Source organism: Rhincodon typus, chromosome 14, assembly GCF_021869965.1.
Source record: "Rhincodon typus isolate 14 chromosome 14, sRhiTyp1.1, whole genome shotgun sequence".
Lineage (NCBI taxonomy): Eukaryota > Metazoa > Chordata > Chondrichthyes > Orectolobiformes > Rhincodontidae > Rhincodon > Rhincodon typus.
In genome coordinates, this window is record NC_063345.1 from 63273736 (window position 1) to 63345824 (window position 72089).

The 72089-nt window shown below is 40.7% G+C and overlaps 1 protein-coding gene and 1 long non-coding RNA gene across 2 annotated transcripts; one reads left to right on the plus strand and one right to left on the minus strand.

Moving 5' to 3' along the window:
* Positions 1–32635: 32635 nt before the first annotated feature.
* LOC109923182 (POU domain, class 3, transcription factor 4-B-like) lies at positions 32636–34135 on the minus strand. Its single transcript, XM_048605169.1, has one exon. The coding sequence runs from the start codon at positions 34133–34135 to the stop codon at positions 32942–32944; it is 1194 nt and encodes a 397-aa protein (XP_048461126.1). The 3' UTR covers positions 32636–32941.
* A 1609-nt stretch (positions 34136–35744) lies between these two features.
* LOC125484827 lies at positions 35745–55210 on the plus strand. Its single transcript, XR_007263650.1, has 3 exons — positions 35745–35843; positions 40990–41077; positions 55073–55210. It is a non-coding gene; the product is annotated as an uncharacterized LOC125484827 (long non-coding RNA).
* Positions 55211–72089: the final 16879 nt, after the last annotated feature.

Genomic DNA, 72089 nt, shown 5'->3' on the forward strand with positions numbered 1-72089 from the left:
GACATAGATAGGATCATTCAAAATGTACCTGCCTGTATTTGCAAAACACTCAATACCACGCTCATGGGTAAAACATAGATCGAGCATGACTGTAACATTTACCTACTGATAGCTGTAGTGTGACAACAAAGAGTAACATTTAAAAGGACAAAAACCTCTTTGAGTCCATTTACTCCACTCATAGAATCTTTCTTGATGCTGTTAAAATTCAGGACATTTGCCAAATGCTGGTTGGTTGGACAGCCATTGGCATGGAGATGCAGCAAGACAGTTTACTGTCAATCTTCATTCCCAAAGCAAGCAGATACACTCTGCTTGGTCATGATGTTACCATGGGAATGCAGTTGAGATTGGGTGGCTCTATGACCCCTCTTTTTCCATGACAACAATGCCATGTGTACATGAATTCCTTTTGCCTCCAGCCACAAGGGTCCTCTGTAATGTATGTAGCTTCCAGAATGCACAAATACATCACACTGCGAACTTGACTGATGATCTAAATTTGGTTTTTGGTGTAATTCTTAGCACAGCCTGGATTTTTTGATTTGATTTGATTTGATTTGTTACAGTGTACCAGGGTACAATGAAAAGTGTTGTCCTACTTGTTTTACAGACAGACCATACTATACAACTGCATCAGGGTAACAGAACAGAGTGCAGGATACAATGTTACAGCTGCCGAGAAGGTGCAGAGAGAGAGAGAGAGAGATCAACATGAACATTAAAGAGGTCCATTCAAAAGTCTGATAACAGCTGGGAAGAAGCTGTTCTTGAATCTGTTTGCACGTGTATACAAATTTTCATATCTTCTGCATGATGGAAGAGGATGGAAGACAGCATAACCAGGGAAGGAGGGGTCTTTGATTATGTTGGTTGCTTTCCCAAGGCAGCATGAAGTATGGTTGGAGTCATTGGTTGGGAGGCTGGTTTGTATGATGAACTGGGCTGTGTTCACAACTCTCTGTAGTTTCTTTCGGTCTTGGGAAGAACAGTTGCCATACTGCATGGTGATGCTTTCAGGATGCTTTCTATGGTGCATCTATAAGAAATTAGTAAGAGTCTTTCTGGACATGCTGAATTTCCTTCGCGTCCTGAGGAAGTAGAGGTGTTGCTGTGCTTTCTTGATGGTCACGTCCACATGGGTAGACCAAGACAGATTATAGCTGATCATCACTCCCAGTAACTTGACGTTTTCTTCCATCTCCACCTCAGCACCATTAATGCTGACAAGGGCGTGCCCTCCACTCCACTTCCTGATGTCAATGACAAGCTCCTTTGTTTTGCTGCCAATGATGGAGAGATTGTTGTCTTCACACCATGCCATTATTTACTGAATTATTTCCAAAGCAGAATCTCACAAAATATTGGACAAGCTGCCCTGCAGCTTGAAAGCACATACCAGTTGATCACAAATGACCTGCATCCCACTGTGAATGGTCAGTGGGATATGTTGTTTGATATGGTCTGCTAGACATTAGGATGCCTGATCTACATACCTGGCATCACACCAGCGTGGAGACTCACCATATCACATTGTACATTTGTATGGTAGGCAAAGTGACTTTTTAGCTTGATGATAGCATCCTGTTAGGGAAGAAGACCAATACTGGGTTTATTGCAGAGTAAAGTTTAACCTGATGGACACTACGCCTCAGTTGAGGGGTGAGTCATAGAGTCATTGAGTCAAGCAACAAGAAACAGACCCTTTGGCCCAACTAGTTCCTCCTGCCTGCGTTTGGCCCATACCCCTCTAAACCTTTCCTATTCATGAACTTATCCACATGTCTTTCAAACATTGTAACTGTACCTGCAACAACCACTTCTTCTGACAGTTCATTCCACACAGTAACCACTCACTGTGTAAAAAAACGTTGTCCCTCTCTCCTTTCTAAATCTTTTTCTCCCACCTTAAAAATATGCCCTGTAGTTTTGAACACCTTCACCTCAGGGAAAAGACCATTGCTATTCAACTTATCTATGCCCCTCATAATTTTATAAACCTCAGTAAGGTCACTCCCCAATCTCCTGTGCTCTCGTGAAAAAAATTCCCAGCCTATCCAGCCTTTCTTCATAACTCAAACCTTCCATATCTGGCAACATCCTGGTAAATTTCTTTAGAACCCTCTCCAGATTCATAATATCCTTCCTATAACAGGGTGACCAGAATTGGACACAGTAGCCCAGAAGAGGTCTCAGCAATGTCCTGTACAACCTCAACATGACATCCCAAGTGTTATACTCAAAGGTCTACGCAATGAAGGGAAGCATGCCAAATGCCTTCTTAAACAGCCTGTCTATCTGTGATGCAAATTTCAAAGAATTATACACTTGAACCCCTAGGTCTCTTTGTTCTACAACACTAACCAGGACCCTACCATTAATTGTATAAGTCCTGCCCTTATTTGTTTTACCAAAGTGTAATACCTCATATTTATCCAAATCAAACTCCAGCTGCCACTCCTCAGCCCATTGATCCAATTGATCAAGATCTCTTTGTAACCTTAGATAACCTTCACTGTCTACTGTACCATCAATTTTGGTGTCATCTACAACTTACTAATCATGCCTCCTGTATTCTCATCCAAATAATTTCTATAAATGACAAACAAAACTGAACCCAGTACTGATCCCTGTGGCATACCACTGGTCGCAGGCCTCCCGTCTGGAAAACAAACCACCCCTATCATCACCTTCTGTCTCCTACCACAAAGCCAATTATGTGTCCAATCAGCAAGCTCACCTTAATCCCATGTGATCTAACTTTACTCATTAGTGACATCAGTATATTTAGTCATCCATCGTTCCTTAATCTTACCAGCCTTACCTTTCACTCTAACATTTTTGAAAGTCTCCCACTTGTCAGTCATCCTTTTTACCTGCAAACAGTTTACTCCAATGAACTTTTAAAAGTTCTTGTCTCATATCATTGAAAATTGCCTTACTCTACTTAAGAACTTTAACTTGCGTGGAAGGCTTATCCTTTTCTGTAGCTATTTTAAAACAAATAGAATCATGAACATTAGACTCAAAGTGTTCCCCTACCAATACTTCAGTCACTTGCCCTGCTCTATTTCCCAAGAGAAGGTCAAGTTTTGCTCCTTCTATAGGAGGAACGTTTACATATTGATATAGAAAATTTTCTTGAACACATCTAACAAATCCCTCACCATCCAAACCTTTAATACTATGGCAGTCCCTGTGAATATTTGGAAAATTAAAATACCCAATGATTACAACCCTTTCATTCTTAAACATATCTGAGATCTCACTGCATATTTGCTCATCAATTTCCCTTTGACTATTGGAGAGCTTATAGTACAATACCAACAAAATGATCATCCTTTTCTTATTTCTAATTTCAATCCATATGTTTCCACTGGACGATCCCTCAGAAATATCTTCTCTAATTACAATAATAATGTTGTCTTTAATAAAAAATGCCTCCTCTCTTGCCTCCCTTTCTATCCTTCCTGTAGCATCTAAAGCCAGGAACATTGAGCTGCCAGTCCTGTCTTTTCCTCAGCCCTGTTTCCGGAATAGCTATGACATTCCAGTCCCATGTTCCGCGACATGCCCTGAGTTCATCGGCCTTACTTGTCAGACCCTTTGCATTGAAATAAATGCGGTTTAATTTTTCAGTTACCTTGTTCTCTGACTTAGTCTTGTCTGTCAATTTTAACTGACTTGCTCTTTTCTAATTCACACCATTATCATCTGTCTTTTTATTTTCACTGCTACTTAGAAACCCCGACTCCCTCTCTCTAGTAGTTTATGGCTATTATAGAGCTAGCAAATATCCCCACTAGGATATTAGTCTCTTTCCAGTTCAGGCAAAACTTTTGAACAAGTCTTTTTTACCTCAGAAAAGATCCCAATGATCCAAGAATCTGAATCCCTGTACATCATGTCACCTCTTCAGTCACTAATTTATCTGCACTATCCATTTATTCTTTCCTCATTTGAATTTAGCACCAGGAGTAAACCAGAGATTACTACTTTTGAGACAGAGATAGTAGGAATGCAGATGCTGGAGAATCTGAGACAACAAGGTGCAGAGCTGGATGAACACAGCAGGCCAAGCAGCATCATAGGAGCAGGAAGGCTGACGTTTCGGGCCTAGACCCTTCATCAGAAATGAGGGAGGGGAAGGGGGTTCTGAAATAAATAGGGAGAGAGGGGGAGGTTGATAGAAGATGGATAGAGGAGAAGACAGGTGGAGAGGAAACAGACAGGTCAAAGAGGCGGGGATGGAGCCAGTAAAGGTGAGTGTAGGTGGGGAGGTAGGGAGGAGACAGGTCAGTCCAGGGAGGATGGACAGGTCAAGGGGGCGGGATGAGGTTAGTAGGTAGGAGGTGGGGGTGCGGCTTGAGGTGGGAGGAGGGGATAGGTGGGAGGAAGAACAGGTTAGGGAGGCGGGGACGAGCTGGGCTGGTTTTGGGATGCGGTAGGGGGAGGGGAGATTTTGAAGCTTGTGAAATCCACATTGATACCATTAGGCTGCAGGGTTCCCAAGCGGAATATGAGTTGCTGTTCCTGCAACCTTCGGGTGGCATCGTTGTGGCACTGCAGGAGGCCCAGGATGGACATGTCGTCTGAGGAATGGGAGGGGGAGTTGAAATGGTTCACGACTGGGAGGTGCAGTTGTTTATTGCGAACTGAGCGTAGATGTTCTGCAAAGCGGTCTCCAAGCCTCCACTTGGTTTCCCCAATGTAGAGGAGGCCACAACGGGTACAGCGGATGCAGTATACCACATTAGCAGATGTGCAGGTGAACATCTGCTTGATGTGGAAAGTCTTCTTGGGGCCTGGGATGGGGGTGAGGGAGGAGGTGTGGGGGCAGGTGTAGCACTTCCTGCGGTTGCAGGGAAAAGTGCTGGGTGTGGTGGGGCTGGAGGGGATTGTGGAGCGGACAAGGGAGTCACGGAGAGAGTGGTCCCTCCGGAAAGCAGAGGCTCTGTTTTTAATCTACTACCTAAGCTCTTATTCACTCTGCAAACATTTAACCCTTTTCCTCATCATGTTGTTCCTACCAATGTGGACAACAACTTCCGGCTTCTCACTGTCCTGTTTTACAATATGCTTCACACGTTTTGATACGTCCTTAATCCTGGCACCAGGAATGCAACATAATAACCTAGATGACAGCAGAGTCCCCCATAACAATTGTTCTTTTAAATCTTGACAAACCCCACTTAATATAAGATTCATTCTTAGTGCCCAATATTTGAATACCATTTCTATTTTCCTCTGAGAGACTATCCCCTTCAACAGTATCCAAAACAGAATGTCAGTTTGAGAAAGGAATAGCCACAGAAGACTTCTGGGCTACCTTCTTACCTTTCCTGACAGTCACCCATCCATCTGACTGATCCTGCTGTGTAATCACTTCTCTAAATCTACTCGTCATCACACTCAGTGTATCTTTAAAGCCCTCTGTGACATTAAACCCAAAAGGAAGCACTCAATAGCACCTTATATATAAAAATAAACTACCCTTCCTTACCTGCAGACTTTAATCTTAATCATGCAAAAGATAAAATAATTAAACATGTAAAATTTTTAAAAAGTCAAACACTTAGCTGAAACAATCGAAAAAACACCCTCCTCCTCAAGTCCTCCAACTAAATATAAAAAAAAATCTCTCGCCAGAGCCACCCACACATAATCCTCTCCACAAGCTCTGCGGGTCTGCAGGTTCAGGGAGATGGCCTCTGTATGGCAGAGGGTTGGTGAAGCCGGATGTTTTGCCTGGCCTAAAGAAGGGGCCATACCAGAGAAGGCTGCTCTGATGCCCTAGTGTATCATTCTTCTCATTGCCATGCAGAGTCTATCATTCGAAGTTTCCTTAACTTTAATATTCATGAAGCAGTTCACCTCCTATTTGAAGCACAGCTTCTGCCTGCCTCGGTACTGCCTATCATTGACTTCCTCTGACTGAGCCACAGGCTGTCCAATCTCCATCATTGTACAACAGGCCCAAATGCAACTTTGCTCCACCATCCAGGTGCTGAAGTTTGCATAAAATTCATTCCACACGGTCTTCTTTTTTTTTTGGCAGGCATTGTAATCCCATCCATGGGACATATAACTGCAGAACTGGAAAAAGCAATGACCCTAACATCAACGGCACAGGTCTTCTGATCAAGATCGGAAACCCTGTTCAGACAAAAAAAACAGTTACACATTCACCTTCCTTCAGTTTTGCTCCCTGTGTACAAGGGACACACCCCAAAGGTAGTATGGTTCCTCTTACTTCCTGCACTTCTAAAAACTTCTAAAAAAATGGGCGGCACGGTGGCTCAGTGGTTAGCACTGCGGCCTCACAGTGTCAGGGACCCGGATTCTACCCTTGGGCGACTGTGTGTGTGGAGTTTGCACATTCTCCCCATGTCTGCGTGGATTTCCTCCAGGTGCTCTGTTTCCTCCCACAATCCAAAGATGTGGAGGCTAGGTGGATTGGCCATGTTAAATTGCCTGTAGTGTTCATGGATGTGTAGATTAGGTGGTTTATCGGGGGATGGGTCTGGGTGGGATGCTCCAAAGGTCGTTGTGGACTTGTTGGGCCAAAGGACCTGTTTCCACACTGTAGGGATTCTACGATAAAATGTTCATTCTATCCCACTTGCTTGTCCATTCCAAACATATGATAGCATAGGCAGGGAAATGTTGAGATTGTTGCAAGGGAACAGAATGGCCTAGTGGTATTATTGCTGGACAGTTAATCCAGAGACCCAGATAACATTCTGGGACCTATGTTCGAATCCTGCCACAGCAGATGGTGGAATTTGAATTCAATAAATATCTGTAATTGAGAATCTAATGATGACTGTGAGTCCATTGCCAATTGCTGGGAAATAAACCATCCGGTTCATTAAGGTCCTGTCGGGAAAGAAGCTGCTATCCTTACCTGGTCTGGCCTCTGTGTGACTCCAAACCAACAGCAATGTGTTTGACTCTTAACTGCCCTCTGGACAATTAGGGATGGACAATAAATGCTGGTCTAGCCAGCAATGCCATCCTCCTGTGAACAAATAAAGAAAGGAGAAAAAAAGGTCAATTGACCCTTATTTACTTACATATGATAAGTACATTATGGGGTTGAACTGCCCTATTTCATGTGCCTCCTCCACTGCATACAATCCTGGAAGCGGCATATAATATCCAGACCAAGGGCAGAGGTGGGTGTATGGAGTTAGATCACAGGTCAAACATGACCTCGCTGAAAGGTAGAATATGTTTTGATGACTAAAAGCTTACTCCTATTTCCATGCCCCTAAATGGGCAGGTACATGACCCGAGTACCTGAATGCGGGTAAGAGTGAATTTTGATAAGAAAACGGAAGTGTTATGATATAAGCCGAATACACAAATCTTTAAAGGTGGCAGAGCTGTTAAGCAAAGCCTCTGGATCCCTTGGCTATATAGTGTGCGCGGAGAGTATAAAAGCAAGGGTACCATTTCTCAAGCCACTGGTTATACCTAAGCTGGATTCAAGGTAAATAAGGCAGGTGTAACCAGTGGTTATCAAGTTGAACTGTTTAAAATAGTCGGGAACATTGGGTGAGATTTTCCTATTTGCAGTTAGTGTTTTGTCAAATGCCATTTATGGCATCCAGTTCCCCCATACAGCCAGCATCTTGGTTTCCTTTCTAGAGGGGGTCAAATGGCTGGAGAGGCAGAAATGTCCAGTACTCTCAGGCCAACCTAGCTTTATTTAATGATTTATTTAAGGTCTGCTGCAAACCAGGGCTTAACCCTGATACTGACCATTATCATTGACAACATGGCCCAGAGGAAAGGAAAACGAGTTCCCCGCTTCAAAGACTGGGCTGACTGTGATCAAATCCCTGCACTGCAAACAGATGAGTGCTTTGAGTGTCTGTGGCAGTTACCTCCCTACTGATCATTGTTCCCCCTTGACCCCACTAAGGACTGCTCCCCTTTGACTTTCACATGTAGCCACTTGTTTCTGGCATTTGCAGTGTGTTTGTTGTGTAAACTGCTGGCACGTGCTGCAAACATGCTGTGACCTGGACAAAATTCAGTATATGGTGCGATATCTATCCCTGTGTCTGTTCAGCGTTCCCCACTGGGGTATACTTCCTGCCTGTGCTTTAGAAAGCAATGCAAGCCACAGAGGCTAGCAGCCTTTAATGCGCACTGAAAACCCTGTACACTAAGAGAGCAAGCTTAGAGCCATCAGCTGCGTGCTGTGCTGATGTATGAGATGCAGAGTGACTTGGCAGAAGCTTGCAAGTTATAGGTGTCTCCGAGGTTCAGAGTAACATGTTGAAGAGCTGCAACGTGTGAGAGTTGGTCCAAGAGCATGCACAATGATTTAGTGAGGCCTAATGCTGACTTGCGCAGTTGAAGTGTTAAGCAGGCTAGTGGAGCACACAGGGATGTTGTTGTAAAGAAACAGTTGGATGGAGTCTGGGATGAGCAATTGGTGATCTATAATCACCAGGTATCTGCTTTGATTTACATGTTGTGAATCCTAATTTTTTTGTGGAAAAAGAGAAGAATTGGAAGTTGTGCACAAATAAAGTGAGTTGGGGCTTTAATGAGAGGCAAATGCCTGGAAATAAGACAGTGCCACTCATTGGCAAGAATCTGAAGTTGCTATTTAAGGCTCGAGTGGAAAATAGGAAAAAATTTTCTTGACGTTGTGATTCTGATTTTTTCATTCCTTCAGTATTTTCCCATCTTTTTCACCATTTCTCAAGACATCCCAGAGAGGGACGATTCTGTCCATTATTCGTTCCAAATATTAATGGTTCGGTCGCTTTGGCATTCATGAAACTGTTAAATCTGAGATGACAGGGCCTGTTGGACAGACAAATGTTGACATTTTGTTACATTTTGAATTTTTGCCCATCTTATCAAGATCTGCAATGTGAAGTTTTGACATGTAAGGACCTGTCTTTGACAATATTAACATTGTATGTGAGAAAGATTGATGAGAACTTCTGTCACCGATAGAAAGTAATACAGCTACATTCTTAGAGGAGACAATGGTGTGCCCAGTGATTGTTTACATACAGGAAGGGACTGTATTTACATTACATGAGACTTGCAATAAATTCAAACTGTGGGCCGTTTTAAGAAAAAGTTCCTGACACAGAAGCTAAAACCTGCACTCCTGATGAGGTGGGAGAAAGAAAGATATGCAGAGATGTTATTATCCTGCTAAACTGAAAGTTGGTTAGTGCATTCCTGGAGTTTTACTGTGAGGACTAGCAATGCTAAAGGCTGTGTCTTTAAGCGATGTCAGACAAGTCTTTAATAGAAACAGTGAAGGAATATATCTCCTAACTCAGAAAAGTTTCATGATCATCTCAAACTAATAGTAAGTTTTGTTGAAATATCTTTATTTCAACATTTTAAGCCAATACAACAAGTGAAATGTTTACATCCAAGTACAGTCTTTCAATTCCAGCCCATGCTGATTAGCGACTTAATGTTCAAATTGCAATGTTCTTTCATACTCTCTGTTCCAGCAGCATTGTTCCTGTTCTGTATGGAGTGGACACGCAGTTCTAAAGCTTCTTTCCCTCGTATTTAATATGATGAATGATCAGTGCTATAAAAATCACACTGGATATCTGGGTCAATGCCCTTTTTTCCCAAAAGCACCGATTGGCACCCATAAGCAAATGCAATAGCCAAGATTATTTAACACACAGCAAAATTTATCTTTACACAACTTGCATTTGTGACAGCATAAAAATGCGCTCATGCCTGAATATGCATTAAAAACACAATTTAGATCTACCGAAAGATAAAGAAACAGGTGAACTGTTACCAGTATTCTTTTGCACTGAGAAGCTATTGAACCATATCTCACATTGCCTTGTTCAGCTTCTGTAGAGCTTGCTCCATGTCAGGCCACTATCAGTAAGGTGAAAAATGAACTCCAGTTCTCATATGGCTTTAAACCAAATATAGACAGCTCAATGCATTTTAAAATTCAATGACGATCTCTATCAATCTCTCTTAACCGAAGGCACATACATAATTTTCCAAGTTCACACATTCTGAAAGCAGTCAAATGTTTGATAAGAAAAAGTTTGGACAAAACTAAGAACAGTTTTCTTTAAAGTTATGAAACAATAGAGCATGCAATAGGACAATGGGTTAGCTAGCCAATAGCTAACATGAATTGCCCCAGTTCTAAACATGTGGGAGATATAAAGATTGTTCACAACAGCATTTGTCTGCATGTGATATTTGTGGTAAAATCACTAAATTGGGCGTCCCATCTAGAACTGAAAGGAATGGTTTGATGTCTAGATTTATAGCTGATTCAAGAATTATAATGTAGATAATTGTAATAGTTTACTCATGACTTTGCCATTTTTCTAATAGTAGTGGTTAAGTCAAAAATATTCTTTACCCCAGTAATTTTCTGCTGAATTAAGCATAATGGGCCATAGTGGCTTAGCTTAATTCTGTTAAACTGCATCTATCTAGAAGAATAATGCCATGTTGCAGGCTTTCATACATCATTTACAGCACATAAAGTACCACTATAGACATACATACTGGCTAAGAACAATTGTATTTTCATTAAGTAACAACTAGTTTCAAATGCAGAGATAATTTTGTACCCTGGATTCCTAATCACTGAGAAAGTTCAAGACTTATTCTTAAGATTGACCATTCTAATGGAAAGGCCTTGCATTTGTACATTTTCACAAGCTCAGGCCATTTCAGGCTGCTTCAGGGTCAACTAATGACTTTTTGAATTGTAGGTATTGTTTTTAAGTGCAGCTGTCACTGTATTATCAGAAATGCCACGGCCAATTTGCCCACAGCAAGGGCCAACAAACAGAAATGAGATATACAACCAGATACTCTAGTGATTCTGGTAGAGGGCTGATCCTGTGACTTACTGACCCAAGTGTGAACTGTGTTGCCTTCCCTAAATGATTCATAAATGCGCATTGGAAATGGAATATGGCGGTGACCACAACAAGAGTGGGCAGCATAAGTGTTTTTTCCTCTCTGAACATGTGGAATGTGCTTGTGAGTGATGTGAGGCTCTTCAAGGGTCAATTGCATTGATCAAGCACTTCCACAGTGCAGGTTGGAGACATTTGTAATCATAGTGCATGTGATATGTCTGCAGTGTACAACTGTGTGGGGTGCAAATACTGGTCGCAAGCAATCTTGGCCACGTCTTTTGTCATTATAGATTGATCATAGTCATCTCTGTGAGGTAGAAGTAATGACAGGTGACCTTAAAAGAGTCACCCGTGGGTCACAATTCACAAAGACAACCCAAGGTCCCACAGGCTACCCATCAGCATGGATCTGATTTTCCTTCACCTTGAAGTATGTGCCAACATGCACTTATATGAAATGCTACCTTTACTGGGTGGTGTGGAGAATGGGCGTGTGTCTGAGCAGAGGCAACATGGTAACAGCACTTACAATCTCCCACTGTTTTTGCATGTCATGGCTTATGCTGCACATATCAGAAGAACACCCCTGTGTCAAAGGTCCAAATAGAGGAATTCCATTGCGTCTTGGTTGGAATCCTCCATGTCCCATTGTTTGGGTACTACGCTAGACCGTCATTTGTGTGAGCTATGAATACTGACTGCTCTGGCACAGATATTCCCCCAAACAGGATATTTGAAATTGTGACCAATGGATACAGCTACAGTAGGGGGTCAATGTTGCTGTGGCCACAGTACTACAGAGGGCAGAGACCTGGAGCAGAAGCAGATGCATCAACAAGCCCAGGACTTGTAGAAAGCCCTGATGGCTGCTGAACACCCTCCACTTGAAAGAGGTCACAGCAGAAGGTCCCCTCAGAATGCCCAGAAAATACAGGAGGCCCAGAATCTGTTCCTTTGATGCCATTTTAGTCCAGATGAATGAAATGCAATGTCACGACAGATTACAGGTGTCCCAGGACACAGTCTTTAAACTTTGCCGACTACTGGATCAGGATTTATGATACCAAAGAGTGCTGGCCATCCTGTCCAAGTTGCAGTCAAGACGAGAGCTGTGCTAAACTTTTATGCAACTGCTGCTTCCAAGGATCCTATGGGACCTGGGTGGGATTTCTCAGTCCTCAAAACACAAACGTAAAACGGCTGTTACTGATGTAATGTGTACCAGATCACACCGCTCCAGCCTGTTTCCCCATGACGAGGTCAGTGCTACAGGCTGGGCAGTAAACTTTACCAGCATGACGGATTCAGCTCAGTGCAGAACACTATAAACTAAAAGGACACTACAGTAGAATGTTGTAATATGCTGCTTTGTGAATCCCATAGCTCAATGAAGCTAACTTCATCAACAGAAAAAGATTCCATTCCATCAATGTACAAGTCATCTGTGATCATTGGTATCACATCTTTGAGCCTGCACCAGGTGCCCTGGAAGCTGCCATAATGCCTAGATCCTTGAAAACTGTCATGTTCCTGCTTCATATTAATGGCTGGATGCCTTATAAGGGTGGAGACTGAGAGACAAGGGCTATCCTTTGCAACCATGGTTGATGATTCCATTACGCAAACCTCCCCATCCACCCCACATACACACCAGAGCGAGGCTGAGTGGTGTTACAACACAGCTTATTCTTCACCTAGGGCCATGGTGGAGTAGATGATAGACCTCCTGGAGATAAGGTCCTGATAATCATGGAGCGCTTGCAGTGTAGCCAAAACGGTGTGTGCTGCATAATTCATGCATTCTGTGTTTCTGCATATCTGAAGCAGGCAAAGAGGGGATATGATGGACACAGAAGAACTGGAAGAGTGGCTGCAGTCTTCTGAGGTGGAAAGTGAGAACATTGAGTAGGAGGAACATCACCTTCTGCATGATAGAGTGCAGCACCTTCAAGTGCAACAAGCCAGATCACTCATTGACTGTACATTTTTTGTTGCTCACATGATCCTTGACTGCTCCCAGACACAAATGCAGTTTTACTTTGTCTTTTGTTTTGTTTTTGCCTGTTGCTGAATAAATGTGAATGTTTTTAACCACTTGAAGGCTTTCCGGTACATAATTCTCTCACATTGAACAAGAAGAAAATGTAATGTTACACTGGATATTAGGGAAAGAATATCACTCCCTTACACAGGATTCTAAGATGAGGTAACACCAAGGATGAGTAGCTTGATTCTTGTAGCTGCTGTTATAATGACAGTCAATTGGGCAGGTGATGATGTAAAATAATGCATTTATGAATGTGAGCTTATATTTGCACTGAGGTGTCACCCATGAGCCCTCAGAAGCGTTGTCTTTTTCTCCCGCCCTAATAAAGGTAAAGTCACCCTACACTCAATGGACCATACAGCTGCGCTTTCACTAGACAGAGATGATTGATAGCGAATTAACCTGAGGGTCACCACACTTCAGGTGAGGAGCGAGGTCGAGATGAAGAGTCCTTCATGGTAACCTCAGCCAGTGAGGGAATTGAAGCCATGCTGTTAGCATCACTCTGCATGGCAAACCAGCCCCCTACACTCACTCTGATTGGCAGATCCTGGTTGGCATTGGTTGAGTTGGTGAAAGGCTGGACTTTCAAAATGGGGCCGGAGCCAGGAATCCCAGGAGGTCTTGGCAGTGGAGAGTATAAGGTTGAGCCAAAGATAATGCTGCTGGACCATCATATAGGCATAGTGCATTGCTAGTGAGGCAAACTACAGAGAATAGCATGAGAAAACTTTCTAGGGCTCTCAGAGAGAATCCGTCCATGAAACCCTCTAAAATTGTCAATTAGCTGTTTTCCGATAAGATTCAGCCCTAAATGAATTTCTTGAGAGCTCAATCTTCCTAGCATTGCAACTTATTATCATGTTTTGCATTAAATATCCATACTGTAAGACATATTCAAATTAGTTTTAAGCATCTCCTATCTATTAGACAACTGCCTAGTCACGGAATCGCCTTTAATGAATTGTGCTAGAAAGCATTTACAGAAGTATTGAGGTTCCTGACAAGTTAATATGTTAGGGATGCAATTTGTAAGCAATGCAAAATATTTAAAAGCTGCCTGCGCTGACTACAGTGTACCATATAATTGATTTAAAGAAAATGAAATGTATGATCTGAATGGAAATTGCATGTTCTCCAACTATATTTGTGGACTGTGGAGCAAATCAGGTCTTGCACATGCTGCAAAAAAATTGAAGATTCAGAGGATAAAGGTGCAGCCCAGATGTGTGGAAACTGGCAATGTGGGACGTTGCATGTAATGATATAATTATTTGTCACAGAATGTAAATAGCTAATAGCTTTGTTGGAGTATTGAGTTAACAAGGTGCTAATTGGTTAATTGGGAATGAACACAGTATAAATCAGACACTTAAAGAGATGTAGGGTTTTCAAGTCAAAAGGAACAATGATTTGTTTGGGTCCCTACGACCAGAGGATAGTTTCATTCTTCACAAGAAATCCACAGAACTATCAGCAAACATAGATAACTTTTTATTTTAAATGATGGTGTTGAAGAAATGAGATGTGAATAAGTAAAAAAAGCAACTGTTCACAAACAGCTCTGAGAATGTATACCTAATGCGAGAGAGAGAAAGGAGAACCTGGAGACAGTCATCAGCACCTAAAGGAGCACAAGAGAGGAGGTCCCTATGCTTCTTCTGAAACATAGTGACCAAATCTGCAGTAAGTGTTGGCTGTTTAAGGAACTTTGGCTCGGAGTTGATGAGCTTGAGTTTGAACTGCAGATGCTGAGAGACATCAGGACAGTTACCTGGATGCTGTCTTTCAGGATTTGTCACACCCCTTAGATTAATTATGTCAAACTTGGTTCATGATCAGGAATAGGACATCTTATGAGGCAGATATGGGGATTCAGAACTTTACTTTGGAGGAGCCTCAGCCAATGCCCTTGTCCAACAGGTATAAGGTTCTTGATTGTGGATGAAGGCACAGACAGTAGGGAGAATGATCAAATTGACCACAGCACTATGGTGCAGAGTGCCATTCGTGCTGAAAGGGAAAAGGGAAATATGGTGGGGTTAGGGGGATAGATGTTGTTCTCTGCGGTAAAAACAGAGTTTCAAAAGCTGTGCTGCCTACCTGGTGCCAAGTTTAAGGACATCTCCTTTCAGCTGATGAGGAAAATAGAGTGGGAGGGAAAGGACCCAGTTCTTGTAGTCCATGTACATACCAATGACAGAGGTAGAACTGGAAAGAGGTGCTGCCGAGGGATTATGAGCAGTTCAGGGCTAGACTAAAAAACAGAACCACAAAGAAAATAATCTCAAGGTTACTACCTGAACCACATGCAAATTGTCATAGAGCAAATGAAATTAGAAAAGTAAGTACATGGCTCAAAGATTGGTGTGCGAGATATGGATTCTAATTCATAGCACACTGGCATCAGTACTGGGGAAGGTGAGAATGTTCCATTTGGTCAGGATTAATTTGAACCAAAAACAAAGTTGCTGGAAAAGCTCAGCAGGTCTGGCAGCATCTGTGAAGGAAAGGGAAGGGGAATTTGAACCATGCTGGGAACAGTGTCCTGGTGAACCATAGAGCTGGGGTTATAGACAGCTCTTTCAACTAATTAGTTGGGGTGAGAGTTCAATTGAAGGGTTGTTTAAAAAATCAAACGATACAAGAGAACAGAGGTGCAGGGTAGCAAAGAGGTGAATGATAAAGTGTGACAGGACGGGATAGAAAATGTACACAGAAGAATGCAGAAGAAATTACAGTCAGAGTAAGTAATGTGGCAAAAATTGAAAGCTTGAGGCTCTTTATCTGAATGCAGGCGGCATTTGGAACAACATAGACGGGTTCACAGCACAAACAGAGATAAATGAAGATGATTGGATAGCTATTACAGAGATGTGATTACAGGATGACCAAGGCTGAAAGCTCAATATTCAAGAACATTTGACATTCCTGAAGAATATCCAAGAAAGGAAAAGGTGAGGAAACTTTGTTAATAAAGGATGGCATTGGTGCCGTGTTGAATAATGAAAAATGAGCAATACATCATGATGTGGAATCAGTTGGATGGAAATAAGGAATAGCAAGGGAAAGAAGTCATGGATGGAAGTCATCTATAGGCCTCTGAAGAGTTGCCTCAATGTAGGACAAAGTATAAATCGGGAAGTAACAGACACAGGTAAGAAGCGGACTACAATTTGTCATGGATTTGACTCGACCAATCAGACCAGCAAGGATAACATGGAAGACAAATTTGTAGAGTGCTTTAAGGATTGTTTCATAAGATGATGCATTGCACAGCCTGCCTGAGAGCAAGCTAATAATGTGTAATGAGGTAGGAGACCAAATGCTATTTTAGTTAAGGATCCTCTACGGGGTAGAAATCACAACATGGTAGAATTTCAAACTCAGTTTGAGAGACTGCAACTCAAGTCTCAAACCAGTGTCCTCAGCTTAAACAAGGGCAGTTACAAACTTGTAAAGAAAGTGTTGGACACATGGCTTAGAAAATAAGCTAAGCAGAAGATTAGAATATTTAACAAGAAATTTCATAACTCTCAGCAAAAACTTATACTGGTCAAAAAAAAAGGACTCGATAAGAAGGACGAACCACTCATAGTTAACAAAGACAGTCATAGAAAGCACCCAATCAAAAACTCAAACAAAGTGGCAAAAACTAGTGATAGGGCAGAGGATTGGGACTTTTTTTTAGGAGCCCGTGGCGGATGACTAGAAAGCTAATAAAGTGAGAAAATTGATTATGAAAGAAAATTGAAAAGAAAAATAAAACACAAACAAGAGCTTCTGCGGATATATAAAAAGAGAGTAGCTAAAGTGAGTATGGGACGCTTGAAGGTCACAACTGGGGAATTAATTATAGGGAACTAGGAAATGACAGATAACTTAAACCAGTATTTTGCCTCACTCTTCAGAGTGTAAACATCTCCAAAATAGCAGGTAATCAAAGTCTAATTATAAGGAAACTTTTGTAACAACCTCTGTCATAAGGGATAAAGTATTTAGCTAACTAATGAGACTGAAATCAAACAAGAGTACCGGACCAAATGGTCTACATCAAAAAGTGGCGGCAGAGATAGTGAAGGCATTGTTTGAAATATTCTAGAACTCACTGGATTCCAGAGGGTTCCAGAGGATTGGAAAATTGCTAATGTGACACCCCTTTTCAAGAAAGGAACAAAATAGACAGTGTTCTATAGACCAGATAGCCTAACATCTTAATTGGAAAAATGCTGGAGTCCATTATGAAGGAAGAAATAGCAAGACATTTTAAAAAAAGCTTAATGCAATCAAACAATGAATATGGTTTTGTGAAAGGGAAACCATGTTTGAGAAGTAACTAAGACAATTAATTATAAAGGCAAATTGAATTTTGGTCTTCATTGCTAAAGGGTAGGAGTTCAAAAATGGGGAAGTCATATTACAACTACACCCAGTATTGGTGAGGCCACACTTGGAGTACTATATACGATTTTGGTCCCTGTATTTAAGAAAGGATACATTGACTTTGGAGGCAGTTCATAAGAGATTCAACAGGCTGATTCCTGGGAATAATGGGCTGACGTTTCAAGAACCATTAAACAGGCTAGGCATTTACTCATTTGAGTTCAGAAGAATGAGGAGAGATCTTACTGAAACATACAAAATTCTGATGGGCTTAACAGGTTAGATGTTATGAAGATGTTTCCACTACTAGGGGGCATAGTTATAGAATAAGGAGACACTTATTTAAAACTGACATGAAAAGGAATTTCTTCTCCAGCGGATAATGAATGGCTGGAGTTCTCTACCTCAGAGAGTTGTGGAGGTGAGATCACTGAAAGTGTTTCAAGAGAAAGTAAATAGATAATTTTGAAATGTCAATGAGTTGACAGCTATGCTATGCTGGCACAAAAGAGGGGTTGAGGTCTGTGGAAGATTAGCCATGAATGAACAGAGGTTTGCAAAATTATGAAGGTGTTTCATAAGGTAGATAGAGTGAAGATGTGTACACTTGTCTGGAGTTCAACCTCAAGGGCTATATAAAGAAAATAGTCACTAATAAATCCAATAAGTAATTCAGAAGAATATTGTCTTCCCAGGGAATGATTAGAATAATGAATTTGTGACCACATAAAGTGATTAATGTGAATATTTTAGATTCCTTTTAATTGGAAGCTAAGTATGCATGTGAGGGAGAAAGGAATAAAAGGATATTCTGCTTGTGTTATATGATGTAGTGTGGGAAGCTGGTTATGTGGGGTATAAACATCAATAGAGACATATTAGGCAAAATATTCTGTCCCTGTGCTATAAAGTCTGCCAAAATTAACAAAAATTTATTTGCTTCATTATTGTTTATTATTATCAAATGATGTTAAATACTGTTCCATGTACAACCTCAGGAGGATATATCACAGATTAATTACACCAAGTCCAGGGACTTTCAAGGCTTCTCCAATAATTTTCAGTACCAGCAGATTGATTGCCTTAGGTTTGACTCCTGAAAGGTTGCAGGTGGAGAATGGGTGAGTGTTAATGCAATCAGAAGACTAATGAAATAGAAACATAAGAACTAGGAGCAGGAGTAGGCCATTCAGCTCCTTGATTCTGCTCTGGAATTGACATGATCATTGCTCATCTCATCATGGCCTCAACTCTGGTTTCCTGCCTGGTCTCCCATAATCCTTCAACCGGTTACTAATTAAAAATCTGGCAACCTCCTCCTTAGACGTATTCAGTATCATGGCATCCACTGCGCTCTGGGGTAATGAATTCCACACATTCACACATCTTTTTCACTTAAGTAATTCCTCTTCACCTCTGTTTTAAATCTGCTACCACTTAGTCTAAAACTATGTCCTCTCATTCTAAATTGCCTTAGCATTTTAGATACCTCAGTTAGATCTCCTCTCATCCTTCTAAACTCTAGCAAGTACAGGCCTAAACTGCTCAATCTCTTCTCATAAGACAAATCTTTCATCTCTAGAAATAGCTAAACGTAACCACCCAATTTATAAAGGCTGAGCTAAAATTGCTATCTCACTTTGTAGTTATTAGTTTTTTTTTGTTCTTGCATGGGATATTGTTGATGCTGAGAAGGGTCTAGGCCCGAAACGTCAGCCTCTCTGCTCCTATGATGCTGCTTGGCCTGCTGTGTTCATCCAGCCCTGCACCATATTGTTGATGCTGACAGGTTGGCATTTGTTGCCGATTCCTACTTGCCTCTGGTCATTTAAAGTCAACCACATTGGCTCTGGAGTCACATGTAGGCCAGATCAGGTAAAGATTTCATTCCTTAAAGAACATTAGTGAGCCCGATTGCTTTCAATGACAATGAATGTACACTCTCACCAGTTAACCCGCTTTGAATTAGGGTGGCACAGTGGTTAACACTGCTGCCTCACAGCACCAGTGACCCGGGTTCGATTCCAGCCTCGGGCGATTGTCTGTGTGGAGTTTGCGCATTCTCCCCGTGTCTGTGTGGGTTTCCTCCGGGTGCTCTGGTTTCCTCCTACAGTCCAAAAATGTGCAGACTAGGTGGATTGGCCATGTTAAATTGCCCGTAGTGTTCAGGGATGTGTAGATTAGGTGGTTTATAAGGGGATGGGCCTGGGTGTAATGCTCTGAGGTTCAGTGTGGACTGGTTGGGCCGAAGGACCAGTTTCCACACTTCTATGATGAATTCCACATTTTATTGAATTCAAATGTCATCGTCTGTCATGGTGGGATTCAAATCCATGTCCCAGAATGTTACCCTGGGCCTCTGGAAACTAGTCCAGTGACATTACACTGCTGCTTCCCTTGTATTTTATGGCAACAAATTATTTTTGGTCCCTGGAACATATAAGGCAGCTCAAGGTGTGCAGTCAAAAAGAAACCAAGGGACATATATTTGTTTCAAGTGCCTAGTGCACCAGTGCTTATTTTCTAGCTCTGAGAGAGAAACTCAAAGGTGACAGTTTAAAGAATCCATCGTGTATTGCAACCTCCTCCTGAGTTCTCTCTCTAATGATGACATTATACTATATAATTGTTGGAAATTAAGTGCCATATGATAACATCCCATCATCCTCCACTGAGTCCTACTAGTTTTCATTTCCCTCCTCCCTAGATACCCCTGTGATTCTTCCTTCCAAAAATTGACAGAGATATAAAGGAAGCCAATCCGCAGTTTGCAAGGTATGAACTTAGGATTTTAAACTCTCAATTATCTGAGAACATTTATGTAAAGCCTGCTATTTATGACATTTCCTCCATTTTACTGGAATAAATACAGATGGGCAGTGTCAGACCATATTGGCTGTGAAATTATTATTGATATGCATATTATGTTTTTGCATTTTATTGGAGATTAATTATTTAACTTGAATGCAATAGCGTGTGTCAGATACAAAAATATGACCCTAAATTCAAATGAATATATGTTTGTTTATTATTAATAATTAATAATAACTTAAGAATCTGGTGATGTCCTCTACATTTCCAGTGATAAGGCTGTAAATTATAGTCATTCTTATTTCTGCAGATATTAGTAATTGTTTTCTGGGTTTGCCTTAGTCCTTATCCATTCGACATTGACCTTTGCTTGATCACCTGTCTGTGTACCAACGTTATAAAGTTCTTTACACATCTCATGAAACTTTGACATTTTGCAAATGTTGGAATGTATTTATCCATGGGTTTTTAGTACTTACTTCTGTAGTCTGATGTTTACTTGTTTGTTTTTAGTGGATTATTTCAACAAAACATAGACCTCTATCCTTGAGATATACATCGTTTTTAATTTTCCTGCAATCAACTTGACTGCAAGCCAAACCATACTTTTTTACAAAGTCCAAGTGGGCTATTTCCCGCTGTTAAGCTATTTCATTTATCCTATTATATGTTGTATTCTATCTGATTGCTTAATTTACAATGGTAGTGGTAAATTACTATTCAAAAAATAGGCTGAAATGATATTCTGATAGTTGCGTAGTAAATATATGTAATTATCATGCTTTTACTGTACAAACAGTTTTAATGGCTAAGGATTGATGTAGCTGGCTAAATTCTTTATATGTGTGCCTTATTTCTAATAAACAACATAGCAAAATGGCTACAAGAGCTGTGTAAAACGCTTTTGTACTTTGCAAGGTTTTTAATTGTCTCTAGAAATGTCACCCATGCATTGGGAATGATCCCAATTCTTAAGCAGAATTTGTACAAATTATATTCAGGAATTGTTGGCGCTGAATAATATTCAGAGTGAAACAGGAAGCTGAAGCAAGAAGTACAGAACAAATGCCATCATTTGTGCATAATCCTGCTTTTTTTCTTATTTCTTTGGCTAAATAAAAGAGAGTTGGAGCAATAGTGAAACTAGCCTGACTGTCTACATCTTCATTAAGAATCATACTAATGCTGATTTTTTGTGATTTTGGTCACCAATTTGAAATGCCTTTTCATCAATGCTTTTGCATATACATTAAAAGAATGGCACTACAGTAATAAAATGTATACAGTGTTGAATATCACAAGTTTATTCCTAAATATTACCTTTCATTGCCTGGAACATAAATAGAAGGGGTGAATTTGTGTTCAAATTTAATGCAGAATGTTTAAGGTTTAATACAAGTCTTGGCAAGTGAATAGCTTGTGACAATTCTTTTGTTCATTGAACCTCCACATAAAGAACAACATTAAAATGATTTCAGTAGTCTAATTTCTCAACATCTTTAGAGTGGTTTATGTAATCAGTCAATCATTTTCCTTAGGGATGATCAAATCTTATAACATAAAACAATAATTTCCTTTAGCTTCTGTACATGAGGCATTTACAAATTCAAAAGCATTAGATTGACATAGCCTCAAATTCTTCTTCTAATGAATAGCTTGAGAATTGTGTTAATGTTATTAGACCAATGTACAGCTTTGAAACTTGTGAGTAATAAATGTGATTTTGTTTATGGGCTGCAAGTTATTTTATTCCTATATTGTAATTATTAACTGAAAATTAATTTATGGGGTTCCTCAGAAAGAGGGCTTTCGCTGATACAGCTAGCGTTTATTTCTTGTCCTTGGACGGCTATGAGGTTTTACTGGTCACTTCATTGAAGTTTTGCAACATGAGTTTGATACAGTTGACTCTTACGCCAGTTCCCACTTCAGAGGAATGTAAAGAGTCAACCAAGGTGCGTGGGATTAGAGTCATGTATGTCCAAACTAGGTAAAGATGGTAGGTTTGCTTCTGTGAAAATATTCAGTGACCAAGTTGTTTTTTTTAACAATAATCTGATAACTTCATGGTCAGATTTACAGATACCAATGACTTTTGTTCCAATACATTTTTTTACAAAACAGAATTCAAATACCTAAGATGCCACAATGAGATGTACATGCGACTACAGTTTCATTTCTTTTGACTACCAGTTGGGTGTAATTATTACTGGACTACCATAATCTGTTAAATAAGTTAGTTGGCAGGGGATAGTTAGAACCAATGTGCCTGATTGTCATGATATATAAAAGTATGACAGCCTTCTTAGCTGAAAGAAAAAGATGTGCTTGATGGATATTTTTGGATTTTCATTCTTGTTTGAGGAAATGCTGTTAATAAGGTCCACAATGAAGAAGGTGCTTTTGGTAAAAGCCTGCATTTATTAAAAAAATTCTTCTGCTTCTGCTTTACTTGTGTCAGCATTACACATAATATCTGCAATCTTCGAAGTTTTCTACCTGTTCTTGAATAACTAGCATTTTGAGATCGATGCCTTACTTCATGTTTGTTGGTTGACGAAAGTGCTAAATTATTTAAGGGCAACCTTTCTATAAATCATCATTTTAAACTGTTAGCTTGTCAACAACCAAATTAGAGCTGCACTTGTGCAAACCTCAGACTCATGCTAATTTTTGTAATTGCTTGCTGCAAGATTTATCATCTCTAATAAAGAATATAGTTCAGATTATATGATAAAATATCTTACATGTCAGCGTGTTCAGTAGAACATATGAACATAGGACTTGGAACAGGATTAAATCATTCAGCTTTTCAAGCAGACAAGATCATGACTGTGCTCTCTCTCACTCACTCTCACACACAGACACACACACACACTCACTCTTTCTCTCACTCTCTCTCTCACACAGACACACACTCACTCTCAATCTCTCATTCTTACTCACACAAACACTCTCTCACTCCATCTCTCACTCCCCCACTGTTTTCTGGAGAAGAGAACTCATCTGACTAAAAAGAAACGTTCTCCTCATCTTCATCCTAAAAGCAATGCATCCCAAAGGCTGAAGCTGCAATATCCAGGAACAATATGTAGAAATGATTTCACCCCTGAAATTTATTAAGAACATAGAGACAGGGACTGGCTAGTCAGCCCATTGAGCCCGGTGTGGTATTCAGTTCAATAATCAGTGATCTGAACATGTTTCAGCTCTACATTCCTTAATACCCTCACTGAATAAAAATCTATTGATCAATTTAAATTATTTTGAACATGTTACTGATCGTCTTTCAAGTCCATTTCTTTTATGCACAAAACTTCAAAGGGATTTTCTAATGAAACCATGTCACACAGTGAAGAGAAGTTAGTTTAAAATCATAATGCCTTTTGCGCAGAATTTTTTTTTTGCATGGAATGAATCCAGCGTAAAAGTGCAAGTTATTTCATTCAGTTGAGTCATACACTGTGCTGAAATTCTGTTTACTCTTTTGTTCATTAGATACTGTATATGGTTTAAGTTAAACCAGTTGATCAAAGCTCTGAAACATAGGAGTATTCTGCTTACGCCCAAAGAAACAAAAACAAGCATTGTTTACAGTCTTTTTGGGAGGAGAATCAGAACAAAGAGTATGAGGAAAATCCAGAGATTAAGAATCACGATGGAAATGCACATTTCACTGAGATAAAGACATGAATAGGGGGCAAAAAAAACCTTCTGGTCAGACAAAATTAAACAACACTATATTTTCATTTTTTGTATGACCGGGCCACTCTCTTCTTTCTATGAAATTCCCTTCATGTATACTCACTAATGAGGACGGGCTCTAATTATATTGCAGGATACGTTGAAAGGCCACTTCTGCTGTCTGTTTTTTCCCAACTCTGCATTTGCCTCTGTTTTTCTAAGCTGTGCATAGGCCATTTACTTTCCTTGATGTTTTAGTAGACAGTTTTCAATCACTTCATCTGAAACAAAAACGACAGCCAGCAATGCAATTCTGGTACAAAAGGCATTAAATAGTAAAAGAAAATGAACAAACATGAATGGCTCACTACAGTAAAGGGTCATTGAATTAACCCCAATTATAATTTTTAATGTGCTTTTGTAAAATCATCATCTAAATAAACACTAATGTAGCCTTTATGTACATTTGTTATGGAAAGCATAATTGTACTTTATATTGTGTCGGGGTAAATTAGAGTAGAAATTATAAAACAAAATGACTGTGATGTTTATAAATATAAACCAAAATTGCCATTGCATTGGTTCTTGTATATATTGTTACATACCAAATCAAAAACAAAAATCAGCTGATTTCCAACCTTCTATTATTCTTCCTAACAGTACAATAATTTGCCATTTTTGCAATCAACGTACAGTTCAACCAGGATTTAATAACTTCAGAACTTTTGTCAAAAATTTCAAAGATTTGATTTCTCTTGTAGGACCTTTTATTACATATTTTGCATAATTGGGTATTTAATATAAGAAGAAAATGCAAAATTTTCCTGGTTTATGAAATAAGAATTTGTTATAAGACAAACATTTCCTAAATGCAATCACTGTACACCTGAATGACAAATTTGCAATGAATAATAATAAATATTGCGGTTTGGCATTTTGAGGCTTAACGCAATGCGCAGAAAGGGCAATGTTTAATTTCATGCAGTTGATCAAAGTCTTGAAACATGGGAGATTTCTGCTTAAACCCACAGAAACAAAAATGTATTTTAATGTTTGATATGTGAATTTTGTACTGAAACACTGTCACTTTTACTTTAAGTTTTGAAAGGTTCATTTTATTTTTAAGATACACTTCTTATTTTCATATATATGGAAAAAATGAGCACTGAAAAATACATGTGAGCATTCAACTTTTATACATTTGTCATCCTTCAAAGTAAACAAAAAGGTTGTAATTTTAATAGGTTTCTCATCCTGGTACATCTGTCTTCCTGAAAGTGAACATGCTGGCCAATCATTTTATTTGTTATTTGTTTTTAAACATTTTATGAACAATATGCTTTTGATAAATATGTTTTCTTACTATCAAATGAACCTTTCCAGAGCAATAACATTTGAACTGCACAGGAAATACTTTGTTCTATTAGTTGTACATTAGCTGAGAACATATTACAGGATGAAATTATTGCCAACAATTACTTAAAACTCAATTGTCAGTGTCATGTATTTAAATCAGTTTTGTGAAAATAATAAATTTTCGTAAACTCAACATTTAAATGCTCAGTATATTGATATAATTTCGAGTTATATTTGGATATGATGCCAAACTTTTCCATAATTTTACACCTTGCTCTTAAATCCAACATATAGTTAGTTTTCAGCACAGAAGCCAATTCAGCAACAACATCTGTGACTATATTAGATATGTATCCCAATGAGTTCTGGTTACATTTTCAATGCACAAACTTTGGAAAAGGTATTGTATAGAACCTTTATGGTTCGATTTAACACAGCTTCTGGATCCCAACAATGTCTACAATTAATTGATAAGCCACTCTGGGATATCACAAGATTGTAAATGGTACTATTTAAAGGCAAATTAATGTTTTTTTTTCACTACAGAGAATCTATTATCTAGCAATATTAAAGAAAATTAGTGATGAAATGATGGAAAACTTTTAAAGTTATGGTAGGGAGACGATACATGTTGTAGAATGTGAATCGACAACACTTCAGGTATTTTTTTCTCTAATATGTTACATAGATATTTGTATATGAAAATGATACACATGCAAAAAGCTCTTGAGAGATTTGTTAGCAATTTTTTGCTAATTCAATTCTTTCCATGAGGAGGTGATTGGAAATTGTATTTGCACAGACCACACACATAAAAATCCAGGCCCTGGAACTTTTCTTCACTACCCTCATGTGTGCAAAAGCAGCCATTCTCTTGGGATCGGACACAAATATTTTGCAAAGCAAAATCAAATCAAAAACAGCTAATGGAAAATATTATCATATAGTGACTGCTGTGAAAGCCACTCCGGTTCCAAAATTTGCAAAATTCTACAAGAAAGTAATTGCCAGATGAAACAGAAGTTGGCACAGTATGCTTAAGTAATCTTGTTAATTCTTTCAGTGCTATCAATGACTTTGGTGAAGGAATATGGAAGAAAATTAGATAGTGATGCTTTTAACATCTTTTTTTTGCTTTGAGAGGAACTCAATCAATTTTTTTGCATCTTTAAGTGAGAACTACTCCTAACTGAAGATGTCTGATTGGGTGGTCACACACAGCATCAGGTAATAGTGAAATACCCAGTCAATGAGAATCTGCACCTTGCCTTATAATTCAGTTCTGGGATCAGGTGGCCAAAAACTGACATTGGCACAGGTTTTAGGGATTTCTGCTTTCACCTGCCTCTCCTTAACCAGTCGCCCTACCGTTCAAACCAGCAGGCCACCTGTTCTTAAAAATGCAAATAGTACATGCTTCGAATGTATTTTTATGATTACAGTCATAACAAGACCTCATCAATAACCACCCCTAATAGCACTATAAGTACCTAGAAAACTGAAGATCAAGGAAATTATTTAGGATAATGGAAATAAAACATAAAGTGCTGGAAATTCGCAGCGTCTAATTAGGAGGGAAACCGTATTAATTTCTCGGTACCATTTCTTCTGAGGACTTGCATCGTTTACACTTAAAATGTTACAAACACTTAGCATCCGTGAAGACAGAAACAGAGGTGATCATTTCATGTCGATTACGTCCCTGCATTTTGAACGATTTCAGCATTTCGTACAGCAAAATGCAGCAGTATCCGGATGGAAATGAAACGTTGCTGTAAGGTCGATGAACCAAAATAAATTTCCAATTTGTCTCTGTAGGTCAGAATAGATCCGGGTCCAACTTCCATCACTGATTATCGCCGTTGGTCAGTTTGTCTTCAACCTCCTAGCTCCCACAAAATCAATGAGACGCTCTCATAACTTCCATATCAGAAAATGGAGAAATTAGTTGAAATGAGTTGTGCCATATTGCATGAATTACATTTGTAAAATCTGCATCTGTTTGGTGCTCAGTTTTGCGGAAATGCGACACTCATTATAACCAACATATGCACGGTCAATTTTTGAACAAAACTGCTTGTTAAAAGGCATGAAATTGGATAAATACAACTTGACCATATTAGATATGAATCCCAATCAGCTACAGTTACGTTTTCAATCTACAAAATTTGGAAAGACTATTATATGGAACCTTTGTGGAAACCATTCTGGCATCTGACATGTAGTTTCTGTATCGCAATAATGCCTAAAATTAATTGATACTTCACTTTTGGATGTCTCGAGACGATTTAAAGGCAAATCAAATTTCTATTTTTTTTCTCGACAGAGAATCTCATAGATCCAGTTTATTTATTTTAGAAAAAGGACGAAATAGTTTAAAACTCTTAAAGTTATGTTAGGGAGATTAGTGCATGTCGCCCATTCCCTGAAAGAGTTTTGCATTGAAATTTTAAGTTCTTGTTAAAGCCACCCTCCAGGTCTACAGGCTGGTATATTTATCTTACTCCTGTTATTTTAATAATTTTCACGAATGCAGAAAGTCGCTGAAATTCTACGTGTCGACAATTTTACCGGCATAAAATGGTGTGGGTAAGAGAAAAGACATATTTCCTATTTCTGCACCCACGGCAGTCTCTTGGACCAAATAATAGGCTGGAGGAATTTTAGTTCCAAGGAGTTCTAAAGTCGTGGTGAATGGCAACTTTTCATCACCTTGCAGACTCCCCAGCAGGGGGAGCCCTTCGTGGCTCCGTTTAGGATACATTCTGTGTACCCGGGCTTTCCACAGAATGTCGGCCTCCCAGCAAAAGTCTGCTTTATTTAGGAGCCAGAGACCTGTGGAAAATTGCAGACCAACTTTATAGAGCACAAGCAGTCCTCAGTGATGTCGTCATACCCAGAATACACTATACTCAGGAGAACTCCCATCCCCTTGTGGCGCATAAAGTGGAAAGCTTCAGGCTAAATTTTTCCAACAGCTTATGCTCCAGAAAACTTGGCATTGCAGTGCATTTCTTTGGAGCAAAACTATTGTAACTTGCCTCTTTCATGCACACACATACACATGTATATAAAGACTGAAACTCCTTTTTTCAAATCTGTTAGGACTTGTCTGTATCCAGCTGCCGAGCAACAACTTTCAGTAGACCAAACACCTTTGACTTTTCTCCATCCAAATATCAACTCAGGGACTTCAAGCCACACTTTCCAGCATCAAGTTGAAATCTCACAATGACTTAATGGGAATTTTGCGATGTTAACCTCTGGAAGCTGATCTTCAAACATTAGCTCTGACCCTTTAATCTCTCCCGCCCCCATCTTCGTACAATCGAGACAGAGACAGTTGTACTGATTAAGCCTGTAGCTCTAGTAATATGGAAGGCAGCAAAAGTCAAGGCGTTTTGCAACAAGCAACACAGTAACCTTCTCAATAATATTTCAGAGTAAAAGATTGAGCAGGTTGGAAGAGAAAAGGGGGAGATTGTGACAGTCCAAAGCGCCCACAATAAACAACATTTTGCCAAACAGGAGGCTGGAAGAACACAGCAAACCAGGCAGCATCTGGAGGAAAGGAGCAGTCAACGTTTCAGATGACTTCAGGACTGACTAAAGAAAGGTAATATCCGAAACGTTGACTTCTCCTTTCCTCCAGATGCTGCCTGGTTTGATGTGTTCTTCCAGCCTCCTGTTTGTCTACCTTGGAATCCAGCATCTGCAGTTTTTTTTTTGTCTCTAATCATTTTGCCATAATCTTATGAGCAGCATATTTCGTGATTTTTCAGATTAACAAGTCATTGAACGGACAAAACTCCAGCAATTATTAAATGAAAACAATCAAAAAGGTCACATTAAGGAAATGTGTGTGTGTGTTGTGGGGGGAGGGGGGGCGGGGTGGGGGAAGAGATGCAGAGCCCTGCTAATGCTGTAACATTTTTTCTTCACAAATCAGTCTCGTCAAATTAACAAATCATTCAGTGAGCCATCTGCTATCAAAACAAATCGCAGTCCAACTGATGATTTTGTTTCATTGAAATATGATGGTCATTTCAAAATTTCTTTCAGGTCTGCAAGCATCTTTATTTTATTCTGTTGTCTGTGCCTAGTGTGCTAAATAAGGGGGGGGGGTAGGTGGGTGGGTTGGGGGGGGGCGGAATCCCTCGTGTATGATTTGAATCATTCGGGTCATCCCTGCCAATATTTCAGTCTGTGCTGGACAAACTAACCCAGGCTGTTGGATCTACAGTAAAACACAAGACGCTGACCGGTCTGATACACGAGGGATACCAACATCATCTATTCCTCACAGAACAACGCACAACTAAACACGCTTGTTTTCACCAGTTCTTTAGATATTTTAAATACCGCCTTCCCCACAAAGAATAATTGAACAGTACAGTTATCTCGTGTCTTATTTTGCATACCCGTGCATAAAACAACCAACAGTGTAAAGGAAAAAAAAAACTCGGGATGAATCAAAACGCTTGTGTAAATCCAGACTGGCATAAATTGGGGATTGATGTCATCAGTACTGATTATATAAGCAAGGCAACTGGGACTGAGAACGATTTGCATACATCAGTGCATTGCAGGCAATGTGTTGTCTACACGTACAATCCTGATTTCAGGGCGTTTTAAAAAAGAAAGCTGCTCATATTCAAACTGATGTGCCAACTCTCAGTCTGCCCAACTACATCCTGAGTAACCACACTTACATGCGCAAAACTTTTATAGTCCATTGCAACCCCAGAGATATGTCATTATTCTGTTTAATACAGAAACCTACAGCAAGGGTGGGCAAGGCAAGAATAACTTAAGAGTCTTGTTAACGCTTGCTTTGCAATTTGTGAACTCGGCCGTGGTGTCTGGCATTGAGCGTTTGTTTTTCTCTATTTAATGGGATACCTCTTTTTTTTTCAGATTGGTGTAAATTCAAGTAAATCACACAAAGCCATGTTTCAAAAAGAGGTGGAAAAATACAGTAATTATTGTTCTTGCCACCGACACTTTGCAGAATGGACACTCTTATCCATATTCATTCATTTAAAATCTGTGTTTCGTACCCAATAATCTGGATCCGGATTCTCAACTGGGCGATTTCTTTATCCCGGGGTATCCCGTTTGTTAAAAAAAATCTATTGTTTTAATTTCGCCATCGCTACATATTGACGAGTGCGGTTCCTGCATTACACAAGAGGCAATCTTTACATCTTTAATGGTATTAGTGATTACAGTATATTCATCCCTTCTGAATTACAGGCAATCTAATTACTTCGGGAAAATAAAAGCCCCTCGTCCTTCAGGCTGTTCTGGAGATCTGTCCATGAAAGACAGTGAATAAAGTTTGTATTGAACCCGATGCGGCATGGAAAATTAAATCCCATTGTGCATCAAGACTGATGGACAACCCTGCTACACCCGTCGTTGTAAAGGAATCGGGAGCACTCTCGGCATTTCTTGGGTTAGTTATTTTCCCCATGTTGTTCTTTTAGCATATTTAATGAGAAAACAAGCAAATACTGGGAAGAGGGACGACATTCTCTGCGCAATCTCCCCACGGCCTGACCCATGTGAAAACAACGTTTAAGAACAAATTTAGTCACTACAGGGTCGAACGGCCCGGGAAGGGAAACTGGGGACGATTTAAATAAAAAAAGGGCGGGGGGGGGGTGTGTTGAATGCAAAGCTTTTTAAGGGATTAGATTCAATCTCTCGCACCCTTCCCCCAACCCAAGCCCTTCAACGAAAAATCTGTCTATTCGCTTTGCAATGTTGAAGAGTCGACGTTGACTCGGCTAAATTCAATTTATGAGTGGGGCCCAAAATGCAAACAAGCCAGCGACAAAAAAAATATAAAGAGAGAAAAAATACGTGGAATATACAACATAATCTGCAAAGTAAATCACAATGCTAAATATGTGACGACTAAGCAAGAGAGAAAGCAAAAGACACACGTATAAACCGGCACAGGTCTTATTTGGTTAGAAAGGGATTAGAGCGAACACTAAATGCTGCAGTTGGACGCCCGGCACCTCACCTTAAACACACACGCAATTAAATTTGGACGGAATTCTTTCTTTCTTTAAATCAGCAACGGAACAGAGATTAATTTTTACAACAAATTCTCGTTTGGGACATCGGGGCTGTCTAGGCTGGGGTAGCCCGTGTCTTTAAACTACACTCTCGTGATGCTGTTTCTGATATTTAACATGCTGATTTTGTTCAAAGAGTTGTCAAAACCAACAACAAAACAAAAATCCTATCATTTTCCACAAGGGTATTAACCTATCAGACCTACTCCGAGGTGCTGGAGGGGCATTAGACACAACTGCAAACACGGTATCTTTTTAATAACAAATTTATTTGAACAGATTTGATTCCTTTGTACACCAAAATGAAATTCTTGTCACCAAATCACAAACTTAAATTGTGTCACAGTCAAATCTGACATCAAATATATAATTTATTAAACAACAAACTTTTTTTTACTGTTTTCTTAACCGTGATTCTGTCTTTTAAAAACATAATACAAAATTTGAGGAAAATAAATTACTGTTCGCAGCCTCCATAAGTAATCCAAATATAATCGTTGAAAAAAGAAACATTTAAAGAAAATATCTTATATTTCAGACCAGCAACTGACCTGTCTTTTATTTTTAAATTTAAAAAGTTCTGTTTTATAATCTCCCTCCTCCCCACTCGTAACAAATAGCAAGTTTCTGAACTCCTCTGAAATACGCGTTTTGTACTGACAAAACAGTATTTGCCAGATTTCTATCCCCTTACCAGCGGTTTCCACGGCAGTGCTAATGTTAAGGGTCTTTTGTTTATGCTGCAGTCGGAAGAACCACGAAAATTCTCCTTAAATCAAATTCGGGGCAACCTTGGTCTTTCAAATACTTCAGACCGTTGCTTAAAGCGAGGTTCGTGAGCAGTTTTAGGGCATTTTGGAAATAAGCTGCGTACTGTTTCTGTATGTGTCTTTTTTTTAAAAAAAAAACCGGTCCTGTTATTAAACAATACTCTGGGGCCTAACCGTGTGTATATTGCATTTTCTACCAGTCCAGTCCAACAGATAATACAACACTGCACGCTTTGCTATCAGGTCCCTCTGTTTTGCAACCAGTTACGGAAACGAAGGGTTGTGGGGAGGGAGGGGGAGAGAGAGAGAGAGAGAGGGGAGGGGAGGGGAGGGGGGGGGGGGGGAAGGGGCAAACACGCCATCCATAGCAACAGATTCACCTGATATAGCCGAGAGAACCAAGGCGCTGATAGGTGTTAGGCACACAGTCGGTCTGCAATCCTTTTGTTTTTGCCGGGGTGGGGGGAGGTGTGGTGTTGGGAAGGGGGGGAAAGAGAAAAAGAAAATGAACCACAAAGACCTTGTCCCCTCGACGCTTTCTTTTTTTTCACCACGGGGCGGTGGGGGTGGGGGGGGAGGTGGGGGTAAGATCCGAGACGTCTGCTAAAACTGTACATCGAGTTGGAGAGAGGCTTCGCCCCGCTTGCAGACTTTTCTCGTTTCAGATATACAACTTTCTCGTTCTTTTTCTTTTAAGAAGTGTTCTGCCTCTATCCCGGTTGCGGCAGTCCAATATGTAATTTAAGTGGGGGTTGAGGAACGAAGGAGGGTGGAGGGGTGATGGTGGGGAGATAAAAGGAGGTGTGTGTGTGTGTGTGGGTCTCTCTTCTCCCTTTCTCTGTTCGGGCGAGTCCCCCAGCCAGCGCTGAGTGGAAAGGATAGCAGGGAGGGCGGTTAAAGGTCGCGGTGGGTCGGGGTCTCTGAGTCCATACTGTGGACGAATACCTCGTCTTGCTGATGAAGTCCAGGCGGCGTCATCCTCTTCTCCTTCTGCCTCCGGTTGCAGAACCAGACCCTTACCACCTCTTTCTCCAGTTGCAGGCTGTCGGCCAGGGTGGAGATCTCCTGGGCGGCTGGCTTGGGGCACTTGAGGAAGTGAGTCTCCAGCGCTCCTTTCACGCTCACCTCGATGGAGGTGCGCTTCTTGCGCTTCCTGCCCTGGGCTGCGATCTTGTCGATGCTGGTGGGGCTCCCAGTGCTGGAGTCGGCCTCCTCCAGCCACTTGTTGAGCAAGGGCTTGAGTTTGCACATGTTCTTGAAGCTGAGCTGCAGCGCCTCGAACCTGCAGATGGTGGTCTGCGAGAAGACGTTGCCGTACAGGGTGCCCAGGGCCAGCCCCACGTCCGCCTGGGTGAAGCCCAGCTTGATCCGCCTCTGCTTGAACTGCTTGGCGAACTGCTCGAGCTCGTCCGAGGTCGGCGTCTCCTCGTCCGAGTGCTCCAGGCAAGAGTGGCCGGCTTGGCTCAACTCGGCGCCGGCCTCGGAGCCCTCCCTCAGCCCCGGGTGCACTGCCGAGGTCTGCGGGGGCTGCCCCGGAGCCTGAGGCGGGCTGATGTGCTCCAACAACCCGTTGACTTGGAAGGCAGTCTGCGAGTAGAGATGCGGCGCCCCGCCTCCGCCGTTGCCCGCGCCGCTCCCCGCGCCGCTCCAGTGGGGCGAGTGGTGTTGACTCTGTTGTTGGTGATGCTGCTGTTGTTGGTGGTGAGGGTGATGGTGGTGATGGGGGTGAGGGTGATGGTGGTGATGGGGGTGTCGGTGGGGCTGTAACTCGTCCCTTCCCGGCTTCGAGTCCTGTTGACCCAGGGGACTGGCCGCAATCGCCGCCGCCGCCGCCGCCGCCCACGGGCTGCTGCCCTCAGGTACAGCCGTCACCCATTGGTGCGACAGAGGGTGCCCGTTCCCGGCCAGAGCCGGCAGGTAGTCACTGGCGAGGAGTTTGGAAGGGTGGCTCCGGAAAGTGGCGGCCGCCGCCGCCGCCGCCGCCGCTTGCATAGTGGAGGACGGCTCGCTGTGGACGAGGGAGTGCGATGTTAGCATGTTGTTTCTGCTGCTGCTGGTCAGGTACAGATTGGAGGCTGCAGTGGCCATGGGTTTCTCTCTCACTCACTCTCTCTTCCCCCCCACACACACCCCCCCTCCTCCCCAACCCCCCCCCCCCCCCACCCCCTCCCGCCACTCTCTCTCCCTCTCCTCCTCCTCCTCCCCTACTTTCCAACCTCCACCCCCCAACCCTTCCCCCCCCCCCCCCCCCCACCCGCCCACCTTCCGTAATAAGAACCTGCCCTCAACAACAGCAGCAGACTGAGCTTCTGACAACAAAGCGGAGACACTCTCACTCTCTCTTTCTTTCACACACACACGCACACGCACAGACAAGTGAGGGAGGGGGTGGGTGGGTTGTTTTGGGGTTTCTTTTTTTTGGTGGGTGGAGGGGGGGTGGTTTGGCGGTATGGGCGAGTTTGGGAAGATCAATGATAGGCAGCCTCCTGCACCAATAGCGAGCCACGCCGATGCCTACAAGAAGGAGACCAAAAACTTCAGGATGGGTGGCACACACATTAACGACCAATCGCGCCTCTTCAGGAGGTGGATCTCCAATTCCAAACTGTTTGTGTGTTTGTGGGGGGGGGGCGGTGTTCACCCTTTCCTTCCAGACTCCCAAATGTGTCCATCCAATGAGAATGTCAACAAATCCCGTTGGATTCCCTCCCCCGCCCTCCCCCTCCACCCTCCCCCTCAGGATAACTGACAGGTTCACATCTCGCCGCCTGTTAACTCTTTGAAGGAGCAGGGGACACTATTTCCTTTTGGACTAATCTGGCAAGTTTGTGCTCAGAAGTTTACATCCACCGAGGGTCTTCCCCACCCCCACCCTGCCTCCCCGTTCCCCCATCCAACCCCCGCTACCCTCCCCATCCCCATCCCCATCCCGACCGTTCAGGATGAAAACTAAAGCAAGACGCAGCCTTCTTCTGCAAAATGGAGAGAGCCTGTTAGCCCGCTTAGCAAAGCCACTTTTGAGGAAAACAGGCGTTTCAATTGAACGGCGGAGACTTGGCTTGCACAGTCCTGTATTCGGAGTTTGTCACCCCCGCTTTACATTTCCCCACAGTGTCGGCTTTAAGTCATATTCGGTCGGGCAAGTGGCGTGCAGATTTGATTCGCTCCCGTCAAGTTAAGCATTTTAGCAGCTACGCGACTTGTTTTTTTTTAATCACTCCGGTCGCTCCTTGCTGTTCTCACTCGGTGAAATTCGTAATACAAGGAGGACCCCGCCAGCTATCAAATAATTGTCAAATTCAAAAAAAAAATAATCCTTTGCATATTTGTGAGCGCTAAAGGGTCAGACAACTAATACTGGACCCTGGACTCCAACGAATATGTAACTCCCTTTAATGCCAGAAATTATTTATATCAGTCTTTCTATTCAAAGGAAAGGGGATCTTTTCACAAGCAGAGCCAAGGCCAGCGAGAATCGAAGCTCCTAGTGCCAGCTATCCGGGTAGTTAGTTCCTCGGAAGCCTGATAAGAATTGATGAGGGCATTTTATAGGCACTTTGAGACAGAGGCCCGCGGAATAATTACATTTGACATCGGAATAACAGCTCCACAGTCCAGCTATTGGTTTGAAATTCCATTAAATACAACGAGAGATACGAGGTTAAGATTGATTTAAATTTGCATACATTTTCATATATTTAGAGGGAAAATAAAGGAAGCGCCGGCAGAAGTGCCCGCGATACTTTCCCTGAATTCAGCTGGGCTAACATTTCCAAGCATCTCCAGCCTACGAAAGGTGAGTATTTGGCATTTCATTGTTAACCGCATTTCGATTCGGATTTCGTTTTCAAAACCTTTTTGCACGGTTCAGTTTTGCAACGCGTTCTCAAGCGGCCGCGCAAGTTGGACATGTTATTTCAATCATTGTAGATTTTTGTTCTGCAACCCCTTTCGCTTTAAAGAACCCTTGGCCCAGAGACCTTCAGAGCGCACGAGCAAAATACATTGCAATGTTGGCCGGCGAGATTTTGCAGGGCTAAAGCGGCACAACGCAACAACACCGTTTAAAAACCAGTCCTTTCCATTGACAGCAGAGTGGTTCTCCTCCACGCACCCCTCTTTAAACCCCCTACCTACCCTCCACTGCAAGGCTTCAGGGCTGTCTCCCTGAACCCTGTGTTGTCTCAGTAAAGTTTGTGATGTTAAAGGCAATTTTACCCCTTGTTTGTGGGATGGTGTCTGTTTTCTTGCCCCGTGTGTGTGTGTTTTGGGGATACTGTGGACTGATTCCACCCAGCATTCTCAAGGTCAAGCAGAAAGGGCGAAAAGACATTGTGGTCCACGAACCTATCTGCTCGTGTAACTTACCAAAAGCAAATGAACCGCTCAGTGAGCTATCAAAGCAGACAGCACATCATATCTAAGGCTGACAGGAACAGGAGAAAACGGGAGTCAGAAATTGACAGTAAAGCATCGTGGCGAGTATTTTGAGTTTGATAAACAGTCAAATATCTGACCTTTGAACGGCGTGATTTTAATTTATAATTGTCGCCTTGCCAGCACGCAGCGCACAAAGGTGAGGAGATCACATCAGTTTACTGAAGCTGGATTTACGGCTGGTTGTTTTAGTTCGATTTGCCACGTTATTTGGTGCTGGGGCTATTTTCCCTCCTCTAAAAGGCCTGACGGAGGAATTTCCCTCTTAGCTCTTTCATGTTAGAAACTAACAGGCGCTAACTTTCCAAGTGTAACAGATGCGGCTCTCAGCCGCCCTTTTATCCTGATTTCCTTATTCATAGACACATTTTTGCGCCGATGATCTCGGTTACCATAGAGAGAGAAATAAAAGAGAGAACAGTGGTCACATTATACCATATATCCAAGGAGCAGAATAAAAAAAAAAGCCAATTCAAACAAGGAGTCTGGCCGGACACGAGACAGGGACCTAGGGAGCACAAGGGTGCTGTCGCAGGCTGCTAACTGCAACTTTAATATATATACAAATGTAGAATCAGTTTTAAAAATATATATATAATGTTAAAGGATTCCATCTGCAAGCAAAGGGCACGCTTTCAGCCCGGATTTGCTAACTGTTGGTGGTTAGATTTCCAACCCTTGTCAATAGGGGGGAGAAAAGAAAAAGGCATAAAATCTCGGAGTCCAGACTGTCAATCAGTGCCAGGACCTTTGAGACTAGAACCTCACCTGCCCTGTGTGAGCAACTTCTGTTACAAAAACCGCATTGTGCCGCGCCAGATCGTGTTGAAATTCACCCCGAGAGGCGTTTTCTCTTCCACCGGCCGGACGAATTTGGTTTCGTTTTAAATGCAGAATTCTTGAGAGGAAAGTGAAGGATGTCGATTGGAGTGGGGGCTGGTGGGGGAGGGGGAATGGTGTTGGTGGTGATGGAGGGAATGTGGTGGTCTCTGGTTTAATCGGGCGTCCTCCCCATTAGAAGTAGTCAAATTGGAGATCTGAAACGCCCCATTCCTTTTCCCTCTTCGATGTCAATTAAGCCCAGTCCCATTTTTAAAATATATTTTCAAGGGTTTTGGAGACAGCGTCGTTAGGTTTATATTAGCAAGGTGCAATATCCTTTCCTTTGCTCAAACTTTTATCCATCCCTGTCTGTGATATCAGTCCAATCGTGTTTCCATATCCTTAGCAACCAATAAACCGGTTAAGAACGCTCCCTCCGTTATCAATGGGCTACTGCTACAGCCTAGGAAATCAGATTATGGCATTGTTTTTTTTAAAAAAAGAACAAATCTTTTTGCAATTCTTCAAATTGTCAAACCTTCTTGTCAATTCATTGCAGCAAGGTGTAAGTTGTCCACCGAAATTCTCCATGATCAAGTCGTTTCAATGTATAAAACTGAAAGCATAGGCTTTGACTTGTATTCGCACTGACATCCTCAGAGCAATTTGTCTCCAATAACAATACTCCATTTAATTTTGAAAATTTCTTTACGAATGGCGCTGTATTCATGAAGCAAGTGGAAAGTCCTAGGAAGTGCCAGGAGCTTGAAATTTCTACAGTGTCCCGACTCCATGTCAATGAAACGTTCATTCTTTGTCATAACTTGGAACAGGTTAGAGAGAAGACGTGACATATTGAGATAAATATGCACTGTGTGTACCTCTAAAAGCCTAACAGTCGCTGAGATTGTTTGGGGCATCCCAGTGCGTAGTAAATTCACAGCGAATGTTTGTGATGAAACAGCAAAGAAGTAGAAACAAAAACAGAAATTGCCGGAGACATTCAGCAGGTCTGGCAGCATCCTTGGAGAGTTAACATTTCGCGTTCTGTCATCCTTCTTCAGAGCTGAAGTTACTCCAGCAATTTCTGTTTTTGTTTCAGATCTCAAGCATTCGTGTTCTTTGTTTTATTAAAACAGTCTTTTTTTTAAAAAAAAGATCTGGGTTTAGAAACATTAAAAAAAAATGCTTCTGAGGAAGGGTCACTCGACCCAAAACATTAACTCTGCTTTCTCTCCACAGACGCTGTCAGACCTGCGGAGCTTTTCCAGCAATTTCTGTTTTTGTTAAAAGTAACTTACTTTGGCTACACATGCCACTCCTTGTACAGTGTTTGCCTTCCCATGTCTTCTGGAATTCAGATCCAGTCAATACGAGTTGTCATTGTAATATGTTACCAGGCGGCTGTCTGTTTCAATTAAGTCTGTTCCATATTTTGTGAGCTTTAAGCGGGCGTTTGAGAAGATTTGCAGCTTTATCTCTTTGAAGCTCAGTTCTCTAATTTTGGATCTTTATACCTCCTAACGAGTGTGTGTGTGCACGAGAGAGAGAAAGAGCGAGTTGCATGTCGTTTGCACATTGGAACCAGATTATCAGTGGTTTCTCTGCGATGTGTTGGGAATGAAAGACTGCTGACAGAAGAATATCGTTGTCGGCTCTTGAAGCAAAAACACGCAATTAAACACTGTATCGCAGGTCAGAAAAATTGCGAAAATTTGATGCGGGGCCCGAGAGACCCAATGACATATTGGAACAAGATCGATACTGAGCGTCCAATACAGTACAAAACTACCTGGCCCTGCAGATTTTGATCGAATGCATGTGTTTATGACCGGAAGAATCCGAGTGAAATCATGCAGCGTTTTAATGGAAAGTCTCCTCAGATATTTACTGTCCATTCGTATTCAACAACGGCTTGGCCTAATTCGGAAAGAACCCTGTCACAATCATTTTATTTTAATTCAAGCAACCAGTTAGTGTAGCCTCGCTGGGGGAAGACGCAAACATGTTTCATGAATACAGGTCATTTAACAGGACAATGGTTATAAGTTAAGGGCTTTCCTAATAAAAATATAAACGAGCGTTTTGCTAAACCTCCCGTGCTATTTATTTCATGCAGGCGATGTCTGTTTAATTCGGGTTTTAAGGGAGAAGTTTGTGGCTGATGTTGTTTAGCAGTGAAAACAAAAATATGGAAAGCATAGTCCGGGAGAACTGCTCCAATAGGCTGTAGAGACCCCCTCCCACTCCTCACCTCTCCCTCCCACCCGCCCCCCTCAGATCGGTGGCCAGACCAAACGGATCGTAGGGAATCTGGGAGCACAGAGTGGGGCTTAAACGAATGCGGAACGGATACTGACTGGATAAGCCGGCCATGAATCTCCGCACGACTGGGAAAGGGGAGGGTCATCCCCAGAGGTTGTTTACAAATACAGATTGTAACGCTGACGAGATGCCAGCTCTGGTACAAGCGGGTGCTCCGGTCTGTTCATTGCAAGGGGGACAACCTGAGTGAGAGGGACAAGATCACCTCCTGCGCGGCCCCTTCAAAATAAAGTTGAAACGTTTGCTTAAGCGAGTAAGACAACGACGATTTTTAAAATACTCCTGTACTGACATGTCTCGGATAGCCCAACAATAAAATTTCAATACTGAACAACTTTTAATTTGGGCAAGGCACACAGGTTTGTGAGAAAGCAGTCAGACACTGGTTAGGTATTAACAGAATAAGTATTAATGAATGAATAATAACTAATAATAAATCCCTACTTTGTAGAACCACGCCCCTGACACATTCAGTTGTTCAATTACATTTTTTTTAGAAAAAGAATCTTTACATTTACCATGTGATGTGTTCTTGGTGTCTCCCGGAGTTGCGGCCATTCACGAGCAACTCCCTACAGTCTCATTTAGTGCCAATTAACGGGATGCCTCTAAACTTGTGGGCACAAAGCAACGGCAGGAAATTGGCAAAATCGAATTGCGAACGCTTCACGCCCTACAGATAGCTCTAAAGCAATACATGGGTGCAACTGAACATAGTGGTACAGATATTGGAAACGATTTCAGTAGCAACACGTTTAGCAAGCGTTCTCACCCCTGACCATTTCATGCCTCCATCTCCCTGGTTTATTGAGGGGTTTGTTATTTGTTTTAAAGTCAGGGAGTTAAGGTTTGTCAAGGTGGTTCTGCTTTGCGCGCTTGTAGCCATTTTACGGTGAATATTTGCCCCCACTTTAATCCAGGGGTACCCTTTCGAACGGTCACCGTGCCCGCTTACAATAAGGTGGCGGATTTCCCACTTTCTGCATTGGGATATGGTCTCTGCTGTGAATCAGTTTTTGAGGAGCTTCGGGGCAGGACAGGGCAAAGAGATTGATGCTGACACATGCAGTCGAATTTCTGATTATTTAAAATAAAAGTGTAAAATCGATCAATGCTGGTTGTTCTCCATTGCTTCAGGCAACAAGGTAGAACAGAATGGTACTTGGAAATAGAAGCTATCTTAATGTTTATAAATGTTACCCCTTAAAACAGTTCATCGCCAATTGTGATACTATCTAGTAATGAGGTTCTGTTTGTCCTTATTAAGATGTGTGCAGAGTTTTATTCGTCGTAATTCTGAACTGCAATAAATCCAAGTCGTATTTTATTTGTTTGATTCAATATTTTCTTTACCACAGAGCGCAATGTTATTAAAGCCTTATCTGGATTGATTGATCAATGCCTCCTAACTCACAGAGCTCAAACTACAGGTCATAAAACTTACAGGTATGTGGTTTCCCCGAGACCCTGTTACTTACTTGCTACTTAACTGGAAAATGTGACCTTTTAAAACAAAACTAGTTTTATTTACAGTTCGCATTTGTCTAGAATTTGCAGAAAATTCAAGGAGGAAAAGGGACAGTTTTGTCCTCGAGTAAAACAGCTGTTTGAGCCCACTCCCCATTTCCATTCCCGTTGTGTTTTGGGTTTGGATTCAGCTATCGTGAATTGCTCGTTAAAATAAGTTTTTTTTAAAAAGGGCGACATTTTGTACTGATGTTGTAATGTTGAACCTCACTTAAATTGAAAGGGATTGAAAGATCTGTGTTTACCAACTCCGCCGCCCCCCCACCCCGACACCAGACGGACCCCTCGATGTATCGAGTTATTGCGACATTATTGAAGGACATTCCGTGTTAGCTGTAGCACAAACTCTTTCAGTGTGACACCATGTGTCCAGCAACATCTGTATGCGAAATGATTGTGGATTTCTGGGGCTTCATCGGATCTGCAGACTGGAATCCATTTTTTTCTCTCTCAGCATTGTGTATTTGCCAATTCAAGTGATTATCCCGGAGGTTTTTTTTTACCCCGCTCTCTCACATTTAACAAAACATTGGCGTACACCCTGTTATCATTCTAAAATCTTTTCCTTTTCAGGAAATTGCATTTTAAACATCTGGAGAGAATTCATGCCATGGTTTAAAATCTGATCGTTATTAACACCAAATAAGGACTCCTTTATTAAAAAAAACTTAAGTGCTTTATTTTAGTGGGCGAGGTATTAGGGACAAAATTTAGGTCAAGGTTATAATATGAAGTGCTCCTGTGTGAGAGTGACATTTCACTGCTGCAAGAGATGATTATGATTGAGTTAGAACTGACGTGATGAGTTCCTGTGTTGTGCAGACTTGTGAAAAAAAATTGCCCCTTTATTTCAATAAAAGCGAGCAACTTTCTTCATGCAGTCATGGCAAAACAGGAATAAAACGTCATTACCGGCAATATATCCAATTACATGTTAGCCATGACCTCTTTCTCTCTCTCTCTCTACATATTGCATAGACAGAAATTGCTGGAGAAACTCAGCAGGTCTGGCAGCATCTGTGGAGAGAGAGTAGAGCTAATGTTTCGAGTTCAGTGACCCTATATATTAGCCGTGTAATGTGATAAATGTGGCGCGTGTTAGCTGAGCAGTTTCTTCAATGTGTTTGAACGGTATCCGCGCAATGTCCCCTCGTTAACTGTTAGGAATGACTTGCGCTTACGGTTAAATCAGAGACACGTACAAAATACTGGAATTCTACAGGATGTTGATTGGCAGCTGCGAGGAGAAGTGATGGGTTAATATTCATTGTATTGGCCCACTGGGTCAGTAATCAGTAAGGACCACCACAGAGGCGATCTAACCCTTCCACGTTTGCGAATTTCCGTTCTGTAATCCCAGTATTTCTATTTTTTCCCTATATCTGCGCGCGCTGCTAATGCTACTTCGTTTGATAATAAAACTTAAATATCTCCCACATACAGATTTGCTGTGGCTGTTAGCCACAATGTCTGTACAAGATAAACACGAAGAACGAAGCTGCTTCTGATACTAACGAGGCAGGGTAAGACAGGGAAATCGCCATTCAAAAAAAAAAATAGGCGTGTTACAGAATGATCAGGAGCTTTAACTGATAGGCAATCTGTTCCCAGTTACTGATACATTTACTGAGCTCGTATCATAATTTGTTATTAGACAGTAATGAAAGTAAAAATGATGAAACTGTGCGATCATTTTAGTCAGCTTTGCCTGCAAAATGTCTCCTTTATCAACCGCTTGCAACGATCTAATGTGCCTCACATCTAATTAGAAATGATAAAAGTTAGAATAGTCAAAAGTGGGTGCAGCTTAACCAGCCAGCGAGAAGAGTTGGCCTGTCGTGTCTCCCATTTAAGATTAAATTGGAAAGTATAAATGCTAAACGCACGCAGAGAGTTTTTAAATGTACAGACTGGAGCCGTTAGTGTTGTTTAGATTCAGTTACAGCCTGGGGCGAGAAATCCCCTTTCCCACCAGGACAAGAGCAATCCCGTTGGATGCATATTGGCCAAGGCTCTTTCTGATTTCCTGTGACCTGCTGTTCCCGCAATGATACGGACGTGATTTATAAGATACATACAATCCGCAAAGTTAATAATTGTGAAATTGTATACAATAAAGCGTGCAACAGCATTGAATATACACATAAACTCGAATAATGCCAGTTGCAGCTCGCGTTGTGCCCTGTCAAGCAGCCCTCAAACAAAGTCAAAGAAGAACACTCTGTGCATTAATGGGCGCCATTCAAAAATTTCAGCTACGTGCTCGCTAGCGATTTGTGGAACAATGTAGATGCTGTTGATAACCAGCCATTCTAATATCAATACACTATCGCTATAAGTCTTGTTCTTGATGATTCGGCTGAATTAATAGACCAGGGTTATATTAATAAAATAAATACAAGCGAAACTCCAAATTTCACGTTTTAAACAAAACGTGTCTTAAGGAAGTAAACTTCAGGGAAGCTGAAGGAATCTTCTTGGGTGACCAGGTCCCTCTGCCCCCAACACTGTCCAAGCTCTGGGTCACATTAATTCAGACGAAACACGCTGAACGTTACAAAGAGAATCGAAATTGTTTAAGGCTGTATCTGTCGCACATAATGATGTGCAGAGCAACGAGAACACCCGCCAGGAACTGTGTCAACACTCAACAGGGCTCTTAGCCCTCTCCTTCAATCAGGACACGGGCCTGTTTAGTTTTGAAGGAATCGGCCCACCATTAATCAGCACCCCCCCCCCCCCCCACCCCCACTCCCCAGCTTTGCGCTTTGGTAGTTTCTTTTAGAGCCCAGTTTCCACCAAATCTTCACTCCCCTTTTTACAACGTGGGAGAAAGAAGGCAGATTGAGCCAACCCCGGCTGCTTGAATCCCTAATAATACAAATGGCAGGGTATGTCCACCACATGACACCCCTCTCTGACGGTCTCGGCAGGCTGGAGTTGTGGTTTTGCCCTGGACCAGGTGAGCGCCCGGGGAGAACACAATCGCTGTCAAAGGCGACACCAGCACAGTTGAAACAGCAGAACAGAAATCGCGCTAACGACGTCGTTACGTACATGGCAGTTCCTACCCCCCACCCCTACTCTGCCCCCCTTCCCCGCACCCAAGAGAATAAAGGAAAGATTTCTTTTTACAAGTGTTAGTGCTTGCAATTCCTCATTATAATCTCACGGTCAGTCAAAACCAGGCAATGCATGATATCAACTGCAGTCAGAATCAGCGGGAATGATAATGAGCGTTCATCACTTGTTTAACCCGAATATCTGCACTAAGAATGGCCAGGGGATGCCAGTATTTTTCGATAAACCGCAGTGAGTGAATGCCAGAGCTCTGGTTTGTGAGCTTGGTCCAGACGCCAGGATGCGAGCGGGCACAGTTCCTGGAGCAACTGCAGTCCGCTCCTGCTGCAGCGAGAACCAGCCATCTCCCATCCTGTTAACACACAGACCGACACAGCGATACATAACATAAACAACAGGGGAGATTGGGAAAAGAAGCGCGCTCCACACAAGCAGGGTTTTTTTTGTGAACTCAATCAGCCCACTCTCACCACACTTTCTTTTAACCTCGATCCAGACAGACAGACAGACCCCAGAACACAGGCGGTGCTGAAAGTATTTACCCTGCCAATTCCGATTGCCCTTCAAGGAATAAAAGTTTGTCCGTTCTGCGAATGGAAGTTCGTTTTAGCGAAGCATCTGCTTGTATTTTGCCATTCAAAGTAAGAATGCTGTTAGAAGCAAAACAGAATTCGCTGGAAAATCTCAGTCGATCTGGCAGCATCTGTGGAGAGAAATCAGAGTTAACATTTAGGGTCCAGTGACCCTTCTTCAATTCTGTTCTAAAGAAGGGTCGCTGGACCCGAAACGTTAACTCTGATTTCTCTCCACAAATGTTGCCAGGCCTGCTGAGAATATCCAGCAGTTTCTGTTTTGTTTCTGATTTCCAGCATTCGCAGTTCTTTTGTTTCTTAAATAATGACATTGCTTATTTTTGAGCTATTTATTGGTTTAACTTATTCGAGAAATCAATTAAATATTGTTCGGTGTTATAAATCATTTATTTGAATTGTTTCCTAATGAAACATCTTCACAATAATAATGAACATCTTTACAATAGTAATGAACATCTTCACAATAGTAATGAACATCTTCACAATAGCAATTTATTTAATTCTTTCTATGAAAGTCTACGTGTCACAATCTTGTTAGTAGATTGGAACTTCGAGATGAAATTTACGATGGTGTTTGAAAATATTGCAAACTTGTATGAGATTACATAATGTCGAATGTCTAAAGCGTATGCATTTCATAAGAACTAATAATGCAATGGTACAACAGCATATTTTGAGTTCAACATGTGATTTAGTTGAGCAACATTTTGAATGTCGTGTCGAGTCCTTAACAAATCGTTGCAGTAGGAATTTCGAAGAACTTTTTACATTTTTTTGCCAATTTCGAAGGGCCGATGAACCCAGGGAGTACATCTTTAGGTCGAAGTTCAGTGTTTTTTTATTTGATCATGTATATTAAAAGTATTCTGTCTCAAATTCCCAAATTAAACCATTTGAATGTCGATTAATTTGAATATTACTTTCAAAACGACACATAGAACCAGGAAGTGTTTGAACTCAAAGTTTTTTGCTGGTTTCGAACAGGTGGAGTTTGGGAATGCGTAGCCCTTTATGTTGTTACAGCGACACAGGTGTAAGAAGTAACATTTTTTGACAAAGTAAACTTATTGGATTTAATTTTGGATGTTTTAAATTTGGCAATTACTCACTAATAATGTTTGAATAATCGGCAAGTATGTTAAATGTATTTCAATAAATAGCTTTGTGAGCAAACCTGATTGGTTGAAGAGCTAGGTCAGATGTCCCTGTTGATTCGTTTTGGTGTCTGATGACTTGTTATATCACAACCAAATCGTGTTCTATTAATACATAGAAATTCAATAACATTCTTTATTCTATATCAGAGTTAAACAAAGGCATTCTGTGTTCTTTTCCAATCATGTCGCTAGACAAGATGTCACACAGCTAGCTGGACCAAATTAATCATTAATGAGTTACAATGACGGACTCTTGTAGATTTTTTCTCAATAACAAAAATGACTATTGTTTTTACCGTGTAGAAATCTAGGCTTGTTCTGTTTCATCTTCATTCTGAGTTAGCTAACGAAAATTTGTAGGGTGGAGCACCTTATAGTTTAACTAGCTAGATATCAGAGGCAGAAAACAGCCAATATTTACCCATCTACAAATGTAATCCCCAAGGGGAATGCAGCTCATGAGAATGATGTGATGCACATCTGTCATGGACTTAGATGTATCTTTCAACACCGCTGTGATGCATGGTACATTACCTATCTATCTATCTACAATATACCTGTGTGTGTAAGGAGTTAACAATTTTCCTCTTTAAGTTGGAATGTCAAAATAATTCATTGTTTACACGATCAAATTAAGTGCAAAATTTTCTGATTTCAATATTCAGATTTTTAAAAAATGCACTAACTTAGTTCTAATATTTCAAATTGACTGTGAAGGACTTTGTTCTATCTTTTCACTGTCAATGAGTTGTTTAAGTAGTTTATCCTTTGTGGAATAATTTTTCTAGGATTCTTACAACAAAATCAATGTCTGTTACTACAGATGAAATGTTTATCCACCCAAAAATGGAATCTTTTGGTTTTGTCTTATTGTAGTCACATTCTGAATATTAAATCATGAATTCAAAGTGTCACAAAGTTCACAAATTGTATATTAGATGCATGTATGTGCATAAAAAAAGAATTGCACACTTGCAAGATGAAATATGTTCAATATTTAGAAGGGAAATCTATGATAATTCAGAAAGAACTAAAGTGTGCTTATCAAGATGATGAGATTTCAGGTAGATTTAAAATAAACTGAAACTGCCAATCCTGATACAATGCTTTATCAGTATTTACACTTCATTTTTTTTTGTTTAACTTCTTTTCTCTTTTGCTGCTTGGGAGGTATCTCTTTTTAACATTTATATTTGGCATGATGTGAATTTATATTAATATTACAGTACAAAACTAGTATGCTGTCATTACTATAACACAATTACTACAATACTGTCTACAGACAATGCTGCAAAATAGATAGAATTGTCTAACGATGTCTTGGACTTCAGGGCTACATAAAATCTGTCGATTTTTATCATAAAAATATATTTAATTAGCAATTTCAATCCCTCTTAGATAAAAAGCACAATATAAGCAATTATATGATAACTTCACAATTACTGCAGAAGGTTATTTCAATACGTTAAGAAAATGGCTCACCAGACTAGCTGACATGTTTGAATAGATTGCACTTCATACCAAACTAATAACAGAGGTAGTTAATTTGATTGTAATTTAAATGTGTCACTTTTAAAATATAAAACAAAAGGGAAAACTATGGAGTGAAGACATTTCCTGCATTCATTTATGTTGCAAAGAAGAATTGTCATATTTCGCAAATTATTTTCCAACTGTTTTTAAAATAATCTTTAAATGTGCTTGCACTCAAAAATAATCATACAAATTTAAAACACAGCCTTAATTTTTCTCTTTTTTTATTGTCTTCAATCCCGAGGGCAATTTGCCATACAACAATGCAGCTTCATTGATAGTGATAACTGCAGTACTGCATCTAAGTGGGCATTTTCCGTGCATGAGGTTGTACAATGAGTGTTGGTGTTTGATTCTATCATGGGGTTCATCACAGATTTGCTTCTATCCACCTAAAGTCAACATGCTAATCCAGGAAGTTGTGTTTGAAGATTGGGCATGGTTACTGGATACATCAGATTTGGTAACCTTTGTCAATTGTTCTTGTTTTCCTCCTTTCCTTAATACACCGTCATTAGACTGAGATCAGCCAAACTCACCCAATGCAGTGATTAAGCTGAAGATTTTCTTGATCCATATGGTGCATTGAAGCTTTAGGGCCTTCAAGAACAAGTTGATCTTCTATGTAAATGGAAAGAAAACACAAGTTATAGTGGATCAAAATCTTCAATAGCAATACTTATGAGAACAAGAATGGAGTTCAGGATGGTGAAAAAACATTTATAAGGCTTAAATTACTGGCCTTTTTCTGTGTATACACAATGTTCTTCTTGAAATGTTGCAAAATGTTGTACTGTTGATAGATCTATAAAATACTTGTTGTTATATTTGTGAATAGAATCAATAGGTTGAGCAATTAACTATTTTTCTTGGTTTTGAAGCGCATTTGTTGCATTTTAACTTGAATGAGTTCATTTTTTTCTCTGTTACAATTGAATAAAGAAGCAAACAAACTTATTCTGATTTTGCCGTAGCGAGGAATCTAATTATTTTTAAATTCCTTTGATCACCTTGAACAACATAATTACTCTGAAATTCTGTTGACTATTTTGATCCTACTATAACTCTTGATTTTTTTTTTCACTTTCAGTATGTGGGCACTCCACCTTGTTTCAATTAAGAACACCATGTAATATATAAACCTTTGCCTATTTTTATGATTTTGGATGTATTCACATAATCAATTATAAATATTTCCTTTGCCTTTTGCTTTAACAAACTTAACCTTTGCACGCTTCAGGAATTATATTATCTGAAAGGAATACACTTGATTTCATTAGCTACTATTGAGTTCAGAAGTCTGTTTTTTAAAAAATATAAATGTCTGGATCACCAACGCAATGTATGAAAGAGGAGTGATTAGAGGAATCACTGAAATACCCAGCTTTTTAAATTTCGAGACAAGGTAACTTTGCAAATTGTTTATATGCAGAACAGTGATTGGGAATTGAATCCAAGAAGCAGACTGATGTCCAAATCTTCTGATACAGTACTATGAATAAAGATATTAAATTAACATAAAGATGATGTGTGTTTAATTTATATAAGGACATAAAATAGGAATCATACCATATCGTGAGCATTAAAACAGCAGTGAAATAATTTCTTTTGAAACTTTAGAGTTGTGTTATTCAAAATAACTCTGCCCTGGTGACTCTTTATATAGCTGAATATATGTATAGATGGCAATATGCATTCGTAAGTTATTGTTTGCCATGTAACAGATTATTTGTAATTGTTTTGGCGAAAAAACAAAATGGGTAGCAGATCAAATTGGATACAAAATGAGTTAGACTATCAAACTTAACAAAACAATGGCCAGATATTGAGGTAGCAGTGCATCTAATGACATTGGCCTTCAAATAACATCAAACCCCCACACACATTTATATTTTTATGTACTCTTGCATTGCAAGTTGTGCAGTGTAAGCTGATAATGAGGAAGCTATGATTTGAGTCAACAGGGAAAATAACTGTGTATCTCCTTTACCAATCAAACTAAAAGATTTTGAAAGGGCTGAAGAGGATATGTGTATTAGTGTGGGTGGATTCAATGCCAAATCAGGGACACACAGAGAAATAAAGAAAGGAAAATCAAGATTGGATGAAGGGAAACAGAGAAAAAGAGTGACAGAAAGAGAAATACTTCTTACTTCAATACTTCTTGCTGGTATTAGTCCAGACTACTGATACTGCATGGGGAAGGAATCCCACATAAAGTTTTCAGCAGAAGAAAGCTCAATCTTGATGAACATTAAAAAGCTTATTACATTGTACTTAATAGCTAGTTACATTTCATCCAAGATATATGATTGTTTCTGTGAATCTATCAGGTTCAACAAAGGTGTTGAGGCATCCGGTAACATGAAACAAACACCTTCTTCTGGTTAGCTTCTCCCAGGATCAGCCCTTTTGTATCCTAATGGGCTGCATTTGCCTCATGAAATCACTTAATTATTTCAGGTACTGTCAGGCATATCTAGCGTATCCTCTCAAGCTTTATCTTGTTGTACAATTCTTTATACAGCAGGTATAATTATTGATTAGATTGTTTCAAATAAGCATGTATGTTCAGCACAATCCTATGCTCCCTCAAGTCTCTAACTTTATAAATTCAGTCAATCTGGCGGCTCGACTATCCATCTGATCAAGTATGTGTTTGACTGGGATGAAATGTGTTTCTGTCATCAGAGGACACTTGATTCGACTGCTGATCTCACATTGGAGTTGGCTCTGGCTGTTCTCACTCTTGACATAATTTGTTAGCTTCAGCCCATTGCCGCATTACTGGGCTATTGCTCTTTAGTAGACCAGGGCTGAATATTACTTGTCTCATTGTGTGTTTTCAGCAGGAGGCATGCAACATATAAGCTGAGGGATACCCAGCCCACCATCTTCCTGTCCAACCCAGAACTTACCCCATAATACAGGTGCACCATTGGCAGCTCATTAACCATTTGTAAATACACAGTTGAGAGTCAATTGAGCTTGTCAAAAGTTCAAATGACCCTGATAATACACTGCCCAAGCCAAATTACAGCCAAGAGTGGCATTTATGTCTTTTAAAATAAAGTTCATAGAACTGTGGGAAGGAAGGAGGTGCCCAGTTCTCAGCTGATGCCCTTTATGCGCCCTTCAAATTAATAGCCCCCACATCCTTATTAGCCTCCTGCTTTGCAAAATGCATCCCACATTCCTTTCACCCTCTTCCTTAATTTTTGCAGATGCTCCCTGACCAAATCCCCAGATTTATCTTAGATCAGGATATGCCTTGCCTCAGCCTGCAATACTGGAAGCATCCACTGCTAAGCTGATGGTGCTGTCAATACTGCTGGAGATTGGCCAACAGATCCTGAGAGTGGGAGTTCCTCCCTAGCGAGGGATGGAAATCTCGTAATGAGACAATGTAGCTTGCCCATGGCACCTTATGGCTGCAGCTGGGGGAATGGGGGCTCCAATGGCAAGACAGCTTTCAGCCAAGTTTTTTCTGGGGTGCAAGCTGTCTGCCTTCTTCCACTTCCATATTTTTTTCACTCTGGTGTCTGCAATTGCATTGCACCATGCTAGTGAGGTATATCTGTTGCTGATTTGATCATGTTGAAAGAAACAACCATTTCTGTTGAGATCCTGATCCACTCTATTTAACCGTGTTCCAGACTTGGCAATGTGCATTACAGTTAATCATTTGTTGTTGATGAAATTTCTGGTCTTTCTTACAGGCTTGAAAAAAAAAAATTTGGGGGGCTCATTGGTGAAGCAATCACTTTGGAAACATAGGGAGTTACATTTTTACTCTTCTCCCCATCAATATTTCTGGTAATGAAAACCACATTGGAATGCTGTGGAGCAGTAGTTTTCTAGAGCTAAGAAGAGTTTGATTTTCCTCTGTGAGAGATTTCTCATTGTTTGGACTCTATGTTCAGCTTTGCCATTTGACCGAGGATACCTTGGTGAACTAGTGATGTGTTGGAATCCTGAAATAGTTGCTAATTTTTCGAATGCATCATTGGCAAGTTGTGGTTCATGTTCTGACATAACCACATCTGGGATTCTGTGAGTGGGAAATATTTCATGTAGGAATTTGGTGGCTACATCCACAGTGGTTTAGTTTAATCTCTTTATTTTGATCCATTGAGACATATAATTGACCAGTATTAGATGCCAGTGGCCTTCAAAGATAAACAAGTCAGTTCCTATTCATAACTATAAACTAGTGGGAAAGGTAATAGGAGCCAACCATTGTTTTCTTTCTTGATTATGTCTAGCACATGTCTGATAATTAGCCATAAGAGCTACTTTTCTATCAAGTTAACGAGTGTCCTTGATGTAGTTTGTCAAGGATATTTGTTGCATTGAAGGCTAATACTAAGTCTGTTTCAAGAACCAATAGTCAACAATGATAATGAATTGTTGCCTGTGTCCAAAATAATTAAGTTGGAGATAGTATATTAGCATGGCTAAAGTAATTGGCTAATTAATTAAAGACAGAGAGTTGGGATGAGGGGGTCATTTTCAGGATGGCAATCTGTAACTAGTGCTGTGTCACAGGAATCAGTGCTGGGACCACAATTGTTTATAATATATATTAGTGACTTGGACGAATGTACCAAGTTTGCAGAAGACACAAAATAATTGGGAAGGCAAGTGGCAAGGATGACGCAAAGAGTTTGCAGAGGGATATAGACAGCATGAGTGAGTGGGCAAAAACTTGACAGATGGAATAGTTTGTGGGAAAATGTGAAACTATGTACTTTGGCAGGAAGAATAGAGGAGCTGAATATTATTTAAGTAGAGAAAGCTTGCATAAAACTACTGAACAGACAGATTCAGAGTCATTGAGCATGAATCACAAAAGGCAAGTATCCAAGTTTAGTGGGTAATAAAGAAGGAAAATAGGATGTTGGTCTTTATTTCAAAGGGAATTGAGTATAAAGTAGTGAGGTATTGCAAAACCTATAAAAGGCAATACTCAGACCACAGCTGGAACACTGTGAACAATTCTGAGTGCACTGTCTAAGGAAAGATATACTGGCATTGGAGGCAGTCCAGAAAAGGTTCACTAAGCCGATACCAGATATGATGGGATCATCTTATGAAGACAGTTTGAGTAGATTAGGCCAGTACTCATTGGAATATTGAAGAAAGAAGGGTAGCATGGTGGCTACATGGTTAGCATTGCTGCCTAACAGTGCCAGGGACCTGGGTTTGATTCTACTCTCCGGCAACTGACTGTGAGAAGCTTGCACATTCTCATCTACATGGGTTTCTTCTGAGTGTTCCGGTTTCCTCTCATAGTCCAAAGATGTGCAGGTTATTTCCCATAATGTCCAGGGATGTATAGGTTAGATGGATTAGCGATGGGAAATGCATGGTTATGGGATTAGGGTGGAGGGGTGAGTCTGGATGGGATGCTCTTTGTAGGGTCAAGGTGAACTTGATGGGCCGAATGCTTCCATGCTGTAGTGATTCTATGAGAGGTGATTTTATTGAAATATACAAGATTCTGAGGGGACTTGATAAAAAACTTATTTCCCATTGTGGGAAAGTCTCATCAAGGCACATAATCTTACAATAAAGCATTACAAATATAAGGCAGGGATGAGGATGAATTTCTTCTCACAGAGGGTAGTGAATCTATGGAATTCCTTACCATCGAGGTCTGTTAAGGTTAGGCCATTAAGTATATTCAAGGCTGAGATGGACAGAATTTTAATTGGTATGGGAATCATATGAAGAAAAGCCAGGAAAATGGAGTGCAGGATTATCAGATTGGTCATGATTTCATTGAATCGTGGAGCAAACTCAATGGGCTGAATGGCCTAATTCTGCTCCTACATATTTTGGTCTTATCATCACTAGATTCCTTTTCCAACCAGCCTTCTATACAATGTAAACATATAGTGAGACATTTGGGATCATTTTTCTGTTCCTCTCTGATGAAGTTCGGCTTTGTTTGTGCCACTGGCCATACATTATTTTTTGTTTAAGAGTATGTATTAAATTTGTCAGCTAATTATTTATCCGCTGGTGTAAAAACAGTCACTGGCGAAGGCATCTGCTGATATCTGCAATTCCCCAAACAAGTATTTGGTCACAAAAACAAATCACATGAGATGAAGAGAAAATTATTGTATCCATGGATGCATCTTTATCAATTCTACTTCATCTAACAGTGGGGCCATTGGTTTATGACCAGTCCGCAGAAGATCCATGAGACCATGCGAGTCATCCTGAAATCTCAGGTATTACAGTCCCAGCTGATGTTATTTCTGAATAAGTATGATCTCAGATTGAAATCTGCCTTGATTTTTCATGCCTTGTTTTTTTTTAAAATGCGGTCTTTCTCTGAAACATAAGTGCACAAAGCTGCACATTTGGTTTTATCAATAAGACAGAAGTGTGATACACAAAAGAAATAAAAAATAAAATAAAACAAACCAAGCTATCTACATACAACATGGCTTGACAAACATCAAAACACATGGCAATACAAAATTCTATCCACTCTCCATACACTATCCATCACTTTATATTTATTCAAAATCCAGAGAAACTTTCCTTCCGTGTCCATTCTGTAAGTTTGACTTCAATGTTGCTTCTGAGTTCTCGTTCTCTGTACTGTGAATTCGTTCCCCTGCAATACTCACGCAACTGAAAGCCTATACCTTCTCGGTCTTTTAATAATCTACTGAGTTCAAATCAAATTCTCTGGCTTTGGAAGTTTCAAAAAATTTACTCTTTCACTGGGGTAATTTATTCCCTTAATTTCTCTGAATATTCTTCTTTTCTAGTAGAGAATATAATTGCATTTGGTTTCAGTTAAGTCTCCTTCGAACTGAATCAAAAAGTGCTTGAAATAAATTTTAAAAATTCTCACCCCAGATTTTGTTAAATCCACACGGTGGCTCAGTGGTTAGCACTGCTGCCCCACAGTGCCAGAGACCTGGGTTCGATTCCACCCTCGGGCGACTGTCTGTGTGGAGTTTGTACATTCTCCCAATGTCTGCGTGGGTTTCCTCTGGGTGCTCCCGTTTCCTCCCACAGTCCAAAGATGTGCAGGCTAGGTGGATTGGCCATTCTAAATTGCCCATGGTGTTCGGGGATATGTAGATTAGTTGGGATTAGGGGGATGGGTCTGGTTGGGATGCTCTGGGGATTGGTGTTGGCTTGTTGGGCCGAAGGGCCTGTTTCCTCAGTGTAGGGATTACATGATAATGGCTTAATGCCTTATGTCTCCAGTCATAAATACCCTCAATAAATATATTGACTTATTTCAACAGTCCAGGAGATTTTGCTGTCACATACTGACTTTAAATCATGATTCTGCAAAGTCTCTTGGAGTTAATTTGTTAAAACCTTTCCCAACCCACATGCCACTAATTTAAAACCTGAAAGTCTGAACAAAAGATGGTATTGTCTGTAATTCACACACTTTTCCTTACAAAGGCCAACATAAAGTGGAGAAACTCTAGTTCAATAGTTGCATATTGAATTTCTGTATCAAATAATGCTTGAACTATATAATATGTTGGTTTCCTGTATCTTTCTAGAGGCTCTTGGAAGACAACTGCTTCAGTACTTCTGCGTGAAGCATCCATCTAATAGTTGGGATTGATGAATATTGTAGTTGGCTGAAACATCTGTGGAGGTCGTTGGTCTTCTGAATGTTCTCTTCTGAACGATTGTCCTAAAACCATTGTTCAGATTTTTTTGAGTAAGTCTTTCCAAGGTTTGGTGATGATTGCTAAATGAGGTAAAATGTTGTAAACTGGTTTGCTATTCCATAAATATCTGTATATCATATACTTTGCAATAGGAAACTCTTTTACTGCCTTTTTTAAAAATAAAGAATATGACTTTACGCCATCATTGTCAATATGCTTCTGCAAGGACAAATATATCATCTACATAGTATATAACACACTTCAAAACTTGTAGATAATTGTATATTAGAATACTGGAAGATCTTTGGAACTGAGGCAATTTAAAAATGCAATCTGTTGAGTAGTATCTCCCAAACTAAGTGACGAATGTGGCATGCAGATTTGATATTTTAACTAATGGAATCTGCCAGAAGCCACTATTGGCATCAAGCTTAGTGAAGATCATGCTTTAGGAGGGTTTTCATAGCTGTCATCTACAGCCAGGGTGGATTTCTCTAGCCACCATCATATTAAGTTGTATAACTGATGGAACCATTCAGTTTTGGATGGTTCCCATGCCCGAACATCATTCTGTTGGTTTTGTCAGCTGTGAGAAGGTGTCTGTGTTGGTCATCCCTCGTAACTGTGTTTTTTCACTTGCCCCTATTAAAGGATGATAAATCTTCCTCAGTGTGTACAGGCACAATGGTTTAGCTTCTTTTCTTAGTGTGTAAAATTTGTGTAATCTGTGTAAAACGTAACCAACTCAGTGAGCAGTTTTGGATAATTTTTCTTGAAACTTCTCTTCTCTGTAAGTTCTTAAGGAGGTTTAGAATGAAATATACTTTCTTGCTCAACAGTAAGCTTCGCTGATGGTGGATGATGAATGTCTTTTCTGTGTAGCAATCATTATGATGCTTCAAATGCGCTGTCAATTTCCCTTTAATTTTGCGGGTTGTTCCACCCATCACAGGTATTATTAAATCAAGAGATTGAAATTTCATTGTCCTCAACCAAGGATTTTTCTCAGATAGAGTTATAACACTTGCCCCATTGTCAAGTTATGGTATATCGAGGTAAGTTATGTCAAGGTATGGCTGAGTATTCTGGGTTTTCTTCCCAAGGCATTTGTTGTAAGATATTAACTTCCTTAAGTAAGCAAGCATTGTTTACCACTTCAACATTGTTCTTGAGTGATGTACATTCTCTGGAAATGTCTCATTTTCTTACACAAGTTGCACTGGTGTGATATACCTAGACATTATTTCAGTCTGTATGTATTTTTAACTTGACATCTGGAACAGAGTTCTTGTGTCAAAGGATGTAAAGGAGTTTTATATCAAACTTGTACCTTAGAAAGTTGATAAAGACTGATGAGCTTCTTGAGCCTGATTGGTTTTCTGTTCCCATTGCTCACGTACTGTTTATGAACTTTATCTCCTACCACAATCTGGTTAGGACTTTCCAGCGTATGATCCTCTTTTGGTCGTAACTGATTGGAAAGAAATGGTTCATAACTGTAATGAAGTTAGTTCTGGTTAAAAACCACTGTGATCACAAAATTCTCATAATGTGAAAAGATAATTGATAATGTTGTTAACATGTATCCTTCTATGAAATCTTGCTGTCTCATAGGATCAAAGAATCCATAGATCATAAAATCCCTACAGTGTGGAAGCAGGCCATTCTGCCCATCGAGTCCACACTGCCCCTCCATAGAGCAACCCACCCACTACTCCATCCCTACATTTCCCACCCTGTACACTATGGGCAATTTAGCATAGCCAATCCACCTAGCCTGCACATCTTTGGACTGTGGGAGGAAATCATAATGGACTCCATTATGCTACTCTCATTTAAGATAATGCACTTGTCAAACGTTCTTACAATATTGTGAAGGATACCGTATCTTACATTCTGTCATCTTATTGCATGCCTTGCTATCAGGTCTATAGAATAGTGAAATGTGATCATTTGTTCTTTCTCTGGGTTTCTTCCATAATCCTAAAGTAATTCTGCATTGCATGAGTTTTCGCTTCCATCAAGTCCTGTTTAATCACACGTCTGAACGATTTGTGATTTTAAACCTGCTTGGAGGTGGAACTAATTTTCCCGTTGTTATTTTATTTAACTGTTACTGTTTTTGTTAGTCACATGATTTACTTGAAGACTGATGCTGCAATGTCTAATGGATCATAGATGTAACAACTTTGTAATGAAACACTAATCTTATTTTCATGTAGAATTTTAACTTCTATCTTCTTCTCTTTTTCAGAATTTTTTAAAACGTTTTCATGAATGAAAGATGGAAAGCTCCGAAAAATTTAAGAATTTATCCTCCTCCTTGTGCTAAAAAAAATCAAGTGTTGATATTTATAGACATTCTTTAAAATAAAGAAAACCATTTTTAAAAAAAGTTTCTATCAGGATAGAGGAAAGTCTATTAATCAGGGTGTCCTGGTATCATCTGTTACGGGCACAGTCCATATACAGTCCAGTCGCTTACACTGGTCTGTCACAGTCAGGAGGCACTTTCTTTCTGTTCACTTATGGGATATGGGCATTGCTCACCGGGCCAGCATTTATTGCCAGTCCCCAGTTGCTCTTGAGAAGGTGGTGGTGAGCTGCCTTATTGAACCGCTGGAGTCCATGTGCTGTATGTAAACCCACAATATTGTTATGGAGGGATTTCATTGACGCTGAAGGAACAGTGATGTATTCCAAGTCAGGATGGTTACTGGCTTGGAGGGAAACTTGCAGGTGGTGGACTGTTCCCATGCATTTGCTGCCTTTATCCTTCTACATGGTTGTAGTAGTAGGTTTGCTTGATGCTGCTGAAGGAGCCTTGGTGATTTTCTGCAGTGCATCTTGTAGATTGTACACACTGCTGCTACTCAGCTTTGGTGGTGAAAGGGAATGGTTGCTTGTGGATGTGGTGCGTATCAAGTGAGCTGTTTTGTCTTGGATGGTAAATGCTTCCCTACAATTTGGGTAATAGTCATCCCAAAAGAAGTCAGGGGAATGGTGTATCATCCATTGAGGAGCTGCAAACACAGTGGTCAGGGGTCTGACCAATCATGTTGGAGTGGCTGTTTGTCAGAGTCAGTCAGATGTTTGTGATGATCATAGTGTTAGGAGAAGGATGGGGAGCAGAGGGGAGTGGTGGGGGAAAGGGGAGTGGGACATCACTGCCAAAGGGGGTGGCAGTGTTGAGGCTAGGGATTGGAAAAGCAGAGGCACATATAGAGGTGGGGAAAGGGATAGTGATGGGGAGAATCCCAAAGTATATGGAGAGCTAGGCAGAACAGCATCAGAGGGCACGATAGGCAATGACGGGGATATTGGATGCAGTGACCCCCACCATGGGTGGTATAGAGGAACAGGATCGGCATCATTACATAATGTTGGGGGCTCAGGGGACAGGGAGGAAAGTTAGAGGCAATGTCCAATATGGTTGGTCTCCATATCACAGGGATGGGTGGAAATTGACTGTCAGGGTAGTGTGAAGTAAATAATACATGGAGGCTCAGGAGTGGGGGATTGTTCAAATTGAACGTGATTTAACTTTGAATGGTGGTCAAAGGTGATTTGCACCATGCCATTGGTGTTTGCGAATCTAACATTGGTATCTGAATGATGTGGAAGTTACAGCAATGGCTGAAAAAGAGGTAAATGCTGGCCAAAAGCGGCTCATCACTTGTGAAACGTCCAAGGGTGCTGTAAGGGGAGAGGAGCATCATTTCGTCATTGGTCATGTAAGTATGATGTTAGACTCTGTTGGATAAGATGAAGAGTTAAATGACACTACAAAACCAGCGAGGACCTGTTGACGTCCGGTTCCAGTAGATGAGAACTGGATGTAGCAGGTCATCGTAGAATGTCAAATATGTGTTGGTCTTTTCATTTGCAATGTGGGGCTGAGTTGCAGCCTCTACTCATTTCTTGGCAAATAAAAGCTCATGTTTGGATTTGTCTAATTGCTTGTCTGCATGTGATGTTCCCCTGCTGGATAATGACAAGATGTTGGTCTCCAGTGGGCACTTGGGACAGAGCAGCCTAGAGGCCTAGGGTGAGCATTTAGATAGGATGTGGCTTAGGACAGGTAAACTGTGTGGACTGGTGCTTAAACTGTGACTAGGGTGAAAGGGTGGGGTTGTATGTGTGACAGAGTGTTAGGCATGTTGGCTATGTGCCATGGGCAGCTTGTCTTCATGGATGCTGAAGCACTACATTGACAGAGAGGGTCGATGCCAGAGTACCATTGCACATCTGGGTGCACAGCGGCCTTTTGAAGATGGCATGAGTGACATTTGATGGATATCTGCTGAGCAGCAAGCTCTTCTAGCAATGGTGCCTGGTAAGATGGGGATAGAGTCAAATGAGACGGCTGCTCTCGGGGGCGGGTAGGTAATTAATGAGGTGATCTTAGTAAGATACACTGAAAAAAATTTGCTTGATCTCATTGCGTAAACGTCCTCCAAAAAACTCAATGCAACTTACACTTAAGCAAAAAAAAAGATGCAGCCTATTTCGACTTCAATGTATAAAGGAAAAAGAGGAGGCAACTTGTGTTCATTCAATGCCTTTCGTAATCTCAGGATGACCCAAAGGGTTTTACAGCCAAAGAAATGTTGTTGAATTTGTAATGCTGTAAGGATTTTTTAATATTTGAAAAATGACAGTTAACTTGTACAAAGTAAGATCCCACAAGCACCAATATTATAACACGAGGTAATCCATTTAGTGACGATCAAGAGAGAGAAAACACCCTTAACCCTTCTTTGAAGATTGCAGCATGTCGTCTTCTGGGTTAGCAAAGATGAACTGCAACCCTTTGTGACAGAGTGACAGTGACAGTACACAGTGGCAGAACACAACATTGGTCCTGAAAGAATGGAAATTGGGGCATTCAAGGCATTCAGTTAGATGGGACCTGAAATCTTGGTTTTGCGATGCCAGGTTGAGTTTGTGAGACAAAGTGGGTAGTGTGTGAATGGCGCAATGGCTGACATCCGGCCCAACATTAGAAACTTATTTACCATTAAATTACATATCACAAATACTCAGGAGTTGGGAAGCACATCAAATTCAATCCTGCATTATGTTTAAGCTATGGATCCAAGGTGAGGTTCTGACTTTGTCTAATTCTGTGGCACAGGGAAAAAATAATGGAGTGGATAGGCCAGGGCTGGTCATGAACATGTCTGAGATTTCATGAAGCCAGAAATGAAGTTGATTATTTTGGAGACCCCACTCCCTTTTACAGCTGTCAGTTTGCTGTTCTCTGTGATTTAAATAACCAGAAGCGCACACATTGTGAAAGAGCAAACACATAAAGGTGAGTGCAGGGTTCGGCTGGCATTTGGTTAAAGGGCCAGATTGGTCAGGTGCCACAGATTGGTACCATTGGTAGGTTGCCAGGCAAATAGGGTGTCATGTCAGTAGGGCACTAGTTGCAAGGTAAGTAAGGTGTCAAAGTGTCAGGACCTATTGATGCAATCTATTGGGACATTTTGGGTTAATCTATTCTGGACATCTTGACATAATCTATCATGGACTTATTGGTGTAATCTATTGTGGTTGTATTCTTCATGTATCCTTGATGTGATCTGTTGTTGATATGTTGGTATAATTTATTGTTCATGTATCCTATCGAGGATATGTTAGTGAGCACTTCGGTTTAATTTATTTTGAATGTGTTGCTGTAATATTGTGAACATTTGTATTTCATCTATTGTGTAAATCAAACACATTAATATTGTGGTGCAGAGCATCTATTTTGTGTGCTTCTTTGAAATGTTGAAGACTCTCACCTTTCAAGATTTCTCTGCAATCAACTATTCCCCTGTAAAGGTTGAATTTCATATCTTAGCTTCTATTCCAGGCTGCAAATGTCAATTTTATGCATGGTTTGCACTTCAGCCTAAGAGTAGATTGGGACTGTATGATTTGCTGCATGAAAGTCACTTAAAGCATTCATAGAGTCCATTCACTCCTTTGCGCTCATTCTAGATCTTTGCTGGAGCTATATATGTCTTTTCCAATTATGATTTATTTTACCTTACTTACATTGTTGCTGACATTTCTTTATGTCAGTACCAAGAATTTTCTATTGCATGTTCTACTTAATGAATGTATATGCATGTCCGGTCATTGTACAATAATGTGCATAGCTTACTCTATTTGATCTCTTTACAGTCACGGGTTTCTTCCAAGCTCACTAACTGGCTTTCATAGTTGTTCTTACTCTGCTGATCCTTTCCACAAATGGTTGTCACACCTCTTGCCTCTTTTACATTATGGGAAACAAAAACAGAAATTGCTGGAAAAGCTCAGGAGATCTGGCAGCTTCTGTGGATAGAAATCAAAGTTAACGTTTGGGGTCTGAGGACGGACCACTGGACTTGAAACATTAACTCTGATTTCTCTCCACAGATGCTGCCAGACCTGCTGAGCTTTTCCAGCAATTTCTGTTTTTGTTTCCGATTTACAGCATGTGCAGTTATTTCAGTTTTTACATTAGGGGAGTTTGTCCTTTTATAGGGTTGATTGGCACATTCAGGAGCAGACTGGAAATTGAACTCTGTGGCCTCTAAGCCCCAGTACAGTCCCCAGCAGGATTAATACACTTATTCATATTTGTATTGATTGGCTAGTTTGTTAGGTCGTCGAGAAGGGCTAAAAACTCATTATGGCAAGTACATTGTGATTGGTTGTAATTCTGTTTTACAAGTCCTAGTTAATTAAATCACATATCCCAAACTACATCTTACCACCTTATTAATGTGTTAGTACGTTATAAATTCTGATTACAAATATCTTTCTTAAAAGAAGAACAAATAGGATTGTGCAACTAGTCAGACTTTATGAGGTGATGATTAATCTTACCATAATGTAACATTTGTTGCCTTGCCTAAGCAAATTTTGCTTTGTCTCGTACCTTAAGCCAATATTGCTTCCTTCATGTTGAGATACTGATTGGGTGTATCCTGGGCTGCGAATGTCTGCACGTACAACATCCTTGAGTCTGCTTGGTCTTTATCAGTAGTTACATCACGTCAACTCTTTATGTACAGAAACACTGCTGAATTTGCATCTCTCCACAGTAGGGAGCCCAGTATAGCTGTCTAGTATAGTGTCTAAGAAATCTGTCTTCAAATGCGTATACTAGACTAGTCTTCTCTCTTGCTGATTGTCATGTGGTCAGGTATATAATTGTGATTTACTTGACTCATTGTTGCACTCATTTTGTCCGGGTTTTGTCATAGTAAAGATCATGAAATGATTAGTGTTTGCTCTCATTATTCAACTAAACCTGACAGCAACTTGAGAAGTTCAGATGCAAGGAGAACAATGAGGAAATCCAGCTGTTGTTGTCAATAAATCTATGGTCGTACATCATGTGTGCTGTTAGGGTTCCCACAGACTTCAATCTCGCTTGCAATCATGAATGGTCAAAAATGCCAACTTTTATCCTGTTCAATCCACCACGAGGACCTTGAAAAATTTACCCCTTGTTGAATGAGATTTAACTCAGATTTTAGCATTGTATCAACTTCATAACTGTTGTTAAACACCCTTACAGTCCTGGAAAGTTAATTTCATAATTGGAGACTGTCAAATTTCTTCATAATGGTTCAAAAATAATTCGAGCAATTATTAAAAGAGATACATTGTTTTCAAAGTCTTTTTACTTTAGCTTCTATCATAGTACTGTGATTAATTATTGTGCTATTGAGCCTTACCTGTCTTGAATGTGGTTAGTTGTTCCAATGTTATTGAAACTGCACTGATCAAAGTACAATAGCTGAGCAAATTTTAGATATTAATTATAGCATTGGCGCCCTTCTGAAATGTTTGCCTCAGTGGTGATAGATTTCAGAGGAAAATAGTATTTTTATGACTTTTCTCCCCACTGATAGCAGCGCAAACGTCCTGGTGGGATCTGTTTTGAGAAAAGGATTGATGTGGGGACAAGTGGGAAATGGGCCGGACCAAATTGTATAGCCCCTAAAATTGGGCGCATGGATGATGATGCATGATTGTCCGATGCTGTCCATTTTGTCCATTCAAAATGATCGAAACAACATGCAAACTTCATACCGTCTGCTCATTTCTGTGTCTGCAGCGTGTAATGCAGTGTCAAATACATTGTTGAATGGCTACGCACCACGGCATGGGGCACCATGTTTGCACAAGGTTGGGGCACTTAATGCTAGCCCATTGCTTTTATCAAAGGCAAGATGCATTCTGGCTGAAGTCAGGCTGAAAGAGGAGCAAGAGGCCAAGAACTGGCAGCATAAATGGTGCAACAGGCCAGCAAGCCTGCTGCATGTTCTGTGATGCTGCACTGGAGCCTCAGGTGAAGGAAGTGGACAGAAGGCGATTGGTCATCTTCCTTCAGATACAGGACTCTGGACGTACAATAAAAAGAACAGTGGGACCAGGTAATTGTAATTGGTCTAGTCCCTAGGGTGAGAGTGTTGGTCTGTGCCTAGAAGGTGGATGAATGGGGGGTCAACATCCTCTGCAGATTAGAAAAATACATTTTAAGTGGAATTTGAGAAGGTGCATTAAGCAGGAACATAGCATCATCTGCATTAATGTGCAAAAGTCCTTCCAATGATACCTTTTTATGCAAGTGCAGGTGATCTTTTTCATTATTCATTCATGGACTATGAATGGTAGTGTCTGGGCCAGCATTTATTGCCCATTCCTATTTGCCCCTGAGAACGTGAGCTGTCTTCTTGAACTGCTCCATTTCATTTGGTGCAGGGATATCCACAATGTGTTTTGGGAATGTTTTTTTCAGGATTTTGACCCGACGACACTGAAGTAATCGTGATATATTTCAAGCCAAGATATAAATGGCATGGAGGGGAAGCTGGAGGTTGTGGTGTTCCCATGTATCTACTGCCCTTGTCCTTCCAGGTGGTAGCAATCATGGGCTTGGAATTTCTGCATCCTGTAGATATTACATACTGCCGCTATTCTGCATCAATGATGCAGGGAGTGCTGTATTTACGGATATGGTGCCAATCAAGCAGGCTGCTATGTGCTGGATAAAAACCAAAAGAACTGTGGGTGCTGTAAATCAGAAACAAAAACAGAAGTTGCTGGAAAAGCTTAGCAGGTTTGACAGCATCTGTGAAGAGAAATCAGAGTTAACGTTTCAGGTCTGGTGTCCCCTCCTCAGAACCAGTAAATTCCATTACATTCCTGACTTGAGCCTTGTCGATGGTGGACATGCTTTTGGGGTTTCAAGAGGTGAATTACTTACTGTAGCATTCTTAGCCTCTGACTATTGTTACAGGCACAATATTTAGATGGCTCATCCAATACAGTTCATGGTCAATGGCAAGCTCGGATGTTGATAGTGGAGGGATTCATGATTGAATTGTAAGGGGCAATGGCTAAATTCTTTCGTGTTGGAGGTGGTCATCACCCGGCACTAGTGTGGTGTGAATGTTTCTTGCCTCTTCTCATCCCAAGCTGGGATATTGTCCAAGTCTTGCTGCATTTGAACATTAACTGCTTCAGTATCCAAGGAGTTGCAAGTTGTGCCGAACATTGTGCAATCAGCAGGTGCCACGCCTCACTAGGCTACCACACTAGAAATCAAACCCTACTATTGCTGAAGTTGTCACAAAAGTTAAGAATGTTATTAATCTATACAAAGTCCCTTATTTACCTATCAGATAGACCCAGGCTAACAGAATACTTGGGCCAGGTTTCTGTAATTAACAAAAAGCTACTATTTATTACAAGTACATTTTATTCTAACCACAAGGAAGCAACTATGAACTGTTAACATAGAACTCAACAGTTAAATGTCCAACCCTCTTCAACACACATATACAGGCAGACAAAAAAAGATTGGTATTACAGATAGACGGAACATACTGAGAAAGCTGTTCAATAGCTCCAGTCCATAGAAATCACTGAGGTGATCCTTTTGCTTGCCGAGATGGTTGCTCTTCAATCTCGTTTCTTCAGGCTCTTTTCACAGACAATACCTCCAAGTTTCTTAATTACTGGTTAGAGTACCATCTTAAAATGACTCGTGCAGGAAAATCAATTGGCTTTCTCCCGGCCTTAGGTATTTTATGAGTGAGAAAGACACACCACCTTTTTTTCTGGCAGCCCAGGACTTCTGCCAGCATTAGGAGACTGCACAGTGGCACAATAGTTAGCACAGGAACCTGGGTTCAATTCCACCCTTGGGCGAAAGCTGTATGGAGTTTGCACATTCACCCCATGTCTGCGTGAGTTTCCTCTGGGTGCTCCGGTTTCCTCCACAGTCCAAAACTGTGCAGATTAGGTGGATTAGCCATGGTAAATTTACCTCGTGGAATCCAAGGATGTGCAGGTTAAGTGGGTTGGCCATGGTAAAAACCCCATGCGGGATTACAGGGATGGGCGAGGAGGGTGGATCTGTGTGGGATGCTGTGTGGAGGGCCCCTACAGACTTGATGGGCCAAAAGGCCCCTTTCTGCCCGTTGGAATTCTATGATTGTTCACACCCACAAGTTATTCAGTTACCTAGGAGCCAATCAGATAGCTGTTTTCAGGCTGATGGCCTGTGAGATCCACACCTGGTCGTAAGTCCACAAACCAATCACCTACTTGTTGCAAGTCAAATCTGACTTTGTACATACGATCAGCACACTGTGTGCATACTGATCAGCAAACAAATTCCCACACTGTTTGATCAAAGCATCAGTGTAAACATGACTTACAATGAGTTTCAGTAACTTACTTTTAAAAAGTGCACAATTCCTTCCACAATCCTTGGTTTCAAAACAGTTCTTTTGCCATTTCCCTCCATGAGAAAAAAAGAGAAAAATAGATGATACAGTCTTTCCCCACTTCTGAGTGAATGAAAGAGGGAAGTTCATTGATGAAACAGCTGAAGATGGTTGTGCCTGGGACACTATCCTGAGGAACTCCTGCAGAGATGTCTTGGAGCCGAATTAACTGACTTCTAAAAACAGCAACCATCTTCCTATGTGCCAGGTATGACCCCAACTAGCAGAGAGTTTACTGATTCCCATTTATTTTAGTTTTGCTGGGGCTCCTTCATGCCACAATTTAACAGTAACCCTCACCTCTGGTATTCAGTTCTTTTGTCCATGTTTGAACCAAGGCTGTAATGAGGTCAGGAGCTGAGTGGCCCTGGCGGAACCCAAACTGGGCGTCGCTGAGCAGGTTATTGCTGAGCAGGTGCTGCTTGTTAGCACTGTTACTGACACCTTCCATCACTTTACTGATGATTGAAGGTAGACTAATGGAGCGGTAGTTCACCAGCTTGGATTTTTCCTGCTTTTTGAGTATAGGACATACCTAGGTAATTTCCTACATTACTGAGTAGATGCCCATGTTGTAGCTGTATTAGAACAGCTTAGCTAAGGACCCAGTGACTTCTGGTATCTCTAGTACTATCGTTACAATGTTGTCACAGCCCATATACTTTGCAGTATCCTGTACCTACAGCCATTCCTTGCTGTCGAAGGAGCCTTGGTAAATTTCTGCTGTGCATCTTGGAGACAGTAGAATCTTGTCGATTTTCATGGAGTAAGTTGAATTGGCTGAAGACTGGCACCTGTGATGCTGGGGACCTTTGGAGGATGCTGAAATGGATAATGAACTCAGGACTTTTGGCTGAAGATTGTTACAAATGCTACAGCCTTATCTTTTGCACTGATGTGCTAGGCTGCCCTATTATTGAGGATGGGTATGTTTGTGGAGCCTCCTTTCCAGTGTGTTTTTTAATTGCTCACCATTAACCATGACTGGATGTGACAAGACAGATGCATCAATTGCTCATTTACCCTTTACCACTTTATGCTTCAGTCATGAGCTAAATGAATATTTCGCATCAGTGGAGAAGGACATGGAAGCTAGGGAGCTTGGGGAAATAAATAGTGATGCCTTGATAAGAGATCATATTACAGAAGAGGAGGTGTTGAAAGTCTTAAAATGCATAAAAGTAGATAAATCTCTGGGACCTGATCAGGTATTTTCCAGAACTTTGTGGGAGGCTAGGGAAGAGATTGCTGGGCGCCTTGCTGAGATATCTGTATCAGTGACAGCCACTGGTGATGTGCCAGAAGACTGGAGGTTGGCTAATGTGATGCCATTATTTAAGAAAGTCTGTAAGGAAAAGCCAGGGAACTATAGTATTGCTGAACAAAAAGACCTGGGGTGGTGGTGGGGAGAGAGGGGGGTGTTTGGTGGGTGGGGTGGGGGGACGTGGGGGTAGGTGGAGGGGTGGTGGTTGCAGGTGCATAGTTCCTTGAAAGTGGAGATGCAGGTAGACAGGTTGGTGAAGAAGGAGATTGGCACTCTTGCCATCATTGGTTAGAAATTTGACTACAGGAGTTGGGACGTCATGTTGCAGCTGTATAGGTCTTTGGTGAGGACACTTTTAGAATACTGAGTACACTTCTGTTTGCTTCTTCTATAGGAATGATGTTGTTAGACTTGAGAGATTGCAGAAAAGATTTACAAGGACATTGCCAGGACAGGAGAGTTTGAGTTATAGGTAGAGGCTGAATAGACTAGTTGACTTTACAGAGGTTGACAAAAATTTGTGGGGCATGGATAGGGTGATTAGCCAAAGTCTGTTTCCCACCACAGGTGAGTCCAAAACCAGAGGGTATAGGTTTAAGGTGAGAGGGGAAAGATTTAAAAAAGGACCTGAGGGGTAACATTTTCACACAGAGGGCAGTGCGTTTATGGAACAAGCTGCCAGAGGAGGTGGTGGAGGCAAGTACAATTACAATACTTAAAAGGCATCTGGATGGTAATGAAGAGGGATGGTTTGGAGGGATATGGGCCAAATGCTGGCATATGGGATCAGTTTGGCGTGGACGAGTTGGACCGAAGGGTCTGTTTCCGTGCTATATGACTCTATAAGGACTTTGCTAGGACACCATATGGAAATACAGACATATGGAAGTGCTTGGTGCAATGCCAGTTCTGCCAAACAGCCTGCAGTCACTGTTGTTTCAGTGTCCCTTGTTGCACAAACAGAAGCCATACAATATCTGAGTGTCGCAGTGCAAGTTCAGACTGAGATCAGGAGGCCTTAGCTGATTGCTCAGCTAATTCATCATGCAGATGTTATGGCTTTGAATTCCAGTGTTGGAAGGAGTTTCCAGGCTGTTGCTACAATCTAGAAGTCTGTTGTCTGAGAATTTATTCGGATTGCTCACCCAGGGCAGTGGTAATTGCTCTTTGCAGCCTGAATCCCATAACTGCCCTTGCTTTTTTTTTCAATCCAGGGCTACCAGTTATCTTTTTTATGAAAATCAATAGCCTTGTGTGGATCTGTGTTAGTGACTAACCACTACATTAACTGACCAAACAAAATTAAACACATATGATCTATCAAGCCAGGTTTCATTCTGGGATCTAAATTGTCCATTAGTGTCATCAGCTGGGATCATAACACAGGCTACTGTTTGAGGTTCTACATTTCATAAATACAGTGAGTTTTTGGAATTCTGTTTCTGCTTGTTGTTCTTGAGTTGGTCACCATTTTGCAATTACAAACAACCATGACAGGTTTAGCTCATTCCCCCCATTCGGCTGAGAATAAGATGGTACGGGGTTAAGTCTTTAAAGAATCTCAAACACACCTTCATCCCAGTTTCTTCCAGGTTTTATAGAACCTGGACAAGGGCAAGGCAGCCAGCACCTGGAAGAAAGGCAGATGAAGGCACTTGCCTTTACAGCACTGCTTGTGGGCCTAGAGAAGCAAGAGTGCTCCTCTTCATCCCCTGAAGATCCAACCCAGTATAAAACCACTGGGGTTGATCGTTGGCAGTTGGCATTGCCCTATGACTCTATGATTCTATGCTAATCCCCTTCCCCAATTCAGTTTGAGATATACCTCAATACAGCTGTATCTGCTTCTGTGTCATACTCTGGAAATATCACTCAGGTTTGCCCTCAGACAAAGAACTTGTGTAGGACAAACTGTGCCTATCCAACCTTCTCATTGATACTGGGGTCAATGAGTCCAAGTTAGCCAATTAATTAGAACTTAAATGTTAATAGTAGAGATTAGTGAATAATTCACGACAGTTGACTAGATTAATTCTATTTAATAATTTATGCAACATTGCCACCAACATTAACAGAGAGGTAATGTATCCTCATTAACCTAGTATCCTCCTATTTCAATCAACTAAATTCAGTCACCACAGAATGGTCAACTTTCCCGCAAGTTATTTGACAGTACAAAGTGCATTGTTTGGAACTGTGAAGCTATAAATAAAAAAAATCACAAATTTTGAATTTGTTTTTGGAGCCTAACCATCCTATACCAGTCTTGGACTTAATTCAGAGTAAATGCTTAATAATAAAAAAAAATCCATTCCCAGTTCTCATCTCAGTTGTTACAAAATGAACAAGAAGCACACCAGGCCTCTCAACCTTGGTTCTTTCCCCACAAAAAAAACCCAAAGAACTGTGGATGCTGGAATCAGAAACAAAAATAGAAATTGCTGGAAAAGCTCAGCAGGTCTGGCAGCATCTGTGGAGAGAAAGCAGAGTTAATGCTTCAGGCGGGTTGATCGTTCTTCAGAAATCTTCATCAGATGCTGCCAGACCTGTTGAGTTTCTGTCTCCTTTTGCCATCAAACACTAATGTAATCATGACTGACTGATTTGTTTTAATTAATGTTGACTGAGGGATAAATTTTATCCAGGGGTAACTTCCGTATCTACGTTGAAATAGTTCCTTGCAATTTTTGACACCTACCTCAGAGAACAGAAGGTGTCCTAGCTTAAGATCTGATCTGAAAGACAGCACCTCTCACAGCGCAGCACTCCTTATTCTGTGTTTACATAGATTACATGCTGAAATTCTGGAGTAGATCTTAAACCCACTTCTTATTGAGAGTTGCTAATTTTATCCCAATGAGACACAAGATAAGCAATAAGGCAACAAGGGACTTCCCATGAGGAAGGGGAAATAATTAAAAATTGCTGGAAGAAATCAGCAGGTCTGGTGGATAGAAAGCAGAATTAATGCTTTGCATTCAGTCTGGTTCTTCTTTGGAACTGTTGATGTTGCCAGACCTGGTGAGTTTCTCCATCACTTTCTGTTTTTATTTCAGAATTCCAGTATCCACAGTGTTTTTTATTTGTCAAAGCTACAATCTGAGTAAAAGTTGTTGCTTCACTTTTAGACCTGATGCACTTATTTTCTCATCATTTCATGTTCAATTCGTATTAAAATATTTTACTCTTGTTGTAATCCAATTACATCAATCAGGATTCAATTAATCTGTATGACCATCAAGTAACATCGCTAACATATATCATTTCAAAGCGACTACTTATAACATGCTGCTGCCTTGGATACAATAGGCTGTATGATTAAAAGGGAAAGTACAGTATGCACTTTCACAAAAGGGTGCCACTTTCAAATAGTTTCCAGAGGAGGTATTCTTTATGACGCTCCTTTAATCTGCCTGGCCAAAGTCGCATGTAATACCACAAACCGTCGCTTTGTTCATATTCTTTTAACGCCTGAACCACGATCAGAAGTTTAAAAGAACTCCAGAGGTTGCTCCTATAATTAAAATGGGATTGTTCAGAGTGGAACTTTGCCTTCCATTACCATACCAAGACATAAGTTTTGTGATATATCTTTGTAACGTAGTTGAGCCTGACCTCTCAGAATGACAAGTCATTGATCTGTTTCCCAACCTTGATAATGTCATATTGACACATTTATAAGTCTCTGGTCATCCACGCTCAGCAGTCAATCACACTTTCAACCCTCTCTTTAACTTCATTTAAACAAGTGCACTGAGTATTTTATTGTGATTACTGTACTTGCAATAAGATTTCTTTTTAATGAGATGTGTTGTTCCTTTTTAAACAAAGCAGTGATATCTCTGCATATGAGTGTCGTGGTAGTTTATAAGAATCTATGGACCACGAATGCAAATCCTTAATGAAGTTGTGTGACATTGATACCTTTTTCCTCGTAAGAGTGGTTTCTCTCGAAATATTGCTTTCCATAATAAGCTCAGTCCAAATAAGCCTAATAATTAATTGCTGTCATGCATCAAATGTAGTTTGAATTTAATGAAACAAACATATATTAAAACAACAGTTGTAGAATCTTCAGACTTAAAAAGATTTACACCAACTGAGTGCCATGGTAGGAATGTAATAAGGCTTGGTTGCACAGTTGTCACAATAATGAACTCAGAACTTTGGCATTTGAAGCTGACCACAGAAAGCTATAATATTGGTTTCAAAGCATTTGGGCATTTGTGGACTGTCACCTGAAGAGGTGAGTATGCCTATTGCAGCTTATTATCAAAACCCACTAATGCCAGCTCCACCCGGGTTGGCATCTGAGAGATTTTAGTCCATATGTGATTGTGGCTTCGTACTATTAATTATTGTTAAGTAGGCCTTCTATAAGATTGAGCAGCAAATGTGGTTCTCTTGATGTCCACATGTCAAGAACATACAAAGATGTAATTTAAGCATTATGGTTACTTTAAATCCCATGAATACTGGTGTGCCAGTGTTTATTCATTCTCCAGATCCAGTTAAAACTTTTAAAGCATGACGGAGTCCTGTTCACATCTGATAAAACTATTTCATCCTGGAATGTAATATAACTCTCCCTTGCTTCCTGCACCTTTAACTCCAACCAATTTGTGGATCTCATGGGCTTTTTTTGTCACAAAGATTGAGCTAATCTGATCAACTGCCTCCATTGTGACCTTCCCTTTGCATAACACACTGGACCAAGCATCTGTTAAGGATCTCACTTGCTCTTTAAAAAAAATGGTTTACATTATCTTATGAAAAAAGGTGAAATCTCCAAATATGGGAGTAGATCATACAGGTGGATAAGTGATGAGGTTTGGGTCCATTGGTGCTTGTT

What these genes read in the sequence shown, in the direction of transcription:
- LOC109923182 (XM_048605169.1), bottom strand. Translation starts at nt 34,135, where the DNA reads ATGGCCACTGCAGCCTCCAATCTGTACCTGACCAGCAGCAGCAGAAAC.